Source organism: Oryzias latipes, chromosome 17, assembly GCF_002234675.1.
Source record: "Oryzias latipes chromosome 17, ASM223467v1".
NCBI classification, from domain to species: Eukaryota; Metazoa; Chordata; class Actinopteri; order Beloniformes; family Adrianichthyidae; genus Oryzias; species Oryzias latipes.
The window spans coordinates 3,584,922-3,657,010 of record NC_019875.2 but is presented as its reverse complement, the minus strand read 5'-3'; the positions used below and the strand labels follow the sequence as shown (position 1 = coordinate 3,657,010).

Sequence of the window (72,089 nt, the reverse complement as noted above, 5' to 3'; positions counted from 1 at the left end):
TGGGCAGCCCTGTCTGGTTCCTCTTCCAAGAAAAAACCTGTTTGAGGTCTGTTTATTAGTTCTAACTGATACTCATTATTTTCCAAAGTCACAGGGAGCCACAACAGATGGATGAAAGAGCCACATGTGGCTCCGAAACGATGGGTTGCCGACCCCTGTATTAGTGCAAAGGTGAGCTAACACCAGTGCTCAGGTGAGTGTTTATGTTCTTCTAAAATGGATGGTGGAACGTGAAAAGAAGGAGGGAGAGTGCCCAGCCATCCCCACCCCAAGACCCCCACCGCAGCAGCAGCGGCAGCCGGAATCCCCCCAACGCCACACGGGAACCGGCAGGGAACAACCGCCGCCCGGGCGACCAAGCCCGCCACCCAGGCCAGGGCCAGCAGGGCCGCCGCAAGGCCCCCAGAGCCAGAGGCCAGGGAAGCACGGAGGCCGCCCCAGCCCAACCAGGAGAGCAGCCCCCCCGCCGCGCCGGGAGAACCCAACGCAGAGCCCCACCGGAGAAGGACGCCCACAGCCCCAAACGAGCACCCCACCACCACCCAGGAGTTCCGGGCATCCCCCCGCCCCAACCCCAGGTACGAGCCAGGACCCCCCAAGGGAGACCCGCTCCGCACTCCAGGCAGCCATCCGCCCGGCCCACGGTTGGTCCAGGGAGGAGCGAGGCAGGGGGCCCGCCGCCCCCGCCCAGGAGGGGGGAACCCCGGGGAAAAAAAGAGGGCCCACAAGGGGTGTTATAAACATGGCCCGACCAGGCTCGGCCACAGTTGGAAATTTGGCGGGGCCCAGCACTCAGGAGCAAGGACCAGAACCCACCCCCCAGGGACCAGACACCCCCGGCTCAGATGTAATGTGAACTCCCCCACCGCGCGGAGAGAACACCGCCGGGCCCGGGAAGCCGGCACCCCGGGGACACGGCCGCCGTTGCAAAGGGGCCCGCACCCCCCACCAGGGAAGAGGCAGGGGACAGACGGACCCAGGTCCCACCTTCCTTGCAAAATGTGTGTGCGTGTATGTGTGTTTGAGAGGGTGTGTGTGTGCATGTGTGTGTGTTTATGTTGGGATGTATATATTGAGGGGGGAGGGGTGTGTGTACTAAGGGGGGTGCAGTTAAAATTGGCGGGTAGGGCACTAAGGGGACATCTCCTGATTACTCACAGTGACGTCCCCTCACCCTCCCCACCAAGGGGCCCTAAATGTCTAAGGTGCGGTTAAAATTGGCGGGTAGGGTGCTAGGAGGACATCCGCTGCTTGCTGGCAGTGATGTCCAAGCACCCCCCCTACCAAGGGCCCTACATGTCTAAGGTGCAAATAAAACCGAAAGAGGGGGGGCCCACTCCATACGGCAACCATAGGAGGGGGGCCACTGCCTAGTAAACCCCCCCCCCCAAGGCTCATCGCAGGCTAAGCCCCCCACCCCCTCACCCTATTATGAGGTTATATGAGGAAGGGGGTAAGTTGGGGACAGCTGATAGACTGTCCCCCGGTGGTCAAACAGCTGTCCCCCCCCCCCCCCCCCCCCCCCCAGCAAGGGGGCCAGGCCCACCCAAGGATTGTTTTATTAAAAGGTTTCTTAACATTGTTTTTAACTGAATTCTAATAAATTATATTTTAAAACAAAACCACAGCCTCTGCCTTGGTTTAGAGCAGGACCTGCACCTGCCTTACTTTAAAATCTTTTCCTGGGGCTCAGCAGCCCCATGTGGCGTTGTCAACCCGTTTTCTCGTGCTGCCACAATAGCATTTTAAAATATTCCTTTTAATCATGTGGAATATTATTATAATTCTACGTCTTTTTTCAGAACCTCAGATTTCAAAATCAATATTTTCCAAGTAGTTTTGTTTTTATTTCATCTTGCTGTTTTTCAGAATGACTTATTTATTTCATGAAGGGGTTTTTCAGGACAATGACTCTGAGTCAAATCCAACCAGAGGCGGAGACACTTCTATGATTGGTTACCCCCATTACTCAGACATAAGCAGCAGCACCCTGACCACAGCAATGGAAGATGCTTCAGCGAACGTGACGGCGCAATGCACACTCCTCAACACTAGGGGGAGTATGCACCTCAAACACATCCACAGTGTTACCAGAAATTGGGCAGTTTTGGTTCTAAGTTTAAAAGTGGCTTTGGGCGATTATGCATAATTCGGGTGATTCTGTGGTTGGTTCGGCGGTTTTCATCTTCTCATGAACATATAGTAGTGGTCTAAGTTAGGCTGGGTGGCTGTTGGAGTTCCACTACGCTTCTATGAACTGGAGTTCCATGAACGCACCATGCCGCGTGTGGGAGGAGCTACCAGCAAATGTTTTAGCCTGATAGCCCCATGGAGCTGTGGCTGTGTTTATCTGACTTACAATGCATGGATGCACAATACACACAGAGAATGTCAAAATATCAGGTTTATTTATTTATTTTGAATAGTTCTAAATGATGTTTCCATGTTTGAGTTCATGACATCATCCCAGAGAGAGGCTCTGCTTCAACTCCTGCAGTCAAACCATGTCTTAAATTACATGTAATCAGAGCGTACTGCGTAAGAATGTGTGTGCTTGTGTATGTGAGCGCATGTTAAGGGTGTGTAGCTCAGTTCCGGAAAAGTAATAATAAAAAAAGGTTTCCTCCAAAGTATAGAGACTGGTTATTTTATTAACCCGCTCTGGAGGTGTCCGAACTGGGAAGTGATCCCTAAATCAAACCCCAGATCTCCGCTGCGTTTTCAGACCACGGTCAGAAACGTCAGGAAGGTTCAACATTTTCCCTGAGAGAGAAAAATAAAATCCGAGGACCTGATTTATAATCATTGTCTGAATAAAAATAGAAAAATATCATGAGGTTCAGGAGGCCTCCCGCGAGCCGACACAGTGTAAGGCACGATGTGACGTCAGACTGGATCTGTGAGCACAGATGGACAGCAGAGCTGTGAGCTGCAGAGCAGAGAGGAGCTCTGAGTGAATGGCGTGAGAACGAGAGTCAGAAGTGTTTCAACGGGGTACTTGAAGATGTGGACCACCGGAGCTCCTCTGTGGTTTGGTCCACACAAACCCTCAAACTACAAAAACAGAGTCGTCCATGTTTGCATCTTCTGCTGCAGACAGATTGTTTGTCTCTATTTTATACTCTAATGTCAACAAAGCTATGCAGATATCGCTGAAATGTGTCATGTCTCTGACTGAAACACTGCAGAGCGGGTATCGAGGAATATGAGTCGATCTCCAGGGATCGCCAATGAGCGTTTAGATCCCGCCCACTTTCTCTGATTGACAGACTCATTCAACTGAAAAAGCTCTTCATGAAATAAATAAGTCTTTCTGAAAAACAGCAACATGAAATAAAAACACAGCTACTTTGGAAAATAATGATTTTGAAATCTGAGGTTCTGAAAAAAGACAGAATTATAATAATATTCAACATGATTAAAATGAATATTTTAAAATGCTATTCTAAAATAATGAACAGGTTTTTAAAGCAAAATGAAATATATTGAATAATATAATGGCTAATTTTAATTTGGTGTGCAGGTTTTTCACCATTTCATGATCTTTTTATATATTTATGAGAGATTTATTGTTTATTTTGTATTTGCATGAGGTCATATTTATTTATTTAATCAAACATTTATTTCTTTAATTATGAACAGTATAGGACTCCATATACATGGGACCTGATCTTCTATTTCCTGATCTTTTGTTTGACTCAGTTTGCCTGCTGCCTGCCCCGACTCTTGCCTGGATCCTGTCTAACATGTCTCTCCTCTGATGAACTTATGCCTGCTATCAACTCCTGCCTGCATGCCCCTGATTTGGTTTTGTGGACTTTTAGCTGAGCTAATAAAGCTGCTGCATTTGCATCCAACTGTCTGCCTGCTCTTGTGACATATTAAAGGAGGAAGCAGGGGCATAGAGTGACAAAAAGACCCTCCTAATTTGTTTTTTATCGTCTTCTCACAACTGAGGTCGCGACCACGCTCAATAATGACGATGCCTGCCATTATTTTAACAAAAATTTCATCGCAAACTCTTCAGTTTTGTTTGTAAAAGTTTAGCGTGGGTCCACCATTTTTGGTCTCTATGGAATCCGTCGCGCTGACCACGTGGTACAGACAGAGCCAATCAGAGCCGTCGACGCATCCGAAAGCAACTAAAACGTCCCGTCATTGGTAAATTAGGCCAGAAGAACGAAGACAAGATGGTCAAGAAAAATAAAAAATAAAGTTAAAATTTGCCGATTTCAGACAATTTTTTTCTCCGGAAAGCGATTTGTCCTAGAGATCAGGTCTTTATTTCCCTGAAGGTACGATCGGTTTGCTCAAAAACCTGGATTTCCGGGAATACCCGGAAGACTTTTATCACTGAAGAGATTTTTTTTAGCAATCTTATGGCAGCTTGCAGGTCACCATTTATTACAATATTCGCCGTCTTTTGCAATAGGCATATTGCACAGCTTGATATCCCAATTACGATAAATTTGCAATTTATTCTGCAGGCCTATGGTTTATTTAAATATTTGTTAGTCTCTTCAATTTCCCTAGCCATGACTTTTTCTAACTAGACTAACTCCAATGAAAATAGTGTTTGTGTTGTTTTTACTTTGTTCTTGTGGCATTTTTCTGATTGTAGGGGACATATGTAAAGAAACTTGAGCTTTGAAATATCCAAAAATACCATTTCTGGGTGTTTCTTTATATAAATACAATATTCTATGTATATGGCTGGATAGATCTTATATCTATATATTTAGGTTGTGAGAGGCTGTAAGCTTGTGAGAGAGAGAGTGTAAAAAGATGGATGATGGAATGTGAGGGTAGAGTTGCTTTACGCCAGCAGTCACAACTCAGAGGTGAATTTCTAGCGACTTCCTGCGGCTCTGCAGACACTATGTCTTAGAAAGTTTATTGATTTTGGTCAAAATGGCATAATTTTAAAAGGCCCACAGGGAACTCTGAAAATTAATCACAAGATGATTGGAGTGAACTTAAAAGCAAGGAACAAATGTGTTTTTCAAGTATAAGTCATTTAACATTCAATTATACACATAATAAATGCATAAGCAAAAAGTAGAAAACAAAAATTAAGAAACAAATTCTACAAAAAAACAAAACAAAGATACTGAGGTGAAACATTTGAGAGCTTGGCCAGTAAGTCGTACTGAAATCTGTTTTTTAAAGAAATACTCGTGATAGAATATTACATAAATATAATTTTTCACTAAAATGTAAGTTCACATAAAATTCCGGAAGGATTTTTGAATCAAAGCACTCCTCAGCTGCCTAGCACAATGATCTCAAACTCAATCTGCTTTGGCAACACCAACTTCAATACACTTTAAAAAACAACATCCACTCATCCACAACACTCATATGCATCCTGCCTGGAAAAAAAAGAGCAAGTGCAAGAGGTGAGAGCAACACTTAAACAACAGAATGTCTGTGGAGTCCCTCTTGTCAGAAAGCCTGTCAGAAGAAAGTTATGACAGCGCTGAAGAGAAGTGTACGGATGAAGAGGAGGCTGAGGACAGTGAGGAATACTTTCTTTTATTCTTGGACCTGATGTCCTTTGAGCACATCCATTACAACAACGCAGTTATAGATCATGAGGTAGGGCGTCTAAGTACAGTTCAAAATGCACGCTCCACGAAATCCTGATCAATTTCCATGGTGATCAAAGGCCGTCTTTACAGGTGCAGATGGAGAGGGACGCACACATGGAATGGTGTTCAGAGGATTTGTGGATGGCAGCTGAAGTTGACTCAACCTTTTCGTTGTCCTCCTCGGAGGACAGCTGCCAATACTCTGATGCCTCACCTCTGAACCAACGTGAGCAGTTCAATGACTCCTCCTCCTCCTCCTTCTCTTCCTCCCCCTCATATACAAACAGTTCATCCCAAGACTGAAGGAAGTGAGGAATTGAAAAGCACGGACAAAAGTGGAGAAACATCCGACTCGAGTTAAAAGAAGTCTGATGAAAATCTCTAAGTGACATTACAATGAACCAGGGTGCTAGGAAAAAAGGGAATTGAATAAAAAAATTGTTTCTTTATGTTTTTAACTTTTTATCTGAATATAGTTAAGCAAAAGCTGTTACTTTCAACAAATTAAAGCAGAATTGCTTTAAAAATATCTCCATAATGCATTTGACCGTTAAAAAGTTAGTCTTGTTGATGGTGGAACGAGTAGGAGAGAAACAAGGAGCTGGAGTCTGCTGTCTAGCTTTTGCAGACTTGCTGTATTTTTTCCTTTGAACAAGCGGTTCAATCGCCTCGCTCCCCATTGTGCCAAGTTTAAATGTCTTTCAGCAAACCATAAAGTTTGCTTCATGAGGATTTCCACTTAAATTTCTCCATGTATTGACATTTTCACGCACTGACTAGCATGAGCTGAATGGCTTAGCTGAGGTTAAACAGTTTATGATGTGATCAGGTCCAACGCATCCAGGAAATTGTTTTTTTCTTCTTTTTTTATGATAGGTTGCGTGGTACATTGCGTGGACAAGAAAAAACTTTGCGTGTATTCAAAATGGACACATTTGGTCCGCTTAAAGCGAGTTTGTTTCCCCGATAATCCGGAACAATTTTTCAGTCTGAAAACACCCAAGCGGACCCTTATGGCGTTTCCTAGCTGCCATAAAGTTAATGGGCGTAAGGACAACTGAGCGGGCGTATTCAGGAACTCAGTGAGCGAACCTTGCAACCGCGCATGTGTATTTTGAAACTGCACGGCCGCAATTCTCACTGAGCGGGGATACCGCGGGAATCCCGCTCAGTTCCTCTTTGCGCCCTCACCAGGATTTAAGCTCAGTGTTAAGGGGGCGTGTTTGTCACTTGGGGGGCGGTAACCTTTGTGGTTGATCTGATTGGCCGGAAATTTGCATGTCAAGTGCCATTGAGGATTTTTGACCCAATCTAATCCATTTGTAAATATGAAAAATTCCTCAAAATAAACAAAGTAAAATATTGACATATTCTTTAATTTAGTATGAAAATTAAGTCATGATTAGTCCGTACAGAAGGTTTGGTGAAAATACCTTCAGTATCTTCATAACGATAACTTTAGTCATGTCCATATCTATTAAAATTTGAAAAAGTATATGCAACAAGATAAAATAAAGATGGAATGTCCTACAAATTTTTATTGTAACATGAATTTGCTGAAGAGTCTTCATTACCGTTCATATAAATACAGACATTTATTCTTTTTTGTGAGACTATTGATTTTTACAGAATGGTTCACAGAGTTTACACTTTGTTGACGGTCCCTTGACAGCCGGCTCGCTGCATGTCTGCATTCACAGCTTGAAGTGAACAATTCTGATTAAAAGGCAAAAAAACTATCTTTTTTTTTTAGATTTGCATTTATGGTTCACTCTCTGTGTTAATACAAAAGGATTGAGATACATTTGAACGTTTCTCGGAAGAGTTATTGAGGCCGGAAGTCCGAATCTGTGAAGATCTTTTTACCTTTACTGAACCTCAGCTGCCAGAGAATTTAAAATAATGAATCCATAGCTTGCAAGTAAGGAGGCTGGAAAAACAAATCCGACAAGACAAGAAGAGCAGCAGCAGCTGAGTTTCCGAGGAAACTGAGGTTGCCTGCTTTGGAAGATTGACTCGAGGCTGAGCGCAGGAACTTCCAGCAGATGACAGTGGAAAAACTGTCCATCCTCCGCTCCATTTTGATTTTTTTTATTGAACAATTGCAACATACAGAACAAAAAAATGCAACATTTATGCACATATAATGTACATTACAATTCTGAATACAGAATAAACGTGTTACATCCTTAGGAAGATTCTTATTATTAGTAACAAGCACAAAAGGGAATAAAAAACAAAAATAAATAAAGAAAATAGAACTAAACATAGAAAAAAATAGATAGAATAAAAAATAAAAAGAGAAAATACGAGAGTAAACTTATGTCATTATTCCAAAAGACTTACAAATGTTAATTGTTTTTTGAGCTTTGATATTTTTCGAAGCTGAAATTAAGTTTAAATATTGTTGCAGTTCCAGTTTGAACACAAAGAAATCAGGTTTTTTATTGGAAAATTAGCTTTTGTGAACATAAAATTTGGCCATAAATAACAACATGTTTTTACAAAAGAAAGCATCACGGTCTTTGAGATCAAAACTATGAAAACCAAATAGTACGTTTTTATAATAAAGTTGTATATCAGCAAAGATAGTCTGTGATAAATTTCTGAATGTTTTTCCAAAATTCATATGTGAATTCACAAGACCAGAATAAATGAGAGCAGGTTTCAGGTTGTTTCTGGCAGAAAGTACAGTTGGTGTTTATGTCATCTTTAAATTTAGTTAAATAATGTTTTGCTGGATAAAATCCGTGTAGGAGTTTAAACGACATTTCTTTGACTTTATTTGTTAAGAAGTATTTTTGTGGTAAAGACCAGACTTTTTTCCATTCAACATTAGAAGTGAAATTAGCCCAATAAGAGGTAGCTGATGGAACAGAAACCAAATTATCTTGGAACAAAGCTCTGATTTTTGAGTTCAACTGTTTAGCAGGAGTGAAGCAGAAACTACCCAGAGGGGATTTGAGCACATCAGGAGGATTAAGAGTCACAGGATGAGCGCTTTGGAAACCCCTGAATAACATACAAAGAAAGCCCAGACGGTACGGCATCAAACACTAATGCAAATTCTTTGGGAGTTATTGGTATTTTATACAGCATTGTGAATTCTGAGTAGTTATATAATAATCCTGGTTCTTTGAATAATTGATTGAGGAAAATTATACCATTTATAAACCAGTTACTTAAAAACAGAAATTTCTTTTTGTAGACAATAGTACAATTATTCCAAATAATACAACTCTGTGGAGAAAAGTTGTGTTTGTAGATCAGTGCCCAGACTAAGAGAACCTGCTGATGAAAATTTGACAGTGACGCAGCGCCGAGCGAGTAACGCCACACTTTTGGACTGTAGGACTTAAACTTGATCTTTGGAGCCGCACAGGAACGAGACAAACTCTCATGATGACAAAGGGAAAGCTGACGTGTTTGATAGAAATGTAGCCCAGCTGTTCATTTCAGATCCAGAAGATGAAGACTTTGATGGATTTTTTGGTGCTGATTGATGACTGGAAAAATAAATCACAACCAACTCAGTTTTGCGCTCGCTGCCTTTTTAAAACACACACTAGAGTGCATGTTTTACCGGTATGTGTTAACGTGAAATACAGAAAAAAAAAAACCTATTAGTGTCAGTTTAGGCTTTAATAAAAAAAAAAACGTCAGATGTGATGTGGATTCAACCGTTAACTAACGATCCAAAACCAAAGTAAGGAAGTGCAGCGGGTTTTTCTGTGCTTTAAGTTTTTCTCATGTGAAAATCACTGCATTTGTTCCCGTTTTAATCCACGTTACAGCTGGCGTTTTTTTTCTGTTAAAGCCTCTAAATCAGGGGTGTCAAACTTGTTTTGGTTCTGGGGCCACATTCAACCCGTTTGATCTCTAGTGGGCCGGACCAGGGACAATAACAGCCTTATTTTTGTTTTTTTACTCAATTAGAAAACATGCCTCAACCAACATGGTAGCCTAATCATTTATTATTAAAAATTAATTCACAGAGGCCAATGGATCTTACATAAAATTAATTTCACACAAAAAAGTCTATTCAATTTTATATAGACTGAATATTTTACATCTGACACTGAAGCAATCCCGATAATAAACTCAAGAGGGGCTACAGAAAAAATGAAACACCTGCCTCAAATGTTAATGTCCAAACCATTAAAAAATTACACTAAATGAAACTTGCAAACATTTGTGAACATAAGAGTTTGGAGTTAACCTCCTTTCTCTCCTGAAACTTCACCTGGCCATCAATGTCAGGATTCAAATCCTGTGCAGAAACAAATTTACTGTCATTCAAGTGTGCAAAACACAACAAAATGTCCAAGAATCTTTTCCTGGTTTCTGCCTGGGCGCCATCAGTGACCAGACTGTCATCACATGACCAGTGTCAGGCGCCACGCGGAAGGCCAGCCTGTGCGTGAAATGTTTATAGAAATGTCACGGAGGAACCACATTAAAACTCGGAACAAGTACACATAACCACGCAAGGTACGCGTAAATCTGCTTCATTGAATTTCTTCATTTTGACCTTCAGAGCACTGAGCAGAGATCACATCAGCACCATGGTCAGCGCCCTCTGAGGCTCCTTCCAATGTTTTGACCATTATGACCAGTTTTCCTCCAGGGTCAATGTGCAAATTGTACGTAGTGGCAGTGTGACACGGCCTGAACCTCAGGAAATAGTAGATCTTGGTGTCCTCAAAGTGTTGGAGCCTATCCTGTCCACTGCGATGGGTTCCACCTGAGTTTGAGGTATAGATATATTAACTACTAGTAAAGATTTTAAGAGTGGAGGATGTAAGGATAGGTGAGTAACTTTAATGTTTGTCTTACTTTTCTTCGGGCACAAACATTTTCAATCGATCCAAATAGTCGATCTTGGTGTCTTCAAAGTTCTGGAGCCTATCCTGTCCACTGCGATGGGTTCCTCCTGAGTTTGAGGTATAGATATATTAACTACTAGTAAAGATTTTAAGAGCGGAGGATATAAGGATAGGTGAGTAACTAAAAGGTTTTTCTTACTTTTTTGTCGGGCAAAACATTTCCAATCCATCCAAATACTCAATCTTGGTGTCTTCAAAGTTCTGGAGTTTGAGGTAAAGATACATTAACGGAAGCAAATTATTAAGTTAGATTAATGTAAAAAATGTTATCTATACAACATCAATATGTGGTCTAATCACCCTCTCCTGGCGTAAAAGAGCTTCTTCATCCACTAAATCATTTTCATATGGTCACGCCATGCTTCTTCTCTATATGACACCAACTAACCTTCAACTAACCTGCTCCAGACCAGGTTATGTTCAGGGCATGAGTTGCTATGGCAACTTAACATATCCTGAAACATACCTCTGTTTTTGGAACCGAAAGCTGAGGTTATCTGCTTCAATACCTTCAAACTTACCGAGGTAACTCACAAACGTTCTTTCAGGAACAGGGCACAAAATTATCACAAATCTAACACACATCATAAATCACAATTTATTTATTTTATTTCAATCAGACAATGTGGTTTTCTGTTTTTTTCTATGTGCTTGTCATAGTTGAGGTAAACATATAAGGGAAAATGACAGGCCTCTCTCATCTTTTTATGTGGGAGAACTTGCACAATTGGTGGCTGACTGAACACTTTTTTGCCCCACTCTAGGTGTTATGACCCTCTAGACACCAAAATGACATCACCAATGTCCCCATGGCAACCAAAAACAGTTTTAACCACAAAAACCACACTTTATACAAAAATAATGATCCTTTTTTCACAAAAACCCATTAATGAATTACAAAAGCTATTTCTTATTTTCATGTAAACATCTTTTACCAAATAAAAAAGTTTTTTTTCAACTTATTTTAATGAAAATAAACAAATGTCTCATTATGTTGCATAATACTCTTCAAACTTTTGAGATGTAACCAGATTCTGCACTTATATTTTTCTTAAACATAGAGGCATCAGATAGTTCAATAAACAATATAGTAGTTTAACCATCTTTACATTTTAGGGATCAGGCCACGTTCCCCTGGGAGGGCGCTGCTTACATCACACGGTCAAAGAAAATTAACTTGCCTGAGTTTTTTTGGATCTAAGCTTCCCTCAAATTAGAAGCTTCTAAAAAAACATTGCCTCCTGTTCATTTTGTTTTTTTCTTGATTTTTTTCAACTTACCTTTACATAGAAATGCAGGACAGAGATCAGCTGAGTTTTCCTTCATGGTTTTGTCAAGTCATTCTTGAACTTGAACTCTTGAAACCTTAAAATGACAGACAGCAGTTCTCACAAGCAGAATTATGATGTCATTAAATGCGGATTATTAAACATTCGATCCATTTCCTCCAAGTCCCTCTTAGTCAACGAGTTAATTACTGATAACAACCTCAGTCTTCTAGCCTTAACAGAAACTTGGCTCCATCAGGATGACTATGTTAGATTGAATGAAGCACCCCCCCCCACTTATGCTAACTATCAGAAATCCAGGATTTCAGGGAAAGGAGGTGGTTTGGCAGTAATATCACAGTCTAGCTTACTTCTCAGCCCTAAAGTTAAAAATGCTTATAATTCATTTGAAAGCATCATATTGTCTTTAAGTCACCCAAACAGGAAAACTCGAAAACCTGTTTTACTCATAATTATTTATCGCCCCCCCGGCCCATATTCAGAATTTTTAACTGAGTTTTCCGACTTCCTATCGACTATTGTCTTAGATTCTGATCAAATTATAATATTAGGGGATTTTAATATTCATGTTGATGACCCCAGTGACTGCCTAGGAAAGGCTTTTGCAGCTTTATTAGATGATGTTGGTTTCACCCAAAGTGTGAATGAACCCACTCACTGTCATAAGCACACCCTGGATCTTGTTCTAACCCATGGTATAGAGATCAGCCAGCTGAGTGTCCTTCCTCTTAACCCCATCATTTCTGATCACTTTATGATTACCTTCCAGCTTACACTGGAACATCCTTCTGCCCCAGTGAATAATAAACAACTTAGAAGAACCTTAACTGACCGTTCTGTGTCTGGAAACATAGCCTATTAAATTATAAAAAAGCTCTGCGTAGAGCTAGAAGCCAGTACTATTCAACCTTAATATCAGAGAATGGAAACAATCCAAGATTTCTTTTTAGCACTATAGCTAAATTAACTCGCAGTCAGAGCTCAGTAGAACCACATGTTCCTGTTTCTCTCAGCTCTGATGATTTTCTTACATTTTTCGATAGTAAAATCTCAAATATGAGACATAAGTTAAATCAAGTTATTCCTACTATCAGCCCAGAACAGGCTGAAGCGGTAGAAATGGAGGCATCCATAGAAACCTCTGTAACATTGGACTGCTTCACTGCTGTGGATCAAGCGGAAATAACATCAATTATTACGTCCTCCAAATCCTCAACGTGTCTGTTAGACCCAATTCCCACTAGACTTTTTAAAGAAACTTTTCCCCTAATTAATGATCCCATATTAACAATGATAAATGCCTCTCTGGAAACGGGTTACGTGCCACAGTCTTTTAAATATGCAGTTGTTAAACCTCTTCTGAAAAAGCCCAGTTTGGATCCTAGCATCTTGGCCAACTATAGACCGATATCAAACCTCCCCTTTATTTCTAAAATCCTAGAAAGAGTTGTAGTTAAGCAGCTTTACTGCCACCTACAGGACAACAGCCACTTTGAAGACTTTCAGTCGGGGTTTAGACCCCACCACAGTACGGAAACTGCACTAGTTAGAGTCTCTAATGACTTGTTATTGGCCTCAGAAAAGGGACTACTTTCTATTCTGGTCCTGTTGGACCTCAGTGCAGCCTTTGACACTATCGACCACGGTATTTTACTCCATAGATTAGAGCAGGACATAGGGATCAGAGGATCTGCTCTCCAGTGGTTTAAATCCTATCTGTCTGATAGGTATCAGTTCGTTAATGTAAATGGCCATTCCTCTCAGTGCACTCGAGTCAACTATGGAGTCCCACAGGGCTCAGTCTTGGGACCGATCCTGTTTACGCTTTATATGCTACCCCTAGGAAACATAATCAGGAAACACAGCATTCATTTTCATTCTTATGCCGACGATACGCAGTTGTATTTATCCATGAAGCCTGACCAGAATGACCAGATAGAGAAACTGAACGCCTGCATCAGTGACATCAAGACCTGGATGACAATTAATTACCTCCTCTTGAACCCAGAAAAAACTGAGGTCATTATACTTGGTCCTAAAAACCTTAGAGATGCTCTGTCTGCTCAGATAGTCTCCCTGGATGGTATAAGTATAGCCCCCAATTCTACAGTTAGAAACCTTGGGGTTTTACTTGACCAGGATTTATCATTTAAGGCTCACATATCTCAGGCATGTAGAACTGCCTTTTTTCACCTGCGGAATATTGCCAAGATCAGAAATATACTTTCTAAGAGTGATGCTGAAAAACTCATCCATGCATTTGTTACGTCGAGGCTGGATTACTGTAACTCCTTGTTAGCAGCGTGTCCTAAGAGTTCCTTAAGAAGTCTCCAGCTTGTTCAGAACGCAGCAGCTAGATTGTTAGCTGGAACCAGCAGAAGAGATCACATCACTCCTGTGTTAGTTTTGCTCCATTGGCTCCCAGTTGATTCTAGAATTAAGTTCAAGATCCTCCTGTTAACCTATAAGGCCTTACATGGAATGGCCCCATCCTATATTAAGGACCTCATAGTCCCTTACCAACCAATCAGAACACTTCGCTCGCAAAATGCAGGACTGCTTGTGGTTCCTAGAATTAGTAAAAGTACGGTTGGAGGTAGAGCGTTTAGCCACCAAGCCCCTGTTTTATGGAATAAACTCCCAGCTCATGTAAGAGAGGCCGACTCAGTTTCTACATTCAAAGCTAGACTGAAAACATTCCTCTTTGGACAGGCTTATTGTCAGACTAGTTAGTATTCAGAGATTATTTAACTTAATGTTAGTTTGTTTAAATTAAACTTAATAATAACTATTTCTTTTAAAAGGCTGCTAGAAGTTGAAGCTGGGGTAACTATGGTGCACTGGGGTTCTGTCCTCTTTCCTTTTTTACTTCTACCCTTCCTCTCCTCTATTCTTGATCATAATTCATCATTTAGTTATCCATGCCTCTGTTTGGTGCAGTGCGATTCATGTATTGTCCCTCTTTTCCTCTCCCCTCCTGGGGAGTGGGAGTGCTTCCAGACTCCAGTTGGCTCATCCGTGCTCCAGTTCCTGACCGTTTACCTCGCCTTTGCTCCTGCTCCTACACCTGGCTGTGGATCCTGCCTCTGGCTCATCTCTGGCTCGTCTCTGCTCTGTACCTGACCGTGTACCTCGTCTCTGTTCCTGCTCCTACACCTGGCTGTGGTTCCTGTCTCCGGCTCGACTCGCGCCTTTGACTGTCCCCACAACCACGGCTGGATGAAGCTCGTCTGCTGGACTTTTATATATGTAGTTGTAGATTTAGATAAGTTAATTCTTCTCTAAGAGTTCTGGTAAATCGCCTGTCCGTCCTGGGGGAGGATCCCTCCTTCATGTGGGCACCCCTGAGGTTTCTTCGTTTTTTCCGGAATCCGTTTTTTTTGGGAGTTTTTCCTTACCGCGAAGGGGGGTCTAAGGGCAGGGATGCCAGTATAGCTTAGTCAGTTTGTTAGTTCATTTTAGTATTTTTCTATTGAACTCTTTGTATTCGTGATCCTTCTGATTTCATGTTTTACTTCGAAGCCCATCGAGACGACTGTTGTTGTGATTTTGGGCTATACAAATAAAATTGAATTGAATTGAATTGAACTTGACGGATGAAGACGCTTTTCTAAAAAAATGTCCTCTGAAGAGAAGCAGAAGGTCCATGTTAACTTCTCTGTGTTGTTCTTGGCCCTGAGGACAATTTGACCGATCTTCTTTACATTTTATTCTTTTGGATATGTATTTTTCCAAAATCAAGAGGATGTTTACAAACGTTGTTGTCTGTTGACAGTTGTGAAAAAGCTGCCAGAGTCTTTGGATCACTCAACATGAATAAAACAGGTGTGTGATTGCCTCTCAGGCTGTATGACAAAAATCACACGCATCAACCTCAAAGCCAAATCTACTCCTCAACATCTCTGCTGGTGGATAATAGTTTCTAATTTTGAATTGCATTTCTTTAATTTCATGAATTCCATTATTGAGCACCCGATGTGACAGCTGCCTCAATTATTTTATAATTAACTTTTCATGGCAAATGGTAATGTTCATGGTAATTGTTTATTTATTTATTTATTTAATTATTTATCAAATTTTTTCCGGTAAGTTTAGTTTCACCTATTACTAAATTTGGTTGTTTAACTTGAACATTGGGAGACTATATTGTATTTTTTATTAAATGTATTAAAGCTATTGGAATTGATCTGCAGGTTTTCTGAAGTTCCTTGATTGAACATTCAACATATTTGCTTTTGAAGTCGCTGAATTGAATTTCTCCAAATCGAGAATATCCCTTGCAAAAATATTCTTGTAGTCAAACCACTTCTGATTAAACATTGTCTTCCTGTTTGTGGTGATTACTCTGTTGTTCAACAGGGTGGCGCCGTGAGGGGTAAAAGACTAAATATCATTTTCCAATGGAAAAGTATAGTTTGCAAAATTCTAAAATCTTTATAGGAAGTTTGGAAATTTCAAAGTCACATCTCAAAAAAGTCTGACGACATCCTTTTTTGGAAGATGTTTTTGGGAATATAATGATAAAGTCTTAACCATTTTATCCTAAAAGTTTCAACCAATGATGCAAGATCAATTGTTAAATTAAATTTCTTATTTGAGATTTATTTTCTCCATTGTAATGAGCAGTCTGTGCTGGTGAGTTATTTTTTCTTCAGTCTCCCAAAATTTCAAGTTAGCTGTTGCAAAATTGATATTAGCTTCTTTTTCTTTGATGTCATGATCAGCAAGGCTGAGCAAACCCAGATGATGGAACCAGGAAGGATCACGCAAGACTGAAATGGATTTAAAGATTTATTGTCCCAGTAGGTTGAAAAGGCTTGGGTGGTGTCAACCAAAGGTGATTGGCTGAGGACCAGTAGGTGAGTACGGATGTCAAAGATGAATGATGGTGATGACGAGGAAGCCAAGCTTGGATGCTGATTATCCAACGGTGTGGTAAATCTTGTGGAGAGGCTGGGAGTCTTGGCGTGGTGGCGGGGCTAGAGGCTTTGGATCTCAGGTGGTTTTCAGTCAGCTCGTGTGAGGATAAGACCCAGGTCAGCACTCGTGGATACTGTCCCGTAGATGAGGTGGAGAACTTAGGAGTGTAGCCATAGAGAGGATGAACTAGATTACTAGATTAGTGACCACGTACTGCACCATTGAGGGGCAATCAACTGGCAAAGAATGCTGGGAAAGGACACCATGACATTGTATATATTAAAATGTGATGCTATTGACATGAAACTGTATCTTCTTATGTGCTTTTAAGTGCCAGCTTTTATTGCACTTTTTTCCTTTTTATCATGTAAAGAGCTGTACTTGTGCCGTCCACTATTGCCACGTTTTCTTGCGCCGTTTTGAAGGCATTAAAAATGCAGTAACCAGATCTGAGCGTCTCGTCCTCCTGATTGTGCATCAGTGACCATACTGAACCTGTTACATCTGCAGCTTTCTGGTGGAAAAGAACAGGATGTCACAGGTGGTCTCTGTATTAGCAGTGGGTGGGAGGTAGGTGGGATGGGGGACATAAACAGCAATAACAATCTCACGTCCAAGGAAAAGTCTTGAGGCAGGTGGCAAGTAGTATGGCTTTATTCCAACCGCAAACAGTGGGATGTGTCAGCTGTAAAGCCGCTCATTCACTGTACACCAACTCAGTTTCAGGCCAAAAAAATTGAAACACTAGAATCCCTAGAAACAGCAAACTTGAAAACTCGTAAGTGAATGTACCTGAAAGTTTCTGGAGGTGCTCCTGTTGTTTGATGGTGGAGTAGAGAAAGGTGTCTCGTTAGAGCTGGGAGCCGGTCCGGGGCATTGATGGATATCACCGGACAGCATAAGGTGGCGATTACCAATGCAAGGCTTTGTTGCGGGTTTAACCCTTGTGCTATCTTAGATGACCCCAGCCTTACATTGACGTGTTCTCCCTACTATGAAAAAGGTGGATAAAGGTGGAAAGATTTCATGTAATCCATGGACACCAGTGAATATCACAAATCATTGAAGAAAAAAGGTTCAGAGCACTGTTTGGTGGGTCTAGATGACCCAACTCCCAATGGTAAAGTGCCTAGGATAGCAAAAGGGATACTTTAATTTCGGGGACCCAAAGTAAAACTCACTACAATAAGAAACAGGAAACCCTACAAAATAAAAAAGGAAGTTGAACTCAAAACATCACAGAACAAAAAACAACTGGAACACAAAAGCAGAAAAACCTAAAACCGTGACACTTGATAGCTGTACTCACATCTTAAAATGACCACACTTAGTAGAATAACTACTAGTCTTGCTAGTCATAGATATTAGTTTTTCAAATGATTTAAACAACAAAAATTTCTTGCACCGTTTTATTACAAATATCTGTCCAGAGATTTTGGCTAGAAATCAAAGACAATCTTTCTCCCATTTTCATTATGGTGTCCATCTTCAATGTGAATTCATACACCAGATTCTAAGTGACAAAACCACAATCCCTCTGGGAGAATGTACTATGGACAGATGAGAGAAAAGTAGAGCTTCCTTGCAAAAGAGATTATGGCACCACAGACAGAAAAAGAAAGAGGGCCATCCAAGAAAAGAACACATTCCCTGCAGTCAAAGATGGTGGAGGTTCAGAGATGTTTTGGATTGCTGTGTTGCTTCTAGCACTGGATTCATTCAATGTGTAGACAGGCTGATAAAATTCTGGGATCTTGGGGCACCAAGTAGTGGCCAGAGAATAGACAGAGTAAATGAGACTTGGACTGAGAAACCCCTCCCCCCCACGTTCCAAATAGGAAGTCCAAAAAGCTGTGATAGACAATTGCAACAGACTTCTACTGAGAAATAAAATTAAAGCTATTACTCTGTGATTATGTTTTTCAGAATAACCACCTCTACTATCTTTTATCAACATGTTCTAGCTCAGTGGTTCCCAAACTTTTTCTGCACGGCCCCCCTTTCTGAAGATTAGAATATTTTCGAGCCCCCCCACACTGACACAAACATACAAATCCTTCGTTTCTAAACTCCACCGCACCCCCCCCCTGCAATACCTCCCCAGAGCCCACTTATAGTGGAAGGGGTGTGGCCGTCTCCTGTGATCACTCGTGATTGGAGAGAGTGGTTGCCATAGAAATGTGAAAGGGCCAATGACGGCTTACTGAGGACGTCTGGTTCCAACACGGCGACAGACATATCCCAGAAAAATGGCAACTGAATTGACTGCATTTGGTTGGAACCAATCCAATCCAATCCACTTTATTTATATAGGACATTTCTCAAACAGGCAGTTTGCTGTACAGTGACCAAAAACCAGAAGCAAGGAATTTTCTATGGGTGATGTCACACGAGATCCTTCCAGTTATATATTAAACAGTCAATGGGCCAGAGTCAGAAAGCTGTGTGTCCATATTAGTATTCCATCAGGGCAATGAACTGAAAGAAATGTTGTCAAAACTGCCCTGTGGATATGGGTTGTCTGCAGGCAAACATGGGCAGACCTGTACAGGGCACACAGATGATCAGCATGAACTATCAATGTCGTAGACCGCTGGGTGAGCCCATAGAATAGGGGTTAATTGACTTAACCCAAATATTCAATTAACAATTGAATGAATTGAATTATTTGATTTAATAAACTAAATTATTATTTCTATACTATCCAACCAGATCGATCTGTCTAAGGCAAGTTTTTCATCTAATCAACTTATGCCATTCTAAAAAAAATTAAAACGACATAAATTAATTATATTGATGTTGGAAATTACCATTTGTATTCATGCACAGTGGGTTTATTTTACTAAAATGTAAAAACGACCAAATACCATCAAAGTGGACAACACATGTATGATGCCAGCAAAATTGGATCAAGGCATCATTGTATAGAATGTACAGATTCATCCTTCAAATGTGAATGGCCAAGAGTAACAGTAGACCAATTCGAAATGTAGTAGGGTGGTGTGTAAATTTATTAACAGCTGATGGAGGGGATTGATTGTAGTTCTTTTTTTCCCCTTCAAAATGGCGTGCTATCCAGCCCCCCCCCGGCTGTGTTGTTAGAATGCCAACAAAAACGATAAACAGGTGAATACAAAAACATGTCTGTTTAACTAAAAAAGAAAGGGGGGGGTGTCTTTCAGTTGCAGGATCATTCTAGATATTCTAAGCCAGTGCAAACAAAGTCACTCAAACACAGACTGACAGGGGTTTGCTTGCTTTTGCCACTTCTGACTTATTAATCAAGAGAACAAATGGCAGCACTGAATTAGATCCCTTTTAAACAGGAACAAAAGAATGCTCACATGTTGCAACCACAATGTTTACTTTCTTCTGTCTTTTAATATAAAAGTACCGAAATTTGGCAAATGTAATAGATTTATAGGAATTTACAATAATAAATGACAGATCAGTGACCAAATATCAGAAGAATACTGATCTTTATTTAGATATGAAAACAATGCATTTTTATGTAATCCATACAAAATAATAGTAGGAAATTTATAAAATGCTACAAAATCAGTGTAAACTTTTCCCATTATTACTAGAATCTTCACTTGAAGATGGAGTGTAGAAAAGTTACTTGTAAACGGTCCACTCTTCCTTTTTAATGAAAATAATACTGAAAATGTAGCCATAAAGTCAAAACAATACACCGAAATAAGGAACATAAAATAAGATTAGTTTAAAAACTTTAAAAAAATGGTAGTGCATTTTTCATTTGAAATAGTTTAGTTTAGTTTTGAAATATTTATTTTGAGAACTTTTTCGTTTACAGCCCTTGAAACACTAGAGGGCAGTGTTGACTAGCCTTACTGCTGCACGGTCAAATCCTAAACCATAAATGTTTTTCTAATGTCTGCTTATTCAGATGTTAAACTTCTTTAAGCATTACAGAAACTGACATCTAAAAAACCAGGTTTGAGACCTAAAACAAGTTAAAATCCTCTACTTTCCTACTCATCGTCTTGACGTTGAGTCATGGCATCTGGACCTAAAAATCTTCCTTCTTGGAAAAAGCCACTTGGGTGAGTAGTGAAACATTTCAACAAAAAAGATTTGAGGTCCGGGTGCTGTGACTCAACTTAACCTTTGGTGACATATTTAAGCGCATGACAAACCTGTTCATTTCAATTTTAGACTGGTAAACAGTTTCGACAGCTTTACGTTCATCAATTGTTGTTGAAGTTAATTCAAGACAGAACATATTTTCTCCAAAGACATTTTGGGGATCTCATTCAAATCTATTATTATTTTTTTCACCCAAGGACACTTTGACTTTAGCACTGAAAAAGCTGGAGAATGAACCAGGCCTTTTGACAAGAGAATACGACATTTAGGCCTCAAATGTCTTTTTTATGCAGACAACACTGCTGACCCAATTGTCCTGTATTACAACACTGCAAAGAACATTCTTTAATGTTTAACTTTGGCAGTGTAAGAGATGGAGAAAGTTAAAAAGTGTAAAGCTTTTTCTATTGAGTTCATAAATGCTGCAATCATTACTGTATTTTCTATTATTTACATAAATATTCTTATCATTTCTCCAGTTTGGGTCATTCATGTTTACTTGTTTTCTGTAGCCTCCAATAATTTTCTAAAGTGTCCACTGCCACTATAAATTTTCAAACAATATTGTAGTCCCATTATTTATCACGCACCTAGGTGTGAGATATTTGTTCTCCACATTTGACCCACGCCTGGGGGAGGGAAGGGCTGCAGACACAGCTGCATTGAGGAATCAGTTGGTAGTTCAACTCCCACAATCCAACCCCTTGAGTCCCATTTTAAGAGTCTTTAATATGCCCCAACTGTGGATTTGAACCCACAACCTTCCAGTCTCAGAGCGGATATCTTATCACTAGGTCTGAAGAAGTAAGGCTGAATAGGTGTCAGTTGGTGTAGGATTTTGTCCAGTTCTTCCAAAACATTTGTGCTTGGTCTTTGGACTACCATTATCAGTCCAGATAGATGGAGAAGATCTGACTGAGGCAGCGGTCGACCCCTCCGGCCTGGAAGAAGAAGCTGTCCTCCGGACAGGCAGACACGGGGTACCTGCCTCCTGCCTGTCCCTGCAGGTCATGCAGCAAGTCGAATCCTGTCCGGTTAAAACAAACACCTGGTTTGTTTTGTCTTAGTCATTTAGTCCTATAAAGGGTTTACTTTCCTGTGTTGCTAACCTACCTGCAGAGTGAGTCGTGGAGTTTTCAAAGCTCCCATCACGGGCGGCTGGAACCACCTTTCCCTCTGCGTACAGACAGTCTTGGAAGTACAGAGGAGGAAATGATGAGAGACAAAGGCATTAGAACAGTCAGAACTTGTTACTCCTTTCATCCAACTGTTTGTACCTTGCTGCTGTGAAAACACAGACTGCTGGTGGCTGTAGACTTTCTGCGGCTGGACGTCACCTCTGTCCAAGGGGGGGCTCAGCAGACTCACATCAGTGGACTCAAACAAAGATGCTGGTCTGTACCTGCTGATAAATCAAGTTGAAAGTCCCACTCTGATACTCTGTTGATCTATTCTCAAAGCGTTCCCAGTGGTTTTTAAATTAGGATTAGGCTGTTTTTAGCCAATGTCAAATACCTGTCTTTTTTTAAGACATAGCTTCTGCAGAGCAGCAGGAGTTCCTTAGAAATTCACCTCTGAGTTGTGGTGAGACTGTTGGCACGGAGTACTTCCAGTCACCAATCTGTTTATGCTCTCCCCCTAACTTAAAGCCCCTCACACCCCCTACCTAACTTTCCTGGTGCAAAAATATTGTTGCTATCCAATGGATGCATCAGAATGGAGCAGAGCAGGGAGCTTCTGGCTCGCCATAGTAGCTTTTACATCACAGCTATAAGTGTCTGCTCCTGAATCACAATGATCTGAATAAAGAAATACTCAGAAATGCAATGTTAAGAATGATTTTCCTCATATATGTCCATCATCATGAGGGAAGTGCTACAAAAACATGTCAAAAACACCAAAAACACTTTTTTTTTATCAAAGTTGGTCTTCAAGGGTCATATTTGAAGGTGAAATATTTTTTCTGAAACTTTTTACCGTATTTTCCGGACTATAAGTCGCACCAGCCCAAAAATGCATTATAAAGTAGAAAAAAACACAGATAAGTCGCACTGGACTATAAGTCGCATTTTAACTTTCACAACCTTATATGACACAATCATAGCAGACTGTTTATCTCATAATTTCACAGTAATTTTTTCTCAAACTTATTTATTTATTCTTTTCATGAAGCATCATTGGCTAACTAATACTCTGTTTTCATCCTGTATTTGTAGAAACAGTTTTCACTTTTATTGCATTTCTGAATCTATGAAATCATTGGAAAATAGAATATTATGTTTTTAGCCTTCAAGATCTTACTGTAAAAAAAGTTTGCTGATTCTCTGAGTCACTTAACATACTCTTAACACTTAACATACCTCATACATCAAATTGACCCAGGAACATCATCTCTGTTCCTCACAAATGAACATAACAGGAGGGTTAACAATGTATTTATTTCAATTTATTTCTAATATAAGTCGCTGCGGAGTATAAGTCGCACCCCTTGCCAAACTATGAAAAAAAGGGCGACTTATAGTCCGGAAAATACGGTAATTCTTCAGGATGAATGGTAAGAGGTAAAGGTAAGGTGAGGTAAGGTAAAAGGTAAAATATGAATTGTTTCTTACTACAAGCCTAGCAGCATTTTTCTCTCATGTTTTCTTGAAAAATTGTTAAATTACTTTTATCTTTTATGTTTTGTTGTATGATAGAAACATGTTTCTATCCAAAACTTAAAATTGAACTCAGTAAATTGCCTATAAGTGCTCAAAATACAAATTAAAATGTAGTTAAAAATCGACTTCTGCAACAGCCCTACTTCAATAATTTTTTTCAACCATGAAGAGCTTTCTGATTTTATGATTTAAAATCAAAACTGAAAAAATCAGTAACTTTTCTGGTGTTTTTTCTGCTCCAATAAAGTACTTAAAGCAGTAAAATTCAATCGAACCAAGCAGAAACTCAAGGATCAAATTCAAACTCAGACCAGACATTTTCTTTTGTAGTTAAATAAACATTAGCCACTCAGTTTTCTTAGAAATATAAATACGAATGATCTTCAAGCAGCACACATTATATAAAGAAGCATTTCAGCCTCTGAGGTTTTTTTTTCCCAGAGCTGAATCAGTTGCCATGCTCAAGGAATGTGCTGACTTTGCACAAACACTCTGACTCAACATGGAAACCAATGAGTCAGTGTGCAAGAAGAAAGAAAGGCAGCCGGATCTCTCTGAGGAGATATGTAGCTGGATGGTATTTGAGACACCCCCGCCTCAGCATTTTATGTGGCCTGAAGCTCTCCTGGATGATGTACTGGAGCATATTGGTCCCCTGTGAGCTTGGGAGGATTTTAGAGGGCTTCATAAACAAGCCAGACTGTCAGAGATGTGGCGGCTGTTGGCTAAAGTGGAGTCTGTGTTCATTTCAGAGAAGCTATGAAAAAAAGAGACACCAAATTCCCATGTCAAATGCTATCCATGTAACTTAACTGTCCTTGCTTTTAGTGCAGAAACATAATAAAAGCCTAAATTGATCACAAGGACTTTTTTGAATTCCAAATTAATATAACTTACAGATGGTTGTGGCTTCCCAAGGTAATAAAGACCAGACTTCGTGTGGATTATGTAAACAAAGGGGACTTTGATACAGTGTGACCATTGAATGTGCTGTGATGACTGCGGCCCGAAATATTCAACAAGTCTTTCGATTCCCTCCACGCAGCCCCCTGTAGCATCTTAGCAATTAACAACGTTGCAACAACATAGCTAAGATGTCTGATGGCTGCCGTCGCCTGAGTGGCCCAAACCGCTCAGACGCCTGCCCTTACCAAAGCGCGAGTCGACGCCTGAGGGAGCGGATGTCAGCATGGGCTCAGGAAACTATTTCTCTGATCATATATTAACAGCTAGCCACCCCCCATGCTCACTTTTTTCATGCTAACTAACAACCGCCAGCTGCTTTCCTCGTTTTTGTCTGGAATCAGGAGACTGTACAAGATCTAAAGCTCATATATTTATTCTCTCAGCATGACAGAGGAGCTGCGAGAGCTCCATGTGAGAAAGATCAACACAAAACTCATTGCATGTTGGAGCTGCACGTACACGAAAACATGCAGAGGTCTCTGACAGTTTGACTGTCTGACTGGGTCAAGATTCACTCTGTTTCTACAATGTAAACTTGCAAATTTTAAAAGTGAAAGTAGTGTTTCTTTGTGAGAGCTATCCTGGCTGGTGTGTCTGTGTGTGATGGACAAGCTGCTCTGAGAAGTCAAGCCTCCAGCCTCCCCTCCCTGATGACCACAAAATATACACAAATGCTTTCTCAAGGGCATTCCTCAGTGCTGCAACATCTATCCATTTAAAGGGGGTCAAGATGGCCTGTTCCAGCGAAGAGCAGACTCCAGCCTGGCTAAGAGCTGAAAGAAGGCTGCCAGCTGGGCTGTGAAGCAAAGATAATTTACTTTCACGTGTTTGAAGTTATTTGAAGAAAAACAAGTGCTTGACTGGTGTTGGCTTTGGCACGTCGTGGCGTACTGCGGCACCAGCGGGATTCAGTGACATTCTCCACCTCCAGAAAGGAGACGTCAGTGGACAAACGGCATAACTGCATAGCAGCTCTGGCTGCAGGCTGTGTAGCTGTTTGCTGTGCAGAAATTCTGCACCTTTACTACATTTATTTGTACAAGTGTAGAATATCTTTTGGTAAAGTATACTTTTTGCTTTCCAAACATACTATTTTAGAGTCTTTAAAGCCCTTCTCTGATGAAACGGGTATTTTTAAAATGTTCCCTCATTTATCGCAGGGGATACATTCCATTAATGACCTACAATAGGTCAAACTTGCTCAGTAGCATGATGAGGTTTGAATACAGTACTCCTCATAACACACTTTATCCACTTTTCTAAGACAGACATGACAATTTTCACACTCTCTTGTTTAAATTCACAAAGTTCGAACCTTCAAAGAAAAATACGTCCAGGATTACAGAATGAAAACAAAGCTCTGCTCACGAAGAAGATTTATGTAACTCTGACAAGCTAACTGACAAGGTCAATGGCCAATCAGGACTCAGAACACAGTGTGCTGTTAAAATACTAAAATAAAAAGCATGCAACGTTGCACTGAAAACAATCCACAAAACAGCAAGAGTGTGAGAGGTGGACCCTTTAAATCCTTGTGAAACAGGAGCAGACACAAAAATGCCATTTGAAAAAGAGCTTCTTTGTGGGCAGGGCACAAGCTCCCTGCTCTGCTCCATTCTGATGCATCCACCAGCAAACAAATACATCCATGTACGTCTTTGCTTTCCTCGTCTGAGCTGGAATCTGAATCTGAATTGTACTGCTGGATAGCTGCAACAGTGCTCACCATTTTTCACTAATGTTAGGTTGGGGGTATGAGGGGCTGTAAGCTAGCTGGGGAGCATGTAAACAGATGGGAACCGCAAGTGGGAATGGGCTTACTCTGCACTAACAGCCCGCCTCAACTCAGAGGTGAATTTCTGATGAACTCCTGCCGCTCTGCAGAAACTATGTCCTAGAAAACATCTTTTTGTATTTTGGCAAAAACAGCGTCAACATAAATAAAAGACCACTGGAAACGCTTTAAAAATAGATCAAAAGATGATCAGAGTGGGACTTTGAATGAAATAGTTTTAGATCTTTTCACAAGCTAAACATGCTTTTTATCAATCTAGAGATAAAACGGAAAAGAAGCAGAGAGTGTGGCCTACACTAAACGACTGAAGGCCAGCTTGCCAAGACGTTCAGTCATTTCTTTCAGTGCAGACCTTCAGCAGATGATAAAAAACAACTTTGTCCGAGTTACTAAAGCCCAGTGAGGTTTAAGTGATTGGCAGGCAGCTGGAAGAATGTGGGCAACAAAGATGCACTACTGCTCCGTTTACAGCCAGCAGACTCCCTCATCTGAACTAAAAGATATGTGGGCTGTTGAAGAAAACAAATGGACAACGAATGTTAAATCTTTATTTTGGAAAACACTCAAACCTCTTGCAGAAGTGCAAATTTTCAACATTGTGTAATTAAGTGATTACTGGTAATTTCCTTGTCTATTATTTTGCCAAATATGATCCTTATTGGTTAAAATGTTATTCAAACACATTCAATCCAGTGTTAATAAACACCAGTATGTTTCATTTGAAATAACCTGTTATTTAAATGGTTATGATAACTCTAAATCACAAATGTCTTTGTCTTTCTGAGCTTCACTAAATGAAGCAGTTTCCACTTCCTGCTCCTCATTGGGTCAGTAACAGACAGTTTACAAGAAAATCTTTAATAGCCAAACATTTTGGGCCATAATGTCCAGAAATTACGACCCCGCAGGTTCTGAGGTTAATGACATTCACTTCAGTTTACAGCAGACATAAGCTCTGTGGTCTCAGACTACTCAATCAGTGCAACCCTAAAGCCATTGAGAGATTCCCAAAGAGGAGAAGAAAGCAAAGTGAGAGTGAATTTGTGTTGAATCAAAATATCTGATGGTGCCCAAGCCCTGCAAAGCCAGAGAACGCTCAAGAAATGATTCAACACATGCGCGGTTTGTTTGTAAAACAGAAAAATATTCACGCAAACGTTATGGGATCATTCTTAACCTTCATCCAAGAGTAGATCCAAAGTGAAGTGAAAAGCTGGGGTCTGTTTGTTTTTACTATTTTTATCTTTGGCAGGAAATCGTTCCGAATGAAAGCTGCCAAAAATAAAATCTCCTTCAGCGTTGCTGTATCGGGTTGGCAGCAGAAATCCCCGCAGCAGATAACTTGAAGCGCTGCCACACACCACAAGTGGTAAGTGAGGAAATGTGTTTTTGCGTTGATTTAGTGAATTGGATGAACGGACTGTTTGACTTTGCTTCTGGGTACATAATTAAATATCATTAAAGTGCTCCGTTTCCCAAAAGGGGTTTAATGTTAAAATACTTGACAGTGATCGAGTGCATCTTTTGCCTCCCTTTTTTGTATTATTTAGTAGAACAACCATGGGAATGACAATTAAACTTCTGCTGCTCACAGGGAAGGCACACATCATCATCAAGTCGCTGTAATTTCCCCAAACAAGCGTCGCCACATGAATAAACACAAAACTGCTCTCACACTCACCCGTCCCTCATGCTTCCTGGGCTGGCTAAGGAAGATATGGGACTGTTGGCATCAAAGTTCCTCTCTGGGCCGGAATACTGGGAGCAGGTGTCTGCTGAAGGAGCCAGGAAGTCTGGATTCATCCTGTTTTGAGTCGCACTGCTGTCGGAGAAAACACCTGAAAGAAAGACGCAGTTTACCTCAAAATTCATCCGATGACAAGGGGTGTGAAGGCAGCAGTGGAGGATAGGTCATATCATCATCATCATCATCATCATCATCATCATCATCATCATCACTTTGAAATTATTGAGAGAAACTTAACTTTGATCAAAATAGAAAAATGGCAACAAAACCAAATATTGCACTGACTGTCAGCTTTTACACAAACTACTGCTACCCTCAGACATTCAATGACCTTTTCCTAATTTCTGCTGCTCTCCGGTTCCTGAATATTCTGGTCCCAAACCTTAGAAGAAGAATACTGAGAAGATCAGGTTGGTAGAAGAGGAACTGAATCTGTGCCTGCTTGCTATTTAGCTCTGTCAGGTGTGTGCAGTCAGTGTCTTTGCAGCAGGAAGTATTTGAAACTCTGTCAGACGAAAGCTCCATTTCTCTGGCAGGCTCAGGACCTGAGCCTGCCAGAGAAATACCTTTCAATGCCTTTCAGTAAAAGTAACACATCTGTAGTTTGGTGCTCAAATTACAGAGTTACCCTTAGACAATTACACTCAGACAGATTACCCTTATACAGATTACATTTATTTAGATTACATTTATACATTCAGTCAGAGTTACACTCAGACATACTTAGGCCAAATCCGTATTCTTCCTCTACCACTACATTTGGTTACTTAATTGGAGAGTTATGTAGAAAAATAGTGTCTTCAAATCAGGACATTACTCCCACTCAATGATGTCATCAATAGTCGCCAGTGAGCTACGTTTGCGTATAGCTGCCAGCGCTTAGAAATACAAAACAACGTCAGTTTTTAGACTGAGTTCCATTCAGACAGAAGGAACAACAGGGAACCTGCTCCAACTCTGTCTCCCTACCTTGTGACTCCTGAGTTTGAATCGAGGTCTGATATTTTCATCCAAATATTTCTCAAGATTTTGGTGAGGATGGAATACGTTTAATGTCATCATTTAAAGATAAATTATAAAACCCAACATGTAGTTCATTTCTGTTCAAATGGAAAGAAAAAAGTTACAAAAATAAGTACAAAAACATGGTGTCTTTAAAAATGTCAAGGTAATTCTCACTAGAAAATATATTTTTTGACACAGAGTGATCATAACCACTATTGTAAAATAATTAAAAATCAAGAAACACGCAGAGTAATCTGTTGTTTTTTTTTCGTTTAAAGGCTTGTGTTCACATCTGAGGTCTCAAAACAGTCCCTTGATGAACACATTTAAAGTCAACAAACATTTCTGCTCTAAACTCCAAAGTAAAAATCAAGAAATTAGAATTTTTAGTTAACAATTTATTTACACATTTCTTAGTTGTGAAGATCTGATACCAGGAGAAACACACAAATGATGACATGATGGCATGAATAATTATGCCACAAAGATTCTGCAGTTATTGTCTGCAGGTTTTAGCTTTCCACTGGAAACAGCAGAACAGCACCACTTTTAGAAAAGGAGCAAGAGTCAAGCCTGAGAGCCAACTGTGGAGCCAGCAAAAGCTCTTCACACCAAAAACTAATCATTCAAAGCTGCAGCTCCATGTCACAAAAGTGGGGCTCTCTCTGAGTTTATCCTGACGATGATGACAGCATGTTATGTTAAAACCTCTAACATTTATATACATTTTGGTCATAAAATGTGCTTTAAACTGAGATATTCGCCTTTTTCCTTGATAAGTCAAGAGTCCTCTTGGGATATTTTCAAAATTACACACCGACATGCTTGTTTCACCACAAGTAAACGCAGCTCCCAGTGTGCCGTTCGAGGCTTTTCCGTCTCGGTCCTTTGGGTACAACTGCAAGTAGTCTGAAGTAATACACATGGACAGCTCTTTCAGATACTCTCCTCTCTCCTTTGCCAACGGAACCTCAGCGTACCTGACAGCTTCTTGAATCCAATTCAGCCATTGAGGGAAAAGAAAAAACCTTTGGCTGGAAAACCTGTGTTGGAGAAGTTAAAGGACAGGCAGAGTAAAGGCGACTAGCCCACAGTTGGTGCCCAATAATTGGACAAGGTAAACACGGACATGGTGAGCTGCAGCAGAAGGGATGAGGAGGGAGTAAAGGAGCAAATGAGGCCATGGAAGAAAATAACAACAGTCCAGGTGTTGAGCCGATTATCCATGTTAAAGGCTGATTTTTGCTACCGTTTCATCTGCACATACCTGTGAACTCATCTACAAACGGCAAGGTGCTTTCTCGACAGGAGGACACGGAACTGTGGAGATGCTGCCTTGCCAGGAAATCACTCAAGATCTCTGATTCCAGGATTGCGTGGACCTGAACCTGCCAGCAAGACGAAAAACAGACACTCACTTCAGTTTTACCAGTACATTAGATTCCTGAATGAGAATAATTACATGAAAGCTGCAGGTTGGTTGCTTTCCAGTGGAGTGCTGAAGCTCCAATAAAACATGTCGAAAGGCTTGATTGCACGAGGAAACTTGTTGATTGCTTTGTGCAGATCAGTAAAAATCCCAACTGTTTTTCTGCAGGTGGTCTGTGTTTTTTTCAGCTTCTTTTCAGCTTCTTGAGAAATAAAATCCCCAAATTTTGTTAAGCAATATTATTCCATTACACACAAAGTTAAGGCGAGCGCATTAACTTAATAATCCTCTTTTGAAATAGCTTCCCTCAGGACTCTTAAATAGAATTAATGGACAGAAGATTGTTGGAGAGCAAATCCAGACCTGTGAGCAGAAGCTCTTCAAGAAGACTGAAGGATTATAGCTTCATTAAAGCCTCAAAAGGGCGTTTCTCAGGTGGCACATTTGTGCCATTCTTGTTTCCTGGAGGTCTATTTGTAGCATCCAAGGGCTGCTGGGATAACACCCCCCCCCACCACCACCACCACACACACACACACGCAGAGCACTGAACATTGCGAAATTGCCCCCAAAAATTGGATAGATGGGAGTTTCTGAAGTGCATGTTTAGTATTTCAAAGTCTTAGTGAGCCCCACAGGGCGTGCTGGCCTTCTCACAGCTCACAGGCACACGTGGTTCTGTTTAAATGAACAGTGCATTTAAACATACACAAAATCCAGTGTCATTTACGGTCCACAGAAAACAAACAAGGCCCAGATAACACAGAACAATGGACTGGCTATTCTGACTTCCATGGAGTGTGTGCAATCACAGTTTTGCTGTATTTCATCTGGTGAATAACAAACACGCTCACTCGTTCCCCCTGCTGCTGCTGCCGCTGCTGCTCTCCAAGCTCCTTTTTCTCGGAAACAGGACATTTAACCACTGACCTCTGAGGACTCTTGCTTTTCTTTGCTCATATGAAAAATAGAAAAAGCTAGCCTGTTTTTGAACAATGTGATAAACAATGTATTTTTTTAGGCTCAACATGTGAGGGAACAAGTTCTGCTTTCCTGTTCTCCTGGAAATCATTATTTCTGTTGATGCTCTTCTTAGAGTTGAAAACACTAGTCAATTTTTGGTAAAGATTCTCCTTAGAAATGGACATTTCTTCAGTAATGTGTTTTGTTTCGAAGAATCCGCCTCATTTCACAAGTTTATGTACACTCTGAAGTGTCACTTTAATTTAGCTAATTTAAACAAAAATGAACAAAATCAATACCACTTATGAAACATCAAACATATACTATCAAAGGTTTTAATAATCACTTGGTAAAAACATGCACCAAATATTATGAAACAATCTCAAATATGGGAAATATTTACCTTAGATTGAAGTACTAGTACTATTCTCTTGTTTACCTATGATGGCCAAAGTAGCACTCTTTATCAATAATAATCATAGCTCTCTAAACATTACTAAAAATAATGTCTTCCATCAGAAAATCTGCTTTAATTTTTTTTCAGGGATGTGAAACCGTTCAGTCACATGGTTCTTCTGAAGAAGTTTAAGGAAGTACTCAAAGAATAATATGTAGTATAGTTTAGTACCTTGACCTCCTTCTCCTGCAGACCTTTCGTATGAGCATGAGCTTTGACATGCTTCCTTAGCGAGCTGGGATCGGTGTAACGCTTGGTGCATCCTGGGATCTGACAGGCGTACGGCTTCTGCGGACAAACGAGCGAGAAAGGTGAGGTTGTCTTGCTTCATTTGATCTCCTAAGGAACTCCAGCAGGCGCTGGCAATGCATTAGGAACTGTGATATCAATAAATTAAGACTATGAACTGTGTTTTCCTTTAAACACATTTTTTTGTGGGATTTTTTACGTGTGAAAAATAATTTTTATTAGCACTATGTATATATATTATTTTTAATTAATGAAATCAGTTTTTGTTGCTGTTTATGTGAGAAGTGTCTTTTATAACCAAAACAATGAGCTTTGAATAGAAATGCAAACAAAAAAATCAACATTAAATCAAATCAAATTCATGTGATTTGAAACTAAACTGCTTCAGGGCCTTTTGGTAGTCACAGTCAGGATAATAAATACAACAGTACATAATACACGAGTACTCCAAATAAACTTTGATGTATTTTGTTCATCTTCTTCTGTTTATTCCCTATCGGGGTCACGGGCTGCAGGAGCCTATGGCAAGGTCAGGGGGGGCACCCTGGACAGGTCGCCAGTCTGTCGCAGGGTAGAGTGTCCACAATCACACACCCACACACTCACACATTCACACCTAGGGACAATTTAGATTAACCAATTAACCTATGAAGCATGTTTTTGGATGGTGGGAGGAGAAAACCCACGCATGCACGGGGAGAACATGCAAACTCAAACTCAAAGAAACGTCCCCCCATTGATGTTCGGGTTCAGGTCCCCCAGCCGGGACTTGAACCAGAGGCCTTCTTGCTGTAGGCAAGAGCGCCAACCACTGCGCCACCGTGCAGCCCAAATAAAAATCTATTTGGAAATCTTGTCCTAATATATATGATAAAAATTTGATATTTCTTAAAATAAATATAAGTTTTTAAAATCTCTGTAGCTAAACTTTATGCTTATCCATGCAAAATAAAAAAATGTATAGGTGACTCTGCATAGAAAGAAAAGGTAATGTAGTCAGAAAAAAGATTTTTATGTCTAAAATGTTCTTGTACTTTTTATTATTTTAGCTGGAGTGAACGATTAAGTAGGCGATCAATATGAAATTACACATTCTCCATCATGAACCTAAAAATCGTCATGCTTTAGAAGCTGAAGTTTGGGGAAAATAAAAATTAAGTAACTCATCAAAGATGAAAATGTTAAAGCATTTCTTGACTGTTACGCTTTACTCAGCTGTCATTTACATCCAGACAGGGGGCCTCTTTAATGGCGCCAGATGGGTTGAATTCTTGATTTGTGATGCAACTGCAAAACTGCCATTAGCCAGCATAAAACCGCAGAGGGGGAAAAAAAACGTACTGCTCCTGTTGAAATAACAGCAGATTGCAACGTGCAGGTTCATCTCATCCGTGTAATGGAGATCTGATTTGCTAGATTACTGCTAAGTCTTCACTGCATGTCAGCAGGAGTAAAAATATCAGAGGGATGTGGAATGAATTCATGGAAGGTATGCAATTTAACGGTCCCACCAAAATCAGGTCACATATCCGGATTGAGCTAAGATTAAAACAGATTGATGTGGGTGTTTAGGAACGAACACACGGCCTCCGGACTATTGGAATGTAAACAAAGGTTTGAGAAATCCTCATTTTGTCCTTTGAGGACGTTCTATCCTTGGTCTTTCCCTATTTGCCACAAATGTGTCCACTTTTTTGGAATCCACATTTCCATAATTTAAACTTATTTTTTAGTTAAAACTTCCTACAGGAAAGCTATAATTTTTACAATTTATATAGGCCAGTGTTTTTCAACCAGTGTGCCGTGGGAAATTATCCATTCACTGATCTAAAAACATTTTCATCTCCAGGATTTCAGCTCTGTGTTCATCCAAACAGGCCCTGATAAAACCCTGAGTAGTTAGGAATATGAAAGATCATAAAATACTTTTTTCTTTGTGTTTATTTGATTCTATTAAAGACATTTGATAAGAATGACAGTACCACGATTTAGCCGCAGCTTCAGCTCTGTTTTCGAAAAAGTCCCGCCCCTTTACCTGTCTCCACCAATCATTCTTGGAGGCTTAATCATACGTCATCAGTCTGACCAATCAGAAGTAGTTAAAGTCTTCACTTCCTTGTTCCGATTTAACTCATAAAGTCTCTCAGTTCCAACAAAAATACCAGCTAAAGCTCGTCTTTAGCGGTGTAGCTTTCCACAGAATCCGTTATCAGACCGTGGAACAAGTGAACAAAACCATGAAGCTCGGAGAAGAGAGTCTGTCTGCCAACTGCGTCAGTTTTTGCACTACATCTCCCATGATGCATTGTGGTAAAGTGACTCTGCGTCCCTGTTAAAAGTCTTGAAACAACAACGCACACACATCAAACAGTTTTTAAATCTTCTTGATGAAATCAGAGGTCAACAGTTTAGTTCTCCTTCAAGGTTTGTGTTTATTAACAGCCAAACATCCCAGAGTTTGGTCCAAGTCATCTTTCTAACTGAAACACTTTTCTGATAACGTCTGGATTAAACAACAAATTCACTTTCAGACTTCAGTCACTTTTACAAAAAGAAAAGTTAAGCTTAAATAGAAGTAATAACAACATTTTAGAAACAGGATTAAGGTGAAGTGGCCAACAGACACAATTAAATTAAACTGAAACAATTTAATAATCTAAAAAGAAATAAAAAGTTTTTGTTAAAGTTTTAAATACTTCATTTTTGATTAAAACTAAAGAAAAACTAATGAAACTTCAACATGTTCACTTTTTGTGTAGCTACAATAAACATCAATATAAGGTTACTTTTTTGTGTAAAATGTATCAAACATATTGTAATCATATTGTTCAAAAATTATAGTTGCCTATGCACCAACATTTAAAAAAATAGGGGTAAAAAAAGAGTTTCTCCTTTTTTCAATTTTTGTATGCTGGTGTGTAGCAGGGTTTTTGTCAAGGATAAAGGTTCAAAAAAGGTTAAAAAACACCGATATAGGTGTATATATTGCTTAGCAAATATTTTTTGACACGTACTCTATAAGCCATGTGGCTTTACAAATTATATTTTTTGAATTCTTAAAAGCTATAAAAACTTTTCCCTATGAGGAAATCAGTAGTACCATAGTGCAGGAAATTTCTAGAAATTCTGTCAAAGAGAAATGTGATTTTCAAGAGAAAACCATATCTGAGAGTTACATGAAACAAACACCGTCTGTAACACAGCAGGAGAAAAACTATTATAGAGTAGACAGGAGAATAAGGTCTGCCCTTTTGCTCAGATCAATTGTTTTTTTAATCCTTGAAATGAAGCAAACTAGTTTTTGGAGCAGAGTAACCATAACTAAAGCTGTTCCTCCTACAGCGGAAGAAAGGAAAAATATTATCAATAATATTCTTCTTTGCACTGTTTGGTTGGAGCTGTGGCACTAAAATATTTCAAATATATGATTAAATTGTAACGTTTTTAGAAACTGCAGGAAAAAGTAAATTGTTGCCATTAAACTCAGCATGTTCACTGGTAAAGCTGCTTTTCTAAAAACAGAGCTTTCTTCATGGAATGTTTCATAACCATTGTTTTGTTCCTATTTTCCCTTAAAGAAGTATAGAAATGAAAACTCTGCACAACTGCTGCATCACCACCCTAAAGCCTGCGGATGCCATTCTCAGGGGTTCAGCTTTACAATTGATCAAATGTGTCGATTCTGGGATAAGGTTTATAAATACATTTTGTTTATGTATGTGACATAACCACTGACACAGATTTTCAGATTCCCTCTTTAACTCAAAAAAGCTCAAATAACTTTAAAGAATAATAGTGGCATCCTTCTGTGCCACAATCAGGCAAACGTGAGGGGCAGTGCGTCGGGTGTCCACTGACCGTGTCCAGGTGTGTCCGCTGGTGTTTGGCCCGATCGCTGGAGTTACTGAAGGCTTTTAGGCAGCCGGGATGCTGGCAGATGTAGGGTTTCTCCCCTGTGTGGCTCCTCAGGTGGATTTTCAGATTCTCCAGACGGGAGAAGGCCTTGGAGCATCCCTCAAACTAAGAAGACAAGGAGGAGACATCCAATGATTGGTACAAGGCCCTGTCCAAGACACAAACTCTTTTTAGGCAAAAATTACTTTTAGATTTGATGCACATTTCAGAACATACTAAACACATGTTTATGCCATGGTGTTCACACTGGACAAGCAGGAAGGGACTTCTCCTTCTTTTTTCTTTTACTACTGTTTATTAGCGCATGTCCGCCACCTACAGTTGTTGTTGGAAGAGACTTGGCGCTGAATGTCGAAACAGTGCAAATCCGGTAGTCTTGCTCCAGGCTTTTTCTTTCACAGCACTATTCCCATATGTGAAAAGCTTTCATATAATTACGGCCGGACAAAAACCCCAGTTATTAATTTCTCCTTTGTGATTACTTTTCAAATAGTTGGCACTTCTGTGAATTAAAAAGGACACCATCCATGCATCACAACTAAATCCGAGTCCCTGATTGGTCAAAGTTCGACCCGGTTTGACTTGCAACGCACGTTTATTGGCCGCACGTTTTGTGCGTAGAGCCTAATAATGTGGTGTGACCATATTAAAATGTAAAAAAAAGTGTTGCTTTCATGTCAGAGTTGTTGGTTGTTCATAAAAGGCATAGAGAGAAAATATTTCATTCTGTTTCCAACCGGAATAATTTGTGGTATTTTGCATTTCAGAGAGTTTCTGTTGGATCCATACAGCAAGTCATTATCCAGGACAGTGGTCAAAACTGCACAGTAACTTTACAAAAACCACTTTAGAGTTTGGACCATTGCCTACGACAATTTCCTGCTAAAACTTTAGGAGCAATAATTGAAAGAAGCAGAATTCTAAGGCCTGATTTTGATCTCCTTAAACAGGGTTCCTATATGACAACATGAAAATTACAAGACCTGTAGCTCCAAACATTATAAACTTAAAAGTGCATTCGCTTTGAATACTCGTAATGTTTAAGGAGGTCTTCGGCATCACTGAGGCCTGATTTGACGAGCTCATAGAGTGGCTGTTTTTCTTCCTAATGTTAATTCTAGGTTTTACTGCTCTAACTAATGAACCTATAAATGTCACTCACCTCATTTATTTTAATAACTTGGTGCATGAAAAAAAGTCCCACTACATCACGATGATTAACACCTTTTTTGTCAGCTGAGCTGTGAAAACAAACTTTGACTCAGCAGCGAGTATTATTAGAGGAAAAAGATGCACATTCTGGCCGTTAAAAAAACACCCGACAGACGTTACAAACTGGGAAAAGGGGTTGAATTCATTCAAAACACTGACCACATTGATGGGAGATACTCATTTTCCGACCCAGCGACAGGAATGATTTCATTCTCCTGTTTGGCTCTGAGCGCTTTATGAAAAAGCTGAACAAAAAAGTTTGTCAAGGAGTTCAAGTGTGACGGGTAATTCATTCTCATGTGTTGATGTTGATCTAATTTTAATCCATTTGCAGGGTGACATTTATGAGCAGCAGCATAAACCATTACAAATAAGTAATTAAGGAAAGTACATGAATGAAAGGCTTCTGAATGAATTATTAATCAGTCATGGCTGATGAAAGCAGGGAATAACAAGGTTTGGGGAAATGGGCTCCAAAAACTGAAAGCCATCACAGATGTGAGCTTCAGAGAAGGACTGCAGCTGACTGACCATCACTGTCGCAAACAAAATGCTTTGTACAGTCTGTAGGATTCTGTTACTAAAAAAAGTTTTTTTATTTTATTTCTTTATGCTTGTTTAAAATGGACATTTCTTTATCATATATAGAGAGATCAACTTTTTGTTTTGACCCCAGCGTGGTGGGTTATGTCCTTGTAGAGTAAAGCCATAGTCACAACTGCCCTTACAGGTGGTCTGCGGAGGAAAAATGGTTCAACTTGCGCAGGTGCCACGCACAAAATTTTAAGATTGTAAACAACCTGCTGTGCCCCGCAGGTGAAAGTGCTCATGCACATTTTTTCTATGGGCATGCTGCGAGCGACAGGTCAGAGCAATCACTTAAAAAAACACAAAAGGGTCAGTAGAGGTGAAGTAGGTGAGACGCATGCGTATCAAACAGATTTTTCTTTTTGTCTTGATCTTAGTTTTTTTTATTCTAAATTGTGTTATTTAAGTGAAACTGCTTTTCTTTGTGTTTCGGTTTTTCTTTGCGCAGTGCACAAGGAGTATGTTAGTACTGTGCAAGGGATAAGTGCACGCTCCTTGCATGCAGCCTGACTGTTAGTGTAGTTTGTGTGGGTATCCTACGAGCATCCTACAAGGACTTACACATCACCTGCCCCCCCTAATGCATGCAGCATTTGCTTGAGGTCAATGAGGAGCTAGTGCTCGCATCCAACCAATGACAAGAGTGCGGCGTATGACACAGACATTGGCTGGTTTTTGTGGCACATTTGTAACATGGTTCCCTGCTCTGCTTCCAGCGCGGAAGAGAGAGAATTTCTCTCGAGTGAAAATTGTTTTGATTGCACATAGTTTTGAGTTTCAAGTGCATTTTTCTGTGTCATGTGCAAAAGAATTTTTTTACCACAAAACGTTTTTAGGTTTTACGCTCAAACAGTGAGTGTTGCACTTGGGCTACTACTACTTTCTGTAATGAAAAAAACTGTTTGTGTTTTTGCAAGTGAAGATTGCATTGTAATCTTTTTAATTTTTCATGAGCTTTTTACATGTTTTACTAAAATTAGGGAGGTCCTACAGCTGCTCATGTGGGAAACTACAAAATCCTTATTGAGACTATACTGACAATATTCATCTAAAAAGCACCAACCAGGCCAGAAATGTGAGTGTAGTGACGGACACAAACCAACAATTTGATAAACAGATGAATGCAGTCACAGTCAGCCTATATCATCCTAAAAAGATTTCAAGGATGAAAGGTCTGATGTCTAAGCAGGACCTTAAATTCAGTTCTTTTTCACTTTTTATTTAATTTTCTTTTAATAAACAATTGCAATTTCTGTTAAAATGTTTCTTTTAATGTTTAATTCAAACCACTTTGAGTACATGACATGTCGTATACTAGTAGACGTGCCAGTGTGAGCAAACCCTGCAGTGTCATTCATATTTCTGTGTGATGAGCTGGGGTTGCCCTCCTATTTTGTGACCAGGAGCTGAAATAAAGATAACTGATGTAAAAAAAACTTGTTTATTGTTTCGTTTTGACATTTGTACCAGCACAAGCAAAGGGTCTATGTGACAGACAAAAGCTTTAAATTCGTTTTTCGATTCAACTATTGTCAGAAAACATAAGAACGGATGAAATGAAGGACAAAGTCACAGTGTAGCAGAATGATGAGCACAGAAGTGCTGGGAAGTAAACTCACAGCAACAATTTATGTGTCCTCACGTCTTCACATTAAACATGTTCAGTATTATAGTAACATAACTTGTAGTTAGTAACTGGTAGTTTGCTTGTATTTCCTAAAACAAAGGTGTTAGAGGTCTCACTATATTTCTTCTTATTAACTCACAAAGCTCAGATTTTTTTATTTTTTTTGTCAGGAATCTCTTGATGACAAAAATAAGTTTTTCCTGTTTGTGTTTCCTCCAGCGCAAACACATTCGGAGTTTGTGGTCCAGACACCATTTGAGTCTTGGAAAGTTCAGTGACTTTGGTTATTTATGAAGTTCAAATTTGGCCTTGACTGTCAGAATAAACAGAAGTTGATCATCAAAAAACATCTTGAAGTCATCGCTCATCTTAGTTTCTTCTGCTGTAAATTCAAGTGGAGAAAACGTAAAAGTTCAAAAAAGCGTTGATCATTTTTGTGCCCATCAGAGTGATGTTTAGCAAGTCCAGACATACTCGCGTCGTAAACTCATCAAGAAAGTAAATGTCTCATTTGAAGCCGAAAAAGTTTTTTATAGTTAACGTGTTTGATTTTAGCAAGTTCAATATAAATCTGTCTGCATGAGAAATGAGAGGATACTTATCATAGCAGCTGTAAAGTAAAGCTCATTCTGAACTACGGTGAGACAAAAAAACATTTTCCGGTCAATGAAAAACGGAGTTTGGCCTGCAATGCTTACCACTGATAAATGTTAAAGTCAGGGGCAAAATGTCAAACAAAGAAAATCCACGAATCACATAGTTTGATTTTTAAAGAATGTATTTCTATGATGGAGCAGAAAATAAGTATTTGTTTAATAACAAAAGTTCAGCTCAATACTTTAGGTTAGTAATAATAGAGCTGAAATGTTTCCTGCAGGTCTGCAGCAGGTTTGCTTTGAAGCTGCTATTTTGGTCTATTCTTCCACACAGATCTTCTCCAGAGTTGAGATGTTTTGGCTCTGATGCTGGGCAACACAGACTTTCAACTCCCTCCACAGATTCTCTACTAGAATGAGGTCCAGAGACTGGCTAGAACCCTCCAGAACACTGAGATGCTTTCTACCTAGACAATTCTTCGTCACTCGGGCGATGTGTTTTGGATCTTTGTCTAGCTCTAGTTTATAGTGGCTGGGTGGCTCGGTTGGTAAGGTGACAAGCTACCATGCAGGAATCCAGGGTTCGATTCCCGGAGGGGAGTAAGCAATGGTACTGGGGGGCAATTACCATATCAATGGCGAGCAGTTAACATCACCCAGTGGGGGTCCTTAGGCAAGACCCTTAACACTACTGCCTCCCGAGCGCGGTTCAGCTGCAGCTCACCGCTCCCCCAGGGGATGGGTCAAATGTGGAGAAGAATTTCCCCATTGAGGGATGAATACAGTATAAATTTATTTATTTAGCTGGAAGATCCAGCCACGTTTCATCCTCACTGATGAAAGAAGGTTTTGGTCCAGGTCCAAGGTTTTGCAGAAAATCATCTCTGAGCATGATGTTTCCAACCCCATGCTTGTCAATAGGTTTGGTATTCTTGGGTTGTACCTCAGCATCCCTCTGCTCCAACACGCCAAGTGGAGTTTGTACCAAACTATGGTTTCATCTGATCACATGACATTTTCCCAATCCTCCTCTGCATTATCCAGATGGTCTCCGGAGAACTTCAGATGGGCCTCGACACGTCCTGGCTCAAGCAGGGGGATCTTTGGAGCTCTGCAGGATTTGAATCCATTAGGACATAATATGTTACTATGGTAACCTTTGTTACTGTGGCACCAGTTCTCTCCAGGTCATTGACCAGTTCCCCTGTGTATTTTGGTCACCGTACTAAAGTTCTTTTGTACCCTACCAGGTGAGATCTTTCATGGAGCTCCAGGTGGAGGGAGATGGTCAGTAATCTTGCGTTTCTTCCCTTTTCTAATAATTGTTTCCAACAGTTGGTCTCATCAAGCTGCTTGTTTATCATAGATTGGTTCATTCCTGTCTGGTTCAGGTCTACAACCTTGTCCCTGGTGTGCTTCGACAGCTATTTGGTCTCTTTCAGGGCTGGAGAAGTCGCAGTCTGACTGTTTTGGGGTGTGGACAGGTGTCTTTTCTACAGATGATCAGTTCAAACAGGTGACATTAATACAGGTAGCCTGTTACTTCTTCCTAAAGAAGTCTGTGAGGAACACAATTCTTGTTTGTTTGTAGGAGATAAATACTTAATTTTTTGCACCTTTATCCTAAACACAATGGGATTTCCTGGATTCTATTTTTAACTTTCTGTCTCTCACAGTTGATGTGATGTTATGATGAACATTATAGACCAAACTCTGCTTTTTAAGTGAAACTTGCACATTCAGCGGCCGACAAACACGTTTTTGTCTCACTGTGTGTCCAAATAAAAATGTTGTGAAAAATACGTATGAATCTTAAAGTTATTCAACTCTCACAAAGTGGCTAAATTGTCATCTTTGTCTTCTTGAAAACTTCAGAATCAGAAAAGAAACAAAGAAAATATTAATTTTTTAATAATTAAGATCTGGACAAAGCACAAAATTGACACTACAACGAAGCACTTGTGAATGAAGGCAGCAATATTGTTCCTTTACTCGACGTGACTTTTCCAAATGAAAAAAATATCACCAATTTAAAAAAGTGAAGGAAAGCTTCCTTCCTTTAGCACCTAATCCTAAAAGAATTTGTCAAAATGTTCTTACTTTGCCTAAAAGGAGGAAGAACAAAGAGGGAAACAAATAGAAAGACAGACTCACCATGCATTTGTTGGGCTTTTCTCCAGAATGGACCCTCATGTGGATGAGCAGTTTGTAGCGCGCGTTGAAAGGTTTGTGTCGCCGCACACAACCAGCCCAGAAACAGGCAAACTCTTCTCCTTTACGCTGGTCGATGTGAACCTTCTCGATGTGCCTCACCAGCTCCTCCTGGCTGCTGTAGGCGGCGCTGCAGTCAATCCAGTGACAGGACTGCTCCAGCTGCTCCAGGGTGAGGTCTTGCCCTGGACTTGCATTGTGCCTGGGGGAGTGAAGAGGGCTTTGGGTGCTGTCCTGACCCCTCTGACCTTTCATAGCATGGCACAGATGAAACAGCTCCCCCTGCTGGCTGCTAAACTGAAACCGTTCCCCTTTGCATGGTGGGAAATCATCTGAATGTTCTTGTTTGATGGAGTTCAACTCTTTTTGAAGAGCGTGTTGCCGTTGGTGATCAGAAACTGGCAAGCAAGAGGTAGGATAGAAAGATGAAGAAGAGGAGACGGTGGAAGGAGGAGAGCCAACGGACGCTGTTTTGGCACAGCTGGAGAGCATGTGAGAAACTGGATGGGGGGATGGAGGGTAGCTGCTGAACCTTTGGGAGCTGCTTTTGGTCTCTGTCTGAGCTGTGGATGGGAGGTTTCGCCCAGTCTTTTCTACACAGGGTCCAGCTGTCTTACAGCTGAGAATGGAGCTGAGGTCACATCCCAGCGAAGACAGGGCCAGCGAGGTCCTGGAGAGGCAGCACAGGCCTCCAGGGTGGTCTGCTGGCTGGCATAATCCCCCAGAGGACAGTGGAGACTGGAGATCCTCTGCATCTTCAAACACGCTTCCGAAACAAGGAAGAGTCAGCTGCACATCTGGAGGCCCAACATCAGGGGGCCACATGCTACTCACTCACTACTGTGAAAAAAGGTGCACAGTAACAATAATAATTCTGAATGGATTAAAGAACTCCTCAAGAGAATGAAATGTCCACAGCATATTCAGAGGCGTTCAGGTGTGTTGAACAAGCAGCTGTTGGCGGCTTCGGGTCGTCCCGGGTCACGTCCCGTGATCAGTCATCACAGGAAACCTGTGAAATAAAACACATTTTAGAGTTTCTCCAAAAGTATGTCATCACCTCCTGATCTCACAGACCTTCTTGACTTTAATTTAACACATTTAAAGGGCCTATATCATGCAAAATATATTTTTTCAGCTTTTAAGTGTGTTATAATGTTCATTCCTTCTGAAACAAAAACCCAAAGTGGTATTTTGATCAATTTTTGAGCATTCCTCTAAAAACCTACGCTCTGAGCACCAGCCCCTCCCAGTCCTCGAAAACGAGCGGGTTCTCATATTGTGATACAGACAGACAAGTGAGGAACCGCCCCTTCCAGGAAGAGTCTGCACTGCCAGCTCCGCCCCCAGGCTAACACACACACCCACTTTCTCCGTGGAGCTAGCGGTGATCGGCTAAACATTTTGTTTTTATCTGCACAATATCCACATCCATCTTTGCAAAAGTTCAGATGTTGTTTGTTTTTGTGGGAGAAACGTAGACATGCTGCCAAGGCCGACTTCAGGATGACGTCATGGAATGGGTGGCACCCACAAAGAGCCAAAGGCGGAGCCCCAGAGAGCGAAGCGTCCTACTTACAGGTTGGAAAAGAGCTGTGAAGATAACTTATATTTCATGAAAAAAATCGCTCTTTTCTTTGCCAAAGCTAATAATGGAAATTGTTTACCACAAAAGGCCAATCCATTCCTCAACCAGAGTAGGATCACATGGATGCTGGGGCCTATCCCAGCTGTCATTGAGCATTAGGAGGAGCACATCCTGATTTCAATCACTATCCCTTTTTGCCTTAAAAAGGCATAATCAGGATTAAAATACCACTGGAAATGCTTTTAACACATGAAAAGATGATCAAAGTGGGATTTAATAAACCCACACAGCTGCCTGCCTAATTCCCCCTTCATCTCACCTTTACAAGTTTCCTCAGAAACAACTTCCACAAATAAGCTACTTTATTTGATAGAATCTTCATTCTCTGTAAAATGTTTGCGGCTGGTTTAAACATAGACTTTGTGATGAAGATGTCAAAGTGGATGCTAAGAGCAGATGATAAATTTAGCTGCGACCGACTTTTAAGGGTGACGGATAGATAAAAGGATACAACCGTTGATATTTTCTAAACGTGAATCCATCGTGTCTGCATCTTTATTATCTGTGTTGTGAAACCTTTCGAGAATCAGTCGCCGTGTATCGGGCAGAGCGGCTTCTGGTTCGTGGAAACAACTGTCTACATAAATCTAAAAGTCAAGGACAGCTCCTGGTTTTGTCTGTAAATAGTAACTTCTTTTCTCTTTGAAGTTGAAGACCATTATTCAATTTTTCTCACTCACTCTTTTCTCCCCAAAGAAACTTTCCAAATACTTTTTTGTTTGTTTCTTTTTTATGAGCTTTTCAGCTTTGGGCTTTTAACTTAGCAACAGAAGAAGCCGCTTAAAGTAACGTAACGCGTCAAGACAGACGGATGTGGTGAACAGAATCCCAGAGTTTTCCAAAATAAAACTTCCTTCAGTATCAGAACATGAACAAAACCTAAAAAATCAAAGTTAGTGTAATTGTGCTTTTTTTTCTGTCTGCGGCCCGGTACCAAAAGGCCCACGGCCCAGACCGGTCCACACGGCCCGGGGGTCGGGGACCCCTGTCCTAAAAGAAGAGAGTGAATTTATCTTAAGGATTTCTCTTTTTTAAGCAGAACATTCCAACACTTTGACATTTTCAGCCTCAAACTGTTCATATGTCATCGCTCAGTTATTAGGAGCAAATGGACCATGGTGACCAACAGGGAAGGTTCTGGTTCTGGAGGCAGCTGCAAATGTTTTTTCAGAGTTTTTTCTGAGCAGCAGTGACAGTTTGAAATAATTCACTTAACAGGAATGAAGGCCACCCTTACAGCAAACAGGCAGGGGCTGCATGGAAACCATTGGCCTGGAACCTGCTCCACACGCCTGGTGACAGAGTAGAATCATTAAAGCACTTTCCTTTTCTGCTGTTCATGCAGGACAGAAACTCGAATAAACTGGAAGTCTAAAACTTTGCTTTCTCCACCCTGAAGACCTGCATTAGCTCTTCTTGTAAATGGTCGTTCATAAGTTGCTGGACTTAACTTCCACAGTTTTCTGCTATAATTTGACTTAATCTGCAGCCGGATTCCTGCCACATGTAAGTCATCAGAGAGCACCGCTGTGATCTCATCGAGATGGTAATTTTACGAGTCAGAAGGAAAGAAACTGCAATGAGGATGAGTAAGCTCATTTTTCTGCAGCTACATTAGGTGATGAGAGAGTCAGTAAATGTAAGTTCAGGCCCATAGTTTCCTGGTACCGTCGGCGGGTTTGCAGTTTTATGGCCCTTACCGTAAATCGCAGCAGTTCCCTGCAGAATAGTCATGACTGTGGTTAAATCTTAATTAGAGACGCTGCAAGTGTGTCAATGAACTCATCCGGATTATACATTGCCAAGCAGAAAAGTGGTTAGCTCTTAATAAAATACAACTGCAGTTCAATACACTTTGGTTTTGACGACTCAAACCGCTATTTGAGCTTTGATAGCAAATTAAACAGACTCCAAATGATTTTAGTGTTCATCATTTTCTCTATTGTTCAGTAATTAGAGGCTGGATCCAGCAGCTGTGTCTGCTGACAATAAACACGCTGGGCCTGATCCAGAGAGAAGAGGCAGACAGAGAAACTATGAAAAGTGTCCCACAAAGCCTGAACTCAGCCAGCCAACGTTACTAAACAGCAGCTTCATCTGATGTGGTGCCTTCTTGAGACACACTTGCTGAGGTTAGCTAAACACAGCTGTGACATTTCAGGACAGGAAAATGTGTACTTTCCTCAAATCCAGGCACTTTGGTTCTGGACTTGTCCTAGCAGGTTAAACTGAACAAACTTTTAATAAACGTGACATGAAACCGCAACAGCAGGGATTTATAACTGCATTTTGTAAAAGAAAAAGCTATCTTAAAGTAGATCACAGATTGCATCACAGGAGTTTGTCATTCAAAGCTTTCCCTTTTAGAACTGACCAGGACTTTAACTGTAATCTACTTGCTTTACAAAAATCCAATTTTTATGACAAGTTATAGTGGAAACTGTTGGTGTGTGCAGCCAGACCCCTGCTGCTTTTACAGCCTGTTTCCATTTTTTTTTTGCATCGTAATAAAGACGGATTGTTATCACCCCATTCTGCAGAGATTTAGTGATTTTCAGCTCGTTGTTTAGAGTAAACAGAAACTAAACACTGACATTAGTTATGCATCCATGAGACGAGCAGCTGCATCGGTGGAAAAACTTGAATAAATCTATCTTGTGCACAACCTAAAAAAAAAAAAAACTGCAGACAGAAAACATTCAGAACCAGCTGTTGAACATAGCAAAACTATTAGCGTCTGCAAATCATTTTTATGCCTTTTAGTGTTTCAGTCACATTAAAATAATCCCGGCCCCTTTAAAAATAGTCTCTTCTGCAGCTTTGTGACTCTAGGCGAAGGTCCAGTTCAGCGTTCAGACATGCAGCTTGGACGCTGCTGATCATTCTTCATCGCTCCCATTTTTCTGCTGAGAGCTGTCACTGTTAAACAGAAAAATGGCAAAAAGCCCTTAAAAAGTTCAAGTGTGTAGGATTTATGGCTATCTACTGGCAGAGGTGGGACATTATATTTATAACCTACCCTAGTTCCTTTTAAACCAAGCATTTAAATCTGTGTACAGAGCTGGTCCTTCCAGACTCGATTACATTGAACTGGCATGCAGCCTCCACATCCCAGTGCCTTCACACTGAACCTTCACCACTCTATTAGACTGTGGCATTTAACTTTAATGCCTAAAGCACTTGGATAACTGTGACCTAAATTATGTTTTTTATTTGACTTTAAAACTTTCAGAACTTCCAGTAATAAGCTACATTTCTTGGGTTTCTGTTTTTAAAATCTCTGTAAAAGATGAACCATTAAATAAAAAGGTTTATAATGTTAACAGAATATCATGGTGTCTGTATGTGAAGTGTAGTTTAGAGATAATTTCTGAATTATTACCGTTAAGTCTTCAGGTACAACATGTACCTGACCTTTAACCCAAGCATAAAACTTTACTACATTTTCTTCGTGAGTTTTGAGAGATTCCTGCTTTGAACGATTAAGTATGTGCCAACAAATCCAGCTTTGAAACGAAACACCAGTATTTTCCAGTACGTTTCAGTTTTTCACGTTACGTTTGTAATAACATAAAAACTCCCAACACCTAGCCGACTCCACGTAAAAGAAAACATTCCAATTCCTGCTACTCCTTTCCCAACTTTGACTCACTTCCCTATAAAAGATAAAAGAGGCCAGAGCCCAAAATCTGAATAAATAAGAAGAAACGGAGTTTAAACTTTCACAAACAATTTGTACTTCAAGTGAAATGTTTGAAATCTTTATTATTGTGAAGAAACCACACAGATGATCAAGCTAAAGCTCAGAGCCTCAAGAATCAGTGAGACTAAAACCTTTATTCATACCTTTTGTTACACTCTTTTCCTTTTCCCAATTAGTTCCTGCAAATGTCTTTTTCATGCCTCCTTCAGTCTCTACTCCAATTCCTTTTAACAGCCTCGCCATCCTTCTGCTGCTGAGTTTAAAACCAAAGTGTTTGTTACAGAATTGAACCAAATTGTGAGGAAAGTGATTTGTTGCATCTCTCCTGCATGTTAGCACATGTTTACGTTAAAGGAGTCAAACACGTGCAGAATTTAAGGATTGATTTTTTTTAATTGTTTTATTACATAACACATCACTGCAAAATCAGACTCCCTAGAAATAAGTCAAATTATCCTAAAATTTGAAAAATGTTCTTTAAAAAAATATCTGCCATTGGGGTTAGAAAAGAGGTCGAATTCTTACTTAAATAAAAAATTCTAGTCACCAAGACGTTGTTTTCTTGAGCTAAGAATTATTTGGATTCTGAAAACTGTCTTAAGATTTTCTTCTTGCAAGACAGAAAATAAGACATTTTTCCTGAAATAAGGGTCATTTTGACTTTTGTCAAGATTCCGTTTTTGCAGTGTCGGCTTAGTAAAAGCCAACTGAAAGGTTTTTCTTCATTGCTGTTCATTACTTGCTAATTAGTAAATTAAAAAAAAAAAATTCTGAGATTTTAGTTTTTGTTGTTGTTTTGTATTACACAAATCATACATTAAGCCTAAACAAACCGTGATCCAAAAATCAAGGTTTGAATCAAATTGTGGGGAAATGAATTGTGGCTCCCTGCTGCTGAGCCACATTTATTTCAATAAATAGTTACAATTACCTTACTATCATTTCTAAGTCAGTGAATGCGTTCCCATCACACACATGCACAAAACGTTATCGAAATTCTAGAAATGTTGAAAAAACACAATTTTGCAACTACACTCTTTCCATTAAATCATAATTATGCACAAAAAAGACCCAACTCACGCGATAAGTCAATCAGAAACACGGCGACGGATGTGAACAATCTGAATGACAGCAGATACATTCACATTTCTGCCACGGCACTAGCACTCATCATCATCTTGTAAACCTTGTGCTATCCTAGGCACTTTAACATTGGGAGTTGGGTCATCTAGACCCACTAGACAGTGCTCTGAACCTTTTTTCTTCAATGATTTGTGATCTTCTCTGGTGTACATGGATTACATGAAATCTTTCCACCTTCATCCACCTTTGTCATGGTAGGGAGAACACGTCAGTGTAAGGGTGGGGTCATCTAAGATAGCACAAGGGTTAAAGGAGACGTCGGCGTCCTCTTCAGGCCGTGGAGCGGCGAGCTCCTGACACAAGGTGGGAGGGGCTACAGATGAAAGCCATTTTGGGAAATGGTGGTTGGTGATTTTACAGAGGAGCTGTGGATCCAACAATTCCACATGACACGCTCCAGTTTTGATGATCTGCATGACGCTGTGGGACTTCCTGTGGCGCCCGCTGCGCAGCACCCAAGGCCGCCAGTTCCTACCAAGAAGCGCATCGCCATCCGGTTGTTGGTCACATTGCAGTTTTGAGGAATATGTCAATTTGACACGCATTAAAAACCATCTGTTCTAAGCGCAAAAACCTTTTTCAATAAATGCAATTTTTTAAAAGTTGAATTGTCGTAATTCCATTAGGCAGATTTATCATCGTAAATCCAATTTGCATACTTTCACAGTCAATGGAAATGCAGAACAAAATTGTTTACAGTAGATTCAATAGAACTTTGTTTTGGGGGTTTTGTTTATGGAAAATCTTTGCAACTGCAACAACAAACTCATCCAGTAAAAAACAGAAATGGTGCAGATCCACCCGGACACAGCAGAAGAAATGAGAGTTTGGAGATATTGATGGAAAACCTAAAGAGAGCGTGGCTGAAAGCTCCTGTGATGATTCTGTAGCTGCTGCTCTGTGCTAGTCTGCTGCTAAATGTGCTGCAAATGCAAGCTGAAGAAAAAAACACACAAAAAAAACACATCGTGAGGCAACATTCTAAAAAAAAAACGGGCTGTGTACAACAGAAGGGACTCTAGAGACAGACACAAGCACAAGTTTGCCTTTTACACAACGTCAATGTCAGGGGACAAAACATCTGTAGAAGCAGTCCTGCAGCTAAAACAAGGACTGCAAAGATGCTTTTTTTAAAAGCAGCACAGGAAGTGACGGGAAGAAAGAAAACAGGCCGAGCAATCAGTCACACAACGTGTTCTTTACATTACAAATAACCTTAAGGTCCAGGTGGTTACAGATCTAATTTCTCTGCTTGACAAAACAAGCAAACACAACCAAATACATAAGCAGCACAAATTACAGAGGAGATTTAGAGTCTCTGTGGGGTTAATGCAGAGTATGGACGATTTGATTCAAATCACAATTTGTGGTTACCGGTCAGATTCATATTAGTCCATATTAGTTCATGTTGTTCAATCCAATTTACTGACCGAGAATGGATCCAGAACATCTTTAGCCAAAACCTCTTCCAGTGAGATTCAGACAGAAATTCCTGCTACTGAACAGTGAAGTTTGCTAGATTCTTGGATTTCTTCCAGATCATCAAGGGTAAATGAAATCTGTGTCCAAACTAACAAGTAAACTAGAATTAATATCAAATTATTTCACATTTTAGTTTCCTAAAGTTCAGTCCACTGTTGTTTTTCCACATCCAGAGAATCCAAAGGGAACATTCTTAGAACATTCTAGAACTCTGGATGGTCACATGACTTTATTCAAACTCTTTCCACACTTTGGACTGGAATGATGGACTGGTCCGTTTTTGCGACATCATCACATGTCTGTTGTTTGATGTGATGCACTTGGTCGTTTTTACCTTATAGTCAAATGAACCAACACCACTTCAATCCAAATGGTATTTTCCAAGATCGAGACAATCGATTTATAATTTTGGAACAGTTTTTTTTTTCCAACTTGTCCTGTCCAACAGCTAGGCAGGCAGATGAGAGCTGAGGGCCTCTTGTGTTGGACATATTTTACTTTAACAAGAGGGGTTATTAATCTTCAGACAAACCAAAGGTATGACTGAACAAACCCCTTTTGTAATTGAGGCCAAACTTTTATTCATTTCAACCATGATTGAAAATCTTTGGTGTTGGACCGGACGGAAAAGGAAAGAAGGGAAGAAGAGGGAGGGATGTCAGAGGGGGGGGGGGGGGTGATAGTGAGAGGGGGGGTTAAGACCATGAAGCAGCATAAAGCAGACAGGTTTACTGGTTGTTTATCATTACGGTACAGTTCAAATGTAGTACAAAAAGGGCGGGGCCTGTTCACACGCACTCAAATATTATCAACACTCCTGCTAGCTGCAAAAAAATGTTCACATGTCGACATGTACACAAAACAGATAGTGTTCACGAACGCATACCTATGCCTTTAAACCAACTAGTGTGAAATCTTTCATTCATTCAATCATGCAAACTATAAGTGCAAAGTGAGCTAACACCTGTGCTCAGGTGAGTGTTTATGTTCTTCTAAAATGGATGGTGGAATGTGAAAAGAAGGAGGAGGAGCGCCCAGCCATTCCCACACCCAGACCCCCGCCACAGCAGCAGCGGCAGCCGGAATTCCCCCAACGCCACACGGGAACAGGCAGGGAACGACCGCCCCCCGGGCGACCAAGACCGCCACCCAGGCCAGGGCCAGCAGGACCGCCGCGAGGCCCCCAGAGCCAGAGAGCAGGGAGGCGCGGAGGGAAAGAGAGCGCCGCCCCAGCCCAGCCAGGAAAGCAGCCCCCCCGCCGTGCCGGAAGAGCCCAACGCAGGGCCCCACCGGAGAAGGACGCCCACAGCCCCAGACGAGCACCCCACCACCACCCAGGAGTTCCGGGCATCCCCCCGCCCCAACCCCAGGTACGAGCCAGGACCCCCCAAGGGAGACCCGCTCCGCACTCCAGGCAGCCACCCACCCGGCCCACGGTTGGTCCAGGGAGGAGCAAGGCAGGAGGGGGGAACCCCGGGGAAAAAAGGGTGGCCCACAAGGGGTGTTATAAATATGGCCCGACCAGGCTCGGCCATGTTGGAAGTTTGGCGGGGCCCAGCGCCCAGGGGCAAGGACCAGGACCCACCCCTCAGGGACACGAACACCCCCGGCTCAGGTGTAATATGAACCCCCCCACCGTGCGGAGAGAGCACCGCCGGGCCCAGGGAGCCGGCACCCAAGGGACACGGCCACCATCGCCAAGGGGCCCGCACCCCCCACCAGGGAAGGGGTAGGGGACAGATGGACCCAGGTCCCACCTTCCTTGCAAAATGTGTGTGCGTGTATGAGAGGGTGTGTGTGTGCATGTGTGTGTGTTTATGTTGGAATGTATATATTGAAGGGGGAGGGGTGTGTGTACTAAGGAGGGTGCAGTTAAAATTGGCGAGTAGGGCACTAAGGGGACATCTCCTGATTACTCACAGTGATGTCCCCTCACCCTCCCCACCAAGGGGCCCTAAATGTCTAAGGTGCGGTTAAAATTGGCGGGTAGGGTGCCAGGAGGACATCTGCTGCTTGCTTGCAGTGATGTCCAAGCACCCCCCCTACCAAGGACCCTTCATGTCTAAGGTGCAAATAAAACCGAAAGAAGGGGGGCCCACTCCATACGGCAACCATAGGAGGGGGGCCACTGCCAAGTAGCCCCCCCCCAAGGCGCATCGCAGGCTAGACCCCCCACCCCCTCACCCTAATACGAGGTTATATGAGGAAGGGGGTAAGTTGGGGACAGCTGGTAGACTGTTGGAACAGTTTTTTAATGGTAGACGTCAATTCGATTTGATTCAACAGCTTGCCTCAGAGAACTGTTAGGGGTGTAACGGCACACGTAGTTGATGCGATCACGTTTCTTTTTTTTTACTTTTTTTTTCACTTTTGTACCGTTTTGGTTTTTCTTTTTTGGTTTTGTTTATTTTTTTCCCCCCAAATGTATTAACTTTGGGCCGAGGCGGAACTAATGTTAACCAGTTAATGGTAAAAGAACAGAGACTGGTTCTTTTATTAACCCACACGGAGGCACTGAGGGTCTAACGGGGAAGTGAACCCCAAAGGAAGATCCGCCTTCGGCGGAGAGGATCTCCCCTGCGTTTTCCGACCACAGTCAGAAACCTCATTGCAGGAGTTTCAGCAGTTATTTGGTGACGGAGGTGACAGTTAGCATGTCAACAGTATCATGCGGACACGAGTGTCATGATGCCTCTGGGAGTCCTCTCCTCCCCCCTCCCTTCTCTGCTCTGCTTTCCAGATTGGACCCAGTTGGTGGCACTCACCTCATCAACCTGCCAGCTCTTCTTAAGAGGATCTTTCTCCAGCATTCAGCACCAGTTCGTTGCCCCTCTATGGTGCATTACCTGGTCTCTAGTCTTGTTTTCTGGTTCACGGTTTCCATGCTTTGTATTAATTTTAAATTCTCCACCTCATCTACAGAACAGTTTCCACGAGTGCCGACCTTGGTCCTACACGAGCAGACTAAACGTCACCAAAGATCCAAAGCCTCCAGCTACGCTACAACTCCCCTCCATGCCTTGACTCAACTCCACGCCACAGCTCCCAGTCGCTTCACCAGAATCACCACCCCATTGGATATATAACCTACATACTCACCCTCTAGTCCCCGTCCCATCATCACAACTTACTGGAACAATAAATCTGTTAATTATCCATTTCGTTCTCCTGTGGTCCTTCCGGGTTCCAGCATCTGGGTCTGCTCAGCCTAGCTGATCATGACAGCCAGGCTAGAGCTGGAGGACCCCCCCCCCCCCCCCCCCCCCCCCCCCCATCTCCTTACGCTGTCCTGTGTGGGAACACTTTGGATTTGTTTGGATGAACATTAAAGAGAATTGAATAAGTCAAATGCTGTGTTTCAACATTTTATTGTTACTTGAAGATAGCGTATGCCACAGTTAACACATCTAATCTGTTAACGGACTTAAAACGGCATCACGGACTGTAAAAATTGGGTCTAGGCCAGTGTTAAGTATCCAAATAGTTAATAGCTAATAGTTGTATTGTATATAGCAGATCACCTACATAGGTCAATTTTCTTATTGTTATATAAAACAAATAAATGCATTTTGGAAGAATTTTTTTTTTACCTTTTTTGTACCGAAAAAATACCCAAATTGTATGGAACCGAGCCCTATGAAATTCTGAACCTAACTGAATCGAGATTTTAGTGAACCGTTACACCCATACATTTCAACTGTTACCCGTTTGACCGATTATCCATTGCTTTCTTGTTCTTCCTTTGAATAAGAAAAAGATTAAATCACATTAATATTAAATATAAAAACAATATACAGATGTATGGATTTAAACTTAACTTGCATTCCTTTAAGCAAAACTAACTAGAAATATTCTAGAAAATAACAAGTTTGGGGATTTGGGCTCAAACAGTGATTGGAGTGTTGACCTTGACATCCTTGAAGTTTGAAGCAGAAGGGGTTTGATGCACATTTGCATCACTAGGTGTCATGGGGTGACCCTCTGCTTTCAACGTCTTCACACAGAGAAAACATGACAAAGATGCCAGCTAGCTGTGGACTTCTATATAGGCTTTTATAGGTTTTATTGTCTTTTATTTTGTTAGTTATTCCTCTCTAAATGTTTTTTTGTTGGATCAAGCATCCATACTGATCCAATAACTCCAATTTTTCAGGATCACTAAATCCACAGTAAATGCAGAGGATTTTTCGTGTCCACTCAGAACTATTATGCGTCGGCCTGGTCTCACTGGAAAACATGTAATAGATACTTTTCTCTGTATTTCCAAAACAGTGTCAAAATCAATGATTGTAACAGAGTGCGATTCCAGAGGATCTTGAGGCTGTTTTCTTTAGGGCAGCGTCCACATGACATGATGGAACGAGCGAGTCAGAGTCAGTAAAAAATTGAGCCCTGTTTTTTGTAACTTTAACTGTGCTTTTTTTTTTTGCTTAAAAGCTGATCATTTAAGAGCAAAAGTGAAGTGGAAAAGGTAAAAATGCATGGAGGGACACAGAACAAAGGCTGCATTCCAAGATTCAAAATTGTATTTGTCAAATATATTTTAACATACGACACAAATTACTGTCCTCACAGTCCCCCCAATCTTTTCTTTTTTTTTTGGGAACACATTTACCCAAAATGTAAGCTTACTTTGTGAGGAGTTAGTGAAAGAAAATATATACTACAATGTTTAGTTTATTGTTTTTTAGGCAGTTTTTGTGTTGTGATCTAAGATGAAGAAACTAAAGGTTTCGTGATAAATATTTATTTATTATAAACTTTAATGTTCAAGGCTTAGTGTAACAGGAGATTTGTTTTAATGATACACTTTCAACTTGTGTCAGAACTTCACAACAGAGTAAAAACTCCAAAGAAAAATGTGTTTTTGTTGATAAAGTTCTCTTTCACACTAGACTAGTCCACACCAGTTTCTTTCCTTTGATAGTTTAGTTGGTTTGGCAGGTGAGACAGCACATCCTACTCAGGTATGGACCAAAGTTATCTGATTTACCCCTAGACCAAGAATCTTTATTTGGTTGCAAATGAACCCAGTGGTGGTTTAGAAACAAAGAGAATAGGAGTTTCCAACATAAAGCAGATTTAAACCAGACAAAGACAAGCAAGTCTATATTAACCTGAAGCTCAAATTCTGAATAAAACATGTAACCATCAACCATCTTATCTAGAAAAGGCCAATTTTTTATTAAATTAGACTTTACTCAAAATACTCAAGGATTTAAAGGGTCAATATCATGCTTTTCTTAATACATATGATAATATTTTACCTTTGGCACATTAAAGAACAATTTTTTAAATAAAATATGAGTTATTTTGGCAGAAAATTGTCCTATCCTCGATCTCAGCCTTTCGCTCCTTGCGGTTGCCGCCCATTTCATGACGTCAGCATAGAGCCGGGGCCTCAGCAGCGTGTCTACGTTTCACCCATGAAAGTAAAAAACATCCAAACTTTTGCAAAGATGGATGTGCATATTGCTTATATAAAAGGAAAGCGTCACCGCCAGCTCCAAGGAGAAAGTGGGTGTGTCTGTTAGACTGGGGGGGGAGCTGGCAACACAGACTCTACCTGGAAGGGGTGCCCCCCCCGGTCATTCTTGGAGAGTGTTTTAGGGGAATGCTCAGAGATGCGGGAACGGATCAAAATACTGCTTTGAGGTTGTTTTTTGTGATGAGTTAACATTACACGTGATACACTTAAAAGCTCAAAAAAGTTGATTTTCCATGATATAAGCCCTTTAAAGAAATGTTTTTCTTGTGATAAGAAACTATTTTATGATTTCACCCTTTATGGTGTTGGGCATTAAGTCGGTAAGGAATGGCTCTAACTTTTAGAGTCTCCAGTATCATGAAGAATTCATCCACAATCTTCCAATCCCAGAACAGAAACTCGACAAACTTTTTCTTCCTCCTGGTCAGAGATCAGTTCAGATCTTCAGCACCACCTGAAGTGAGTGCCTGTTGTAACTGCATGATGCTTCCCAGCAGTTTTATTCCGTTTACTTGAAAGTGCACTAAACCAAATCAAGGTATTACATTTTTCAGCACTTATTCAAATCAAGTCCACTAGACTGTTCAAGTCTGAGATACAATGATGTCTTCTGCAAAAACAGAAGCAGCAAAGCTACTCCTTATGCTTTCAGATGACGGTAAAAGTACAACCTTGTTTGAATGTTCCTTTTTGAGTATTAGGTATTCTTAAATTTACAGCCATAGCTCAAAGAGTCCCAGTTCAGTCATAATAATTGGTGTTTTTAGCTGTGTAAAATGTTCAAACAAGCATTAAATGATAAACTTGTGCTCTATTGCATAAGTAAAGATGACTTTAAGGAAGTCCTTTAATTTTGCTAATTGATTTTGGAAGAGACACTGACACAAGAGGAGGAAATAGTGGTGTAAAAATAAAAAAGCAAAGATAATCCCTCAGGAATGAACGTTTTTATATTCAGCACGGGGTCTCTTTTGTAATCTAAAATGCAGGAATTTCAGCAAACTACCACTAGATATTAGTGCCAAAAATATCATCCAAACCCTGAAGCCGCCGGGGAGAAAGGGGGGGGGGGGGGGGAATTTTAGGTTATGAGCCATTTTTCTGATAACCAGGTTTAAAGGAATACTTTTACAAATGTGCTGAGAGTCACTCCAAATTTAGAAGTTTGATTACCCACAGGCAGAGTAACATGAACTAAATCATTCCGGAATAGAAAACAGATTCTTCATTCACAGCTTTATGCATTCTGCTGCTCCCCAGCTTTCTAAAGAGCACTCCTGACTTTAGTGCAGCCAATTCTCCTGCACATTGATAGAGTAAATCCAAATTTCTTTAAAAAACAACCTTGTAATTAGGAGAAAAGGCTGGGCTGCAGATAAATCATTCCTACCTGAGAGAACATTTACAAGCAGGTGTGAATTTGTGAGGACCTTTGATGCCAGCTCCAAGATGGCAGGAAATTCCAGTGAAATGAATGTGACTCAGTCAAAACCACAAAACAGAGTCTTTGGCTCAGATACATCGGCAGCACCTATAGAAATGGGAGCAGCTTCCTGCTAAAGTCTGCCGAAGATCCAGATCCTGGTGACTGGCTGTCTGTCCAAGCGCCTTTGGCTGTTTTGTTAGTAAAAATCACCAAAAAAAGACATCACTCACATCTGTGGCTTATTAAAACCAATCTGTGGTGAACCATCGATATATTTTAGGATAAGTCAGAATCTCCAACAGTTTCCAGACATTTTCTGCATGACATCACAGGATAGCTTTTAAATGAACAAAACCTTTATTGCTTTGGATTCAAAAGCATTTTAATAGGATCCAGTATAAACACAAAACCTAATGCTAGTGCATGTTAGGAACTCTGGGTTTTTAAATATTATTGCTAACAACTAAGAATAAACTCACCGGATGCCAAAATTCAATGCTTTAGATAGTGCTACAATGGGATTTTTAAAGTTAAATAGAAAACAGTTCAAAAGTTTTACTCACATTAAGGTTACTAAAGTTAAGTTTTAATGTTATTATATTCTTTCATTTTGGTGACTTGGATTTTTACAGGGCAGCCTCCTTTATTTTGTGTTTGATGAGCAGAAGGTACATTTTTTAGAGGCCAACGATTTCCATGAACTCTAAATCCTATTCTATTTCTAAATGTTTCTAAATCCAAATAAATTCTAGAGTTTAAAAAGTTTGCTTGTGAAATGTTTTCAAAACGTCTTATTTTTATGACTTTAATTTGATGAGACTCAAAACAGTTTTCGCTGTCGTAGCGAGCACGCTCGCCCCAAAATGGAGCAGAGCAGGGAGACTGTGGACCGCCCAGCGTCTTTTCTACGTCGCAAATATGATCTTTTTACGAAATCATTTTTTCACCTGCTCCTGATTCTCAACGACTTGTATGAAAAAAAAAGACTCAGAAATGCAAATTTATTCTCAATTTTCTTTATAAATGCCCTCAATTGAAATGATCAGAAAGAGCATGTTAAAAACAGCCTGTTTTAGGATTTTTGTGGGTCTTTAAGGAGAATGATCTACTTCTTCTGTTATGTAGCAGGGAACGTGAGGTCAAGGTAAAAAAGAAATTCCACTGCGACCTAGAGGACTAAAATAACAACGTCATTTCAGCAAAAACCACTTGTTAATTAATACAGACTGGTTTAAGGTCATGTTTTAATTTTTATGGTGCTGTGATATAAAAACAGGATGACCTCATTCCTGTTTGAAGGAATCTATTTTCTGTCTTTTCTTCCACTTTCCTCATTTGTTTTTTTCTGGCAGAGGGGAGTCTGTCTGCTTTGCATGCTCTTCTAGGTGGCATCATTAGTCTTGACAGATTTCTTTTACATTTAGAGCTGCATGTTTTATAATTGTATGTTAGTTTTAGATGACTCCCAGTAAAAATACTTCAGCTTTATTGCAACAGCTCTCCCCACACTGACTCTAGTTCTGTCTTCATGGTATAAATGTACCAAAACAAACAAGAGCTAAAACGGCGTTGTGTTTTTACTGGCTGTGCTCTATAAGAGTTAAGCTATATTTTAATTTCCCCAAACAAATGAGGTCAGCTTCTTAAAAAACTTTCTGTTTTCAAATTTATTTAGAAAAAGTTTTAAATGTCAAACTTTTTCATCTTTAAAGACATGTGACACTCAGTCCCTGATTTTATCTATTAAAGGAACCAATTCATATTTATTGATGTGGTTCTGCAATGAAGGATGGTTAAGACTTTATGCCCTGCAAATTTCAATTATTTATCTCACCACAAAGAGTTGTTTTTGGTTACAGCACATTAACACATGGTTTTAATTAAAAGAATATCGAAGCATAAAACAAAATAGAGGCAAAAAAAAACGTGTTTAAAGGAGAGTGAGTTTAGTGCAACATAAAGAAGATTTGGCAGACGCTGATCACATTAATAAATACGCACTACTAAAACCATGTCTAACAAACAGGAATCTCTCAATTTATTTCATGTTAAGGTTTCATTTCCCATAAAAAAATTGAAACACCTCACATGAGAGTGCTTGGATTTCAGAATAACATGACCTGAAACAATTGAAAGAGCAGAAAAGAGGTGAATACTGGTCAGCCCTGGTCCTCATGAGCCACAATCCTGCATGGTTTCTACCTCTACTCAACCATCTTTCTGCTGATTGGCTGCCTCCACATCCTGAGTGACTGAACACACCTGGGTTGTGTCCGAATTCCTTCTCTACTCACTATACAGTGCACTATGTAGGACGTTCACTATTTTGTTGTGCTGTCTGAATCTACAATTCCAAAATGCAGTTCCCCTAAAATTTCCCAGAAGTCTCTGCGAAAAACCAGTGTGTATCTAGGCTCACTAGATCAGCAAGTATAGACCACAATGCGTTGCATTTGAACAATTTTTGCCCCAAAAATGTATTTTTTTAAATAAACCCTTAACATTTTCATCTTCAGAAGACATTGGACTCATAAATCATCGTCGCAAAATGCTCATATCAATTATATTTTAACCTTGTGAAATTAATGACGTCATAACCGCCATTAGAAAGAAAAAAAGTACTGAGCATGTCCGATTTGCTTTTAAAATTAAGGGCACTACACAGTGCTGCACTATATAGTTTTTACACAGGTATCAACTCACCTTCAGAACAGAATTGAGTAATGGTTTTTTTCAACAGTAAACAAATTCCCTATACATTTACATTTGGAGTCATGTTTCCTGCACCTGGTGTGCTTCCATATTTCCCACCGGCACAATGACTTTTTTCATCCCATATTCACTTGTAAGATGGCCAGTGGGTTGTCAGTTAAATTCCCACAGATGAAACGAAAGCTGGTTTCACCTGGAGCTCTCTGATGCTTCTAGCGTTTACCTTGATCTGAATATTTCCAGTTTAGAAACCATTTGTTCCTCAAATGCAGTCACTGAATTTTCCTTTAAGAAAATCCTGTCTGTATCAACTTATCACTGCTAAACCATGCATGGGCATGAAAAAAGGCACTGTGCTGAAGGCTCCTCCTCTGTTTGGGAAACCATTGCCTGTATTTGAGAACTGGAGTGAGGGAGTGTGACATCACCCTTTGAGAATGGTTCACTTCGAGCTCCAGGAGTCAATGCTGTCCCAATTTTTTCATGATACGGATGCCGCCACATTGGAGCCAGAAGTTGTCAGTAAGCCCTGATTGGTCGGTCTGAGTCGTCAATTTTATGGCAGCCAATCTGGCCAATCAGGAGTGAGCTTGTTGGAAAGCCACACCTCTACCACGTGAAGGCGTGCCCAAGAGACTCATGAGACCACCTACTTTTATTGAGACATCTGATTGGTCAGTTTATTACTTGAATCACTTGCAAGCCCAACAGAAAATGTGAGGAATATCAAGAAGATGTTAAAAAATATGTATCAGACTCAGAATTATTCTGACTGAGTAACAGCTGTTCATTTCTCAATAGATGTCTTTGGGATTTTGGCTTCTTGAAACCAGTAGTTACTTCCTGTTTGGAACACCAAGGGGGAGGGGTCACTCTGTCCAGTTCTCAGATGTAGTCAATGGGAAAAATACACAAGATTTAAGAAACAAATCTAAAAAAAAGGTGGTTTGCAAGTCAAATTTCAAACCCATCAAAACTGTATTTGGCCCTTCTCTGGATGAGAGCAGACACGCATCTTGAACCTAGAGGAGGCTTTAAGGCCAACAAAGTTTAGATAGTTTAGCACTATCCAAGCAAACATATAAACTCAACTTCTGCAAAGCAATAGAAATTGTCTGCTTGTTCAAATAAAAGAATAAAAAGCAAACTGTGTGCCTGTGTTGCTGAAACTTCTAGGTAATCAAAGACTCATCACATGTAAGCCCCAGCTTAACCCAAAACAGCAGGTACCAAATGTTGCGGTTCCTCAAAAGACCACTAGCTGGTTTCAGGAGACCCTTTTACACTCTTGCTTTCATATCTGCACTCTGTGCAGCCTGTTGTGTTATATGCAAGCCTAGGGTTGAATGAGTTAGTTTAATTGAAAAGTGGCTGAGTGCCATTGCCTTACATGATGATTTTCTAAATGTGAAAGAAACTTTTTCTAAGTTTCTGCATGGCCAAGAGTCTGATCTGTGGAGGTCTGAACACTCTTAGGTGCAGATTATTATAGACAAAAGCAACAGAAGGACAGACTATATTTTTTAATCAAATATCTGACGGCTGTTGCTATTAAATATCAAACATTTGTGTGATATTTCCACAAATGTTTGAAAGTTAATCAATAAATCATTTAGCCAAGGTGTAGACAAAGGGCTGCATGTGCTTTCAAATATAAACTTTGGAGTATAAACAAATACATGTTTCTGTAATAAGTGTGATTTTCATTCATGTGTTTTTGAAAATGTCCTGCAGCAATAATAACGTGGCATCAACATGTACAGATAAAGTACCCTCCATTAACTGGGATTTCTTTACTCTAATTAACTCCCTAGACAGTTCCAAGAAGAAAAATGTTGATTTAAATAGTTTACCAAGTAAACAAAAGTCATGAAAGTGTTGGCCTCGGGCTAATACACACCAGAAACCATGTTGAAATAGTTTCCTCTGATTCTTGTTGCAGGCAGCATTACCCAGCCTGTCACCCATGGGTGTTGCTAAAGCGCAAGCACCTCCAGCCAGGAATAACATCTCAAACCAAGCTGAGCTCTGCCTGTTGGGTTATCACTGTCAATGTTTTTGAAAAGTACCGCATGCAGCTGTTTCGTTAGCATGCAAAGCAGTTGTCAGAAAGCAACACTTCCAACAGGATCTACATGGAAAGTGACAAAGTCCGGCTGCAAGCTGTTATTTAAAGAACTGTAACAAATATGAGTGTGTGAGGAGGTAAATGCACCTATTGCCCAACACTAATGAATGTCATACGATCAGAGGTGTTTTCTGCAACTTTAAACCCTGATGAAATACATGAGGTCATCATGTTCTATGTAATGTAAACACGTGAGTTAAAGGAAGCCTCGAAACAAAGCCGTGACTTTCACTGACCTCTTCCACAGACTGGAGGGAATTGCAGTAATGAGTTGATTCCATCCAAATGTTGCTCAAACTTCTATCAAATTTGCAAAATACTTTCAGCAAAGAAGATAAATGAACAGGCTTTTCCACAAACTTCATTCATTTCCTCATGTGAACATGACAGCGTTATGCATTGAAGTAAGAGAACACAAAACAGCTGTCATCATTGCATTTGCATTCTGCAGGACTTTTTCTACACACTCAGCATTTCTGTTTCTACTTCCATCCACTCCATTTTTACCACTCGTGTTGGGTTTGGGTGGTGGGGAGGAACCCCAGACCTCATTCCCACATTTAACTCTTCCAGGAGGATCTCGAGGTTTTTTTTCAAGGCAGCTGAGGGAAATACAGCATGTCCTGGGTTTCCCATGAGGCCTCTCTCTTCCTGCTTAGGCCTCAGTCTCAACTGCCTTTAATTGGTGGATATGGGCTGTCTGCAGGCAAAAAATTGGTCAAACTTGTACGGGCCATGCAGGTCACCCACACAAAATTTCAAAATCATAAGACCACTCGATGGTGAGCGTGTAGAGTAAAAATGTTCATGCTCAGATTTTCTACGGGCGACAGGTTGTCATGAGCATGTAAGTGTAAGTAAGGGTAAAGTAGACGAAACGAGGGCACGCTGCACACATTTTTCATGTTTTCAACCCTTCCGAGACCTGTGCCCTGCCCAAAGGGCCCATCAGACAACCAGAGAGTATTTTATCTGGATACTTTTCATGGACGTCTGGGGCCATCCTACAGCCACTTAAGTATCACATGCACACCCCGTGCGTGCAACATTTTCCCGCAGTTAGTAAGAAAGCAAGAGTATACGGGTCCCTTGCTAATGACTGAAGAGCAGCGTAAAGACAACTGTATGATTGCATCACCCTTATGTTGGAACGTCCATTATCCTTACAAAAAACACACTTACCACACGCACAACAATGGTACAATCTATTTCCATGACACCCTTTAAGGTGGCCGCACAAGCCACTAGGGAACTGCAAGACACACCTGCGCTCGCCTTAAGAAGCAGCCGCTCTTTTCTACAACCCTCCACGGGCCCGGGCAACCTAAAACCCGCAGGACGCAAACAGGTCAGCCCCCATATGGGCGCATGTGACTAGACTTTAGACAAACCTCTACTTAAAACAAGAGGACCTGGCTCCAGACACCAAGATGGCGCCCAGATATCATTAGCAGGAACCGGTAGTTCACGTTCTGCCCCCCCTCTCCCTTTCGGTCCAAAAAAAACGTTGTTTTTTGTCGAAAAAGCTTAATTTAAGTGCCGACCCTAACAGTTACTTTTTTTATTTTTTTATTTAAACTTTTTACATCGGAGATGTCTCTGTCTAAACTTACTTTACTCTTTGACGTGACGTAACTGCTTCAGTGGTCAACGTTAATCAGCTGATCGACAGAGAAGAGCGGTTTTTGGCTGGTAAGCAACGCTTTAAAGCAGCTTTTCTCCAATATGCAACACAAAACTCATACAAAGTGTTGCATACCGGCGCTAAGCCGCTTTCCTCCACAACTTAATAGGCTGATTCAAGTTGATCACGTCAAGGGTTGAAAAGTTACGCTTGTTGAAGGAATGTAAACACTGGAGCTAAAGCTCTGGTGTAAAAGTTTTAAATCCTTTTTGAAAGGAATCAAATGACTGACGTTTTTGCCCCATTCGAAGCTCATTTTGCACACTTTACTGTTTGTTAACATTAAAACATTTTGATAAAAGTGCTGCAATTCTGAAACCAAATAGAATTTCCGACAAATGATGTCTGGACGCCATCTTGTCTGCAGCCAGGTCAACCTCACTAAAAAAGCATCCAGGTGCATTTTCACCAGATGGCCAAACCACCAAGAATGGGTCTTCTAGATGTGTGTGGGTTTTTTTTTCTACAGGCATGCTGCCGGCGACAGGTCATAGTGAACACTTAACACCCACGTTAGGTTGAGTGAGGGTGAAGTACGTGAGGCACAGGCATGTCGTACAGATTATTCATTTTTTTCAACTCCCCAAAAGTCTGCAAACCCTTAAGATACGGCCGCTCCTCTCTACGACCCTCTACAGCTCTGGACATCCCAAGAACATGCAGCACCTGTACAGGTGCATGCGACTAAGGCTTGAGTGGATTTGCGTTTACCTTTTTGCAACCACAGCACATAGGCAGAACAATGGAATCCAGAGGGACCACACACCCTTTAGTGACTCTCTCATCTACTATTTCAACATTGCCGGAGCAAGTCAGGGTGCTACAAGTAGTCCCACAACTGCTTTTCATCTCCTACCCTGAATAACTCCCAAAAAAAGTCCAACTTCTCAAGATTTCTGGTCACAGAGCCCAGGCTGGGATGTCAGGTGAGGTTACGAGTAATCAATAAATCATTTAGCCAAGCATCACAAGCATCCACAAGCTAAAGCTCCTTTACCACCAGAGATGTTCCAACAGCCAGTTTCAGTAATCGAGGTTCAGAACCACAAGGCCTCTGCCTTCAGCCATTGTTCAATGTTAAACGTTTAGGATTTTCTCTTACAAATGATACATGGCGTGCACTTATGTAGCACTTTTCTACCTTCCTCAAAGTGCTTTGCAGTCACAGTCCCATTCACACACTGATGGTGGCTCCACTGCCGAACACTGGCACCAACCCATAGCCTATTCACCAGGAGCAATGTGGGGTTCAGTGTCTTGCCCACGGACACTTTGACACATGGCAGCAGCCGAACCTGCGTTCCTCTGACCAGGGGTCGACTGCTCTACCTCTTCACCACGGTCGCCCCACAAAAACCAAGACGTAGAAATACTCAGTTAGCTTTTCACAGATGTTTGGTCATCTACAGTGGTTTTTAAATCCTGTTCAGATCGTATTTAAACCTAAATACTAAGAGGACTGTGCAAGCTCATCAGACCACAGAGCGTCGCTCGGGATCACTACACTAAACTTCCAAACAAGCTCAACGAAAACAAAAGTTCAAGAATAAATAGGATTCTCCAGAGCCGCTTAGAGCTTAACTTCAAGCAGAAAATGAACTTAATGAATGAAAATCTTTTCTTTTTTATTATTATTTAGCTCCAACTGCAGTAAATACCCAGCCTGTTGAAAAACTCTGCAAATTTCTTTGGCACAAGAAATAAAAACTTTTTGATGGACTATTATTTTCATAAACCTGAACATTTAACGAAAAGAAACAAAACTACTTCTTTTTTTTTTAGATAAATTATTAAATTAGACTTGATAGAATAACCACAGGGGGTGCAGCCGTAAGTGGTTGGACAACATTCCCAGTTTTGATGCCAGCTGGAGTATTTCTATGTGGAGATTTAGGAAAAGACATTATTGATTACAAAAGAAAAATGAAGCATTATTCTTTGCAGGGGATTCTCCTATTACTCCAGTTTGCACCTCTCACTCTGGATTAGACAAAGTTCCTCCCCAAACCTGAAAATTGCAAGTGGGAATTGAACACAGAATTGATCAATGTAAAGAGAAGTTGGCACATTTTTTAAACAAAAGTGTGTGGAATTTTTAAATATGGACAACTTTAGATCAGTAGTTCAGCTCAGAGGGAGCTGGACTGGATTTGCCCAGGAACATAAGAGGAAGTTTGTCAAGAGAAATCTGCCTTTCATAAAAACAAACTGAAATGCTTTTGTTATTCTCTTCCCCTGGTGTGAGACTGGAACAAACATCTAGAACAGCTGCCAATCCAAACAAACCATCTAGGCTGAGCTGGACTCACTGCTGTTTCACACTTATAGGTATATGACCCACGTGACCAAACCTCCTGAGCCTGAGGGGAACATCAGCCATGATCAGGAATTAGATGAATGTAACAAACCCAGTAATGATTGTAAATAACCTTTTAATGACCACATGCCTGAGATAACCTGTGTTTGCTCACACATTTGTTTTACAGCACTGTAAGCACGAGCCATAACCTTTGTGCACAAGCTCTATTCCAGAGACATCATGACACTAATGATTAAAACAAGTCTTTTGGATTTTCAGTAAGCCAGATTTCCACCCCCTGCGCAGCACTTTTCATTCCAGCTCCATTACATAAATCAGTGGACAGCAGAGGAGTGGAAAAGAAGAGTCCCAAAAGTAATAACAGGGGGAAAAAATATCACAGGGAACCTTTTGGGTATGAACATCCAGCATCACCCACTGCATTATCCATCTAATCTTTCTTGCACAATCGAAACAACTTATTGAGTAACTCCCTGTATGAAAGTAAAGTATAGCTGTTTTTTATATTCTTCCATTTTAGTTCAGTTATATCAAGCAAACAAGTTCAGCAAACACTGGAGCTCGTTCAGAATCTCTCCTCATTAAATTCATATCAGCACCGGCATGACAGTCATTGAAAACATCACCTTCTCTACAGAAAGCCTTGTTTTAGCGCGCATGTGCACGGCGAGCAGCTCTTACCTGCTGTCTGAATCCCACTCATTCAACTTTCAGCCGCTCTTCGTCTCGCGCTCGCGCTGAATGCGCGCGCGGGCGGTTCTTCCCACTGTGCTAACGTGGGGGCGTTAACCCCCGCCCCCCACCATTGAAGAGGGTTTGATACGCTACAAATGTTTGTGCAGAAAGCTGCCTGAAGTGCTTCAAGATGTGAAGTTCATTTTTTACATTTTTAAAATAAAAACGATGAGATAAAAATGATCAAATGACGAGTTAAAAAAAAAGAAAAACCGTTTATACATTTAGTTTGGGGCTTAAAGCTCTGTTGTTTTCCGTCTTTAATCCACAAGTTTCACAGACACAGAAAGACAGATGACATCAACCTACATCTGTGCCCTTAGCAAAAAGTACTCTATTTATGTGTATAAGTATACTTTCTCTGTCTTAAAAGTCAGACAGTATACTTGAAGCTCATTTTTTAAACATTATTTACATATTGTAAGGGAAAAAGTGCCAGCTTATTCTCAAGAAGTATTCAGCTAGTTTACATCCTACACTACACGTCCGCGGTCTATAGTATACTTGCTGTACTCATACTCAAGAATACTTAATACAATGGACTTCAAGTGTACTACTTTTTGCTGAGAGTCTCCTGGTAATTAATACATCTGGATGGGAGCTGCTCCCAGCAAAAACATTGTCTATTTAGGTGTACTACAGGTTTACTTACTCTATACTAAAAGTGATGTAGTATACTTGAAGTTTAATTTTTTAACATACATTCTAAATATTGTAAACTTAAAATGTGGCAGTTTAGTCTGAAGAACTATTTAATTGTTATAAGTCGTACTTATACTTGCTGTGCTCATACTCAAGTATACTTTATACAATTTACTCTACGTGTACTACTTTAAGTGTGACTATTAGACACCATTGATGGGTTTGACTTACTATGAAGTTAAAAAGAAACACCACACACACACAATACTTCACTTCTTTCATTTATTTAGATCTTTCAGTTAAGCTTTATTGTTACATTTTTATTTTATCGTTTGTTCTGTGCACAGTCCTTGCCAGGAACGTTTGCACTCTTCTTTGTTGTATAATGAAAAATGTTGAAGCCTTTGGTTATTGAGTCCAGAAACTGTGAAAGGAGAATTTGTCCAGAGTGTCCCTGCATTTTTGGCCTTTTGAAAGAGCTTAATTGTTTCCAAAAAAGAAAAAAGTAAAGGGGAAATTAAACTTTATTCATCTCAGTTTAATAAAAACATAGATTATAAACATGGGATGTAAACAACAGTTCTATTGGAACAAGTGTTAAGTCTTGTTTTGGCTCCACTGAACAAACTGAATATTTTCATTCAGTCATCATTTGTCAAACATAAATGAATCCAACCTTCAGCACTTCCTGTAAAATTTTGGCCACATTTATGTACAATAGAGTTTTCTCTCCACTTCATCATCAGTCCTCAAAAACAACAGTTTGGACGGTTTTCCTGCACTCTGTTTTGGTTCAGTGTGTGTGAGGAGCTCACCTCTGACCTCACAGAGACCGCGCTCTTGTTTCTAGTGGGTACAGTTTGCGTGGTCTTTTTGCCATCCTCCCGCATGTTACATGTGGACGTTAACAAAACTCCCACTTCAGTTCAGTTCTGGTGTAAGAAAAAGTTGTTTTTTTACTGACCCATTTTGAAAATAAGTGGTCTTGGACCGATCATCTGCTAGATAGTCATAGATCAGCCTGTTATCACTCTGTTCAGAATGAGGGATGCACGAAAAGAGGCAAATGAGCACAGAAACTGTTTCCCAGAAACACGTCAGCATATCTGCAGCTCAGCACTACAGTCCTGAGTCCTGGGATAATGCACAGAGTGGTAAACAAGTCCACTGGGATGGTGCTCCAAACAAAACCAGATGGAAAAAAAACAATCCACAAAAGAATATATTCTTCATAAAAATTGGAACATAAGAGTTTCACTGTTAGCTAGAAACAGAAAACAGCTGGTCCCAGTCTGTTTGTTTGCAGGGCCTTTTCACTGAAGTGGCAACAGGAGAACTTAAACAAAGGGTTACATAAAGCGTTAATATAAACTAAAACACAGCTGTTTCACAAATCTGCAGCTAATTTTCATAGAAGTCAATCTATGATAGGAGACACAGCCAAGGGGGAATGACTGATCAATGACTGTTTGTTCATTATTTCAGTTTATGAAACTAAACAACTTTTCTCCCCTTTCGTATTTAAAGGATTTCAGCTCGCATGAAACACCTGTACAGATGTGTACAGCTGATGAATGGGAAAAAATGAAAGGGATGAGTAAAATAAATTCAGAAAATTATTTGACATACCTGATGTGATTTAAATTCTACTCGTAAGATAAAACAACTGATTAAAAAAAAAACTATGAGATTTTTACTTCTTTGTTTTAATCTCCAACAAAAATAGATTTGGCTACCTGTTTCAAAGCTTTCTATTGTTTGGTTATTCTGCATTCATGCTTTTAGATGAATTAAAACAAATATCCTACAGGAATTGCAGCAACAAATGCATAAAAAGACAGGAGCAAATATCCATTTGTTGCTGTATAACCGAGAAAAATGTTTACCATTTTATTAATGGTCAATCCTCAGCGCCACTTTGTTCTGTCGCCACCTTGCGGCAGGAGAAGGAAACAACTTAAAGTCTGCTGCGGCAGAATGTTGACCATTTTTTCCATTTAGAAAGAATGTACCTTGTTATGTTCTTGTAAGCTATAAACCAGAGAACCACTGATTTTTATCCGATAATAATCACCTAAATCAGTCAGAATAAAAAAGTTTGTCAATAACAGTTTCCCTAAATATGTGATTTACATTTTAAATATGTTTAGTAATTTCACAAAGCATTGAAGCATGTTTCATGTTTTGTTTTTATTATCTAACAAAGGAAGAACAGAAAAAAGTACAACTGCACATTTGTAAATGACACACTTATTTTTTTAAAATGGTGTAAAAATAAATCAGCTAATTATTTCAACATGCTGTGGAATTTTTTCTAAACAATCTCAAAAATGTATAATATTGCGCAGCTATGTGTTTATTTTTGTCTCTCAATTTGTCTCTTTTCAAATAAAAAATCTTCGTTGATGAACTGCTCTAATCTTTCTTAAGCTTTGACATGATATGTTAACCATTCAGCAAAATGTGTTTCGAATTCAAAACAAATTTCCATATTTTTGACTACTTTCACAAATAGAGTTGAAAAATAAAACGACAAATAAGCAGCACCAATTCAATTTAATTGTTTTTAAGTGATGATATTTCTCTGTGTTCCTGTTCTGGATATTTTTTTTTAGAAAGAATTATCAGTAAACAGTTTTTAGTTCCAGTCTTAAGAACAAAGAAAAAGAAAATACATCCTACATCTTTTAAGTTTCTTTTCCTTTTCCTAATGTTCTCGGAGGGAAAGGGTAACTGGTTTTATAAACCAGATTGCCTCGGTGTGTGGGCGGTAACCATTCTTAAAGCCCGATTGAAGCCTTTACGTCATCGAGCTGCCCTGTGATTGAAAACAAGCAGCTTTGCAGCATTGTCAGATCCGTTAGCCGCTTTGCTAGAAGAACGCTAGCTCACTGCTCAGGGGGGCGAACCGCTTGCGCACCAAAGGACGACCTAAATTTCAAATTGACACATTTTAAAGAAAGCAAGACATTTTACTCGTTAAGGTCGTGGTGAGTATTTTGTCCCCAACATTTTTTTTTATTTTTCCTTCCTTTTTCTTTTCTTTTTGGATTTTTTCCTCGACGATGTTTTTTCTATTTTCGAGTGGACAGACATGATGCGCTGGCTAGCGGGGTGGCTAGCTTTGCTAATGGGAATCATCCCCCTCAAAGGCAGAGATGCTGATTGTGGTTTTAAAGACACTTCGCTTTGGATGCATTTTAGTTTCAGTTTCAACTATTTTTGAAAGCTTGTTTAGTTCTAATTTTTCTTAGATCTTTGGAGATTTTTCCTTGCTTGGACTGATTTGTTTTTGGCTCGCTTTTCGGCCAGTTAGCATTAGCTAACACAGCGTCAGAAACTCCGTTGCCCTGGTGGCTACAGCGTCATCCTGACCCATGATTCGTTGCAGATTGTCGACTGCCTTTCAGACTTTTTCAGGTTTTGGTTTTTGCAAGGAAAGGAGCTGCTATTCTGGTTGCCGTATCATTTTTGTACAGGTGGTTGGCTAATGTTAGTTATGCTAGCTGGCTTGGAGCCCCGCGCAAGGCCTGTGTTCTGAACTATAGCCTGGCGGGGGCGCTGTTGCCGTCCAGGCGAGTGTTTTGTAGAGGTCTAGTTTTTTTCCCCATAGTAGACTGTTTTCCTGAATTGTTGAGTGTTTTCTTCTTCTTTTTTTAAAGGATTTTTCTATTTCTTTTTCCCGTTGCAAGATGAGGCATTTTTTTCCGATTTTGAATGCTGTGAACTGAAAGTGGCTTGTGTTTTGTCATCTGACGTCACAAACATATTAAACACTTTGTATTAAAGATTCATAATGGTTGTTGTATGTTTATCAAACTCATATAATCTCTTGAAGGCTTTTCCTCGGTTCTTTATGAAGGCTATTTTCCATTATTCCCACAGAAATTCAAGGATATCCACAAGTTGATCAGGACTAAAAACACTGAATCAGTTTTATCATGAACTCTAAGTTCACCATTTTATTTGATTTTTTTATATGATAAAAAAAATGTTTTAATCAAAACTAGCTTTCACATTATTTAAACTACACAAAAGTTATCAAATTCTGAGTTTGTACATAAAAAAGAACCTTCTTCTGCCTAAAAGCTCACTTGCATTATCATTGAAAAGGCTTTAAGATTCATCAGGAGGAAGAACAATAAAGCAGTGTTTTTCAACCAGTGTGCCGCGGCACACTAGTGTGCCGTGGGAGATGGTCAAGTGTGCCGTGGAAAATTGCCCTCATTAACTGATCTAAAAACATTTCCCATCTCCAGGATTTCAGCTCTGTGTTCATCCAAACAGGCCCTGATAAAACACTGAGGAGTTAGGAATATGAAAGATCGTAAAATACTTTTTCTTTGCGTTTATTTTATTTTATTAAAGACATTTTGATAAGAATGACGGCAGCGCGATTCAGCTGCAGCTCCGGCTATATTTGGGAAAAGTCCCGTCCCTTTAACTGTCTCCACCAATCATTCTTGAAGGCTTAATCACATGTCATCAGTCTGACCAATCAGAAGTGCTTAAAGTCTTCACTTCCTTGTCTCGATTTAGCTCGTAAAGTCGCTCAGTTCTAACAAACTACCAGCTAAAGCTCGTCTTTAGCGGTGTAGCTTTCCACAGAATCCGGTATCAGACCGTGGAACAAGTGAACAAAACAATGAAGCTCCGAAAAGCGATCTCCGGCCGTTTTATGCACTACATCTCCCATGATGCATTGGGTTGTGAGAGTGACAGGGCACAAGGAGATCTGTCGTTAGACGTCTTGAAACCAACG

General features: G+C 40.3%; 2 protein-coding genes and 2 long non-coding RNA genes across 10 annotated transcripts in view; 3 read left to right on the top strand and 1 right to left on the bottom strand.

Moving 5' to 3' along the window:
- The first annotated feature begins 5,320 nt into the window (after positions 1–5,320).
- LOC101167986 lies at positions 5,321–6,040 on the top strand. Its single transcript, XR_002875112.1, has 2 exons — positions 5,321–5,598; positions 5,682–6,040. It is a non-coding gene; the product is annotated as an uncharacterized LOC101167986 (long non-coding RNA).
- A 14,108-nt stretch (positions 6,041–20,148) lies between these two features.
- On the bottom strand, positions 20,149–66,710 carry s935 (glis1a). Of its 3 annotated transcripts, none has more exons than XM_011485979.3 (9): positions 66,632–66,710; positions 42,160–43,228; positions 35,926–36,087; positions 31,990–32,106; positions 30,237–30,357; positions 27,899–28,055; positions 22,074–22,201; positions 21,910–21,987; positions 20,149–21,823 (listed from the first exon to the last, which is right to left on the bottom strand). In XM_011485979.3, the coding sequence occupies exons 2-9, from the start codon at positions 43,039–43,041 to the stop codon at positions 21,684–21,686; spliced, it is 1,785 nt and encodes a 594-aa protein (XP_011484281.1). In that variant the 5' UTR covers positions 43,042–43,228; positions 66,632–66,710; the 3' UTR covers positions 20,149–21,683. The 3 variants fall into 3 exon arrangements, with proteins under 3 accessions (XP_011484281.1, XP_011484282.1, NP_001158351.1); XM_011485980.3 differs by having other exon boundaries at positions 22,074–22,198; NM_001164879.1 differs by lacking the exons at positions 20,149–21,823; positions 21,910–21,987; positions 22,074–22,201; positions 31,990–32,106; positions 66,632–66,710 and having other exon boundaries at positions 27,513–28,055; positions 42,160–43,193.
- LOC110016792 lies at positions 26,361–30,557 on the top strand. Its single transcript, XR_002292133.1, has 2 exons — positions 26,361–27,586; positions 27,812–30,557. It is a non-coding gene; the product is annotated as an uncharacterized LOC110016792 (long non-coding RNA).
- Positions 66,711–70,139: 3,429 nt separating the features above from the next.
- The window catches only part of LOC101167735 (heterogeneous nuclear ribonucleoprotein C), a 9,246-nt gene continuing 7,296 nt past the window's right edge, over positions 70,140–72,089 (top strand). For 2 of the 5 annotated variants that reach the window (XM_011486035.3, XM_020710683.2), the window contains exon 1: positions 70,144–70,317. The gene's annotated coding sequence lies outside the window, so the exon portion shown is untranslated. Of the gene's footprint in view, positions 70,318–72,089 lie in introns of all 5 variants that reach the window. The other 3 variants (XM_004078595.4, XM_020710686.2, XM_020710685.2) reach the window with 3 other exon arrangements.

Coding starts and splice junctions, on each gene's coding strand:
- s935 (XM_011485979.3), bottom strand. CDS start 43,041: ATGTGGCCCCCTGATGTTGGGCCTCCAGATGTGCAGCTGACTCTTCCT. Junction 30,358..31,989: donor TGCAGGAGAAGGAGGTCAAG/GTACTAAACTAT, acceptor TCTTGCTGGCAG/GTTCAGGTCCACGCAATCCT. Junction 28,056..30,236: donor GTTTGTAGATGAGTTCACAG/GTATGTGCAGAT, acceptor TCTTTCTTTCAG/GTGTTTTCTCCGACAGCAGT.